We start from the raw sequence: 68768 nt of genomic DNA on the forward strand, positions 1-68768 counted from the left end.
AAAGTGGAATTTTTGGCGTGGGGCCATTAGCCACAGCCCTGGGTCGGCGTCATTCAGGGTGGTCCTTGGGGGTTGAGGATGGGGGCAAGGAACAGCCTCTCTCGAGGATCAGGGGAGCCTGGGTTGACACTCCCTCTGCTTGCATAAACCCAAACCCTAACTCAGTACCGAGCCCCTGCCTATTTATGGCTCCAATTCTTTTAAAATGACCCAAAGAATCAGCCCCCTCCCACTCCTCTGCGGATCTATGTGCAGGGCCACGGAGAGGCCCACGAAGTCCCAGAGGGAAGGGCTCATTGGCCAGTTCTGTTTGTCCCATGGTAGAGTCCTCGCCTCTGTGACTCCACGGAGCCACAGCCTGCCCAAGACACCAATGTCTTGGGAATATAATGGAAAAATCCGAACCTGGCCCTGGGTCCCACCCACAATGGTTCATCTGTCCAGAAGGTCCCTGGGGGAGGGGCACATCGTTTACCATTCCTGCTCCGCTAGGAAAACCGATCCTGGGTGGGATTCTGTTCCTGACCTCCCTCTACTTCCCCACAAAGTCCCAGACTCTAGAAAAGCTGCCGCTACTGAAAAGTCAGAAGAGCTAGACTGAATGAGGACCCTCTTACCCCCTCCCAGTCCCCCACAGAACCAAGGATGACAGCCCAGCCTTAGCAAAGTAACCAGAACACCCTCGTCCCAGCCTCGGGGGTCTGTAGGAGGAGCTAAGTTATGCCGATGTCCAAAGCTGGAGCTCCATTTGCCCCAAACCCGGGCAACAGAAACCTTCTCCAAGACCCAACACGCAGTCCCTGCTCCTGGTGGAGCTGGGGCTCACAATCCCTGGCTTAAAAGGCCTGCCAGACCCCATTAGGCCATGGGCCTTCCCCCCACAGCAAGGCTGTGTGGTTCCCCTCCTTCCACCCTCGGACCCTGCAGCAGCCCCTCTTCCAACGTGCACTCCAGTCAACCCCACCCACTCTGCCCTTCCCCCATCTCCCCCTCCTCACTCTGCCCCTGTGTCAGGACTTGAACCAGCCTTCCTGCCCCAGCCCGTGACCCCTCCCTTACAGGTGTGTGCCTCTCCGTGCCCAAAGATCACGGTCTCTCCGGGTGGGGCTGGTCCCCACAAATCTTGTCCGTGCAGAGTTCTCAGCGCGGGGCCTGGCTAAGGATCCGGCGCAGGGAGTTTGTGGGATGAATGCAGAATGGAGCCAGAATGCTCGGTGGAGAGGAGGATCACCGAGGTCGCAGGAGCAAGAGGGACACGCGAGGGTTGTATCTCAGGTGTGAGAAAGCCCATCGGAATCTAGGCATGAGCACTTCTGAACATTTTAGTGCTGGCGCTGGGATGCACAGGGAAGAGCGGGCTGGGGACCTTCTGCAGAGCTCTGGAGAGGACAGAGCCTCCGGGGCTGGGAGAGGTGGGGGCTGTGGACAAGGCCACCAGCTCAGGAACGGAGGCTCCTACGGGAGGGCCCCGGGAAAGGCCCCGGCCACACTAACTGGTCCTCTGGGGTGACCGGTGCTCCTGGTCCCTAAGTCTCACGAGACGCACATTTCTCTGAATCCCAATTCGCTTCCAATGGAGGAGAGCGACAGCTGCGTCGCGCGTGGGCTCGTCGGGACGGAGGAATCCAGGCACCGTGACTCTAGCTCTGTCCCGAGCCTTGGGCTGTAGAGAGAAGAAAGGACCCTCACGTTCCCCTGCCGTGGAGGCGTCAGTCTTCTGGGCGTGGAGACGCCAGCCGAGCCCAGGACTAGGAGAGGCACAAGGGAGTCCCGGATCCGCAGAGCGTCAGCCTCCGAGACCTGGTGCTCACAGGGGCGGCGACAGTGCGCTATCCTCTTCTCGAGGGCTGAGAGCTGAACTTATCCGAGCTCAATGCGGGGGCCGCTCGGAATGGAGAAAACGGGGACCTAAGGCTGCACAGGGAAATGGTGTGAAGATAACCTGGAATAAGAAGTCAGACAGTTAGATCTGCTGTGGCTCGTTGGTCTAGGGGTATGATTCTCGCTTAGGGTGCGAGAGGTTCCGGGTTCATAGTCCCAGACGAGCCCGTTCCACTTTGTTTTTATCCCCAGAACTCCCAGGGTACCCAGCCCAGGGACTCCTGTGGGAATGAAATATGGCTCTGAGGGCCCATCGACCTCCACCGCCCACATCCAGCCCGCCAGCCTGATCGGAAGGGCCAGAAGTCCTAAATCTGAGTCCTGAATTTGGGCTCCATATTAGTTTAGGGAGTGGGAGGTAAGGAGAGAGATCTCCACGCACAGCTGGAGGCCACAGCCTCAGCTTGGGATACCTCGCCCTCCGCCCATCCCTCTGAGGCTCAACACTCCCAGGTGGTTTTCCCCTCTGGCCGCCAGAGGGAGGGCCGAGCTGACGCTGCTGGGCTGGGAATTGGGGAACTTCCACCCGGGCCCCGGTCCGGGAAAGCCCCCAACTGTGTTGCGGGTGAGCTAGGCTCTGGCCGCCGGGCTGCGCTGCTTCTGTTGTTAATGACCAGTGGAGGATCGGGGAGCCTCCAGAGACACCCCTCCCACGGGGCGAAAGGGGAGAGTAGGGCGGCTGGGTAGGACTGCCCTGAGCGTGCACCTCACGAAGGGGACCCCTTAACTTCGGCCGCAGTTTCTTCTCACTTCCCCTTTCCTTTCCTGGGATCTGAACAGAAACCTCAGAGCCACCTCAGCCGGTGGCCCAGAACCTAGTAGCAGCACCCTCGCGCTGCATTAATCCAGCCTCTAATGATGGACATCCATGTTGCCCCAACCTTCTCTTTGTCCACATGGGGAGCAGTAAGAGGCGCCCCTCCTCCCCCCAGCCAGGGGGCATCATCCGAGGCCTAGTGGAGAGCACGAGCACCTACTCCAGCCCAGCAGTAAGGAGGTCCCACCCTGTGTGAATTGCCCCCACCAGACAGCAACAGGGCGGCTCCCTCTTTCCCTACCAGAGGTGCATCTAGTCAGAGAAGGCTGCAAACCAGAAGATTTAAATGAGATCTAGAGTCTCATAACGTAATACCAAAAATGTCCAAGATGCAATTGAAAATCACTGGTCAAACTAAGAACCAGGAAAATTTCAACTTGAAGGAGAAATGACAATCAAGAAACGCCGACTCACATGTTGGAACCATCTGCCAAGGAGGGTAAAGGTGGATGAAGCAGCCGTGGTAAAAATGCTTCAAGTAGCAATTACAAGCTACTTGAAACAAATTTAAAAAGTGAAAGTCTCAAATAAATGGAAGATATAAAGAATAGCCAAATGGAAAACTTAGAACTGAAAAATACAGTAACCAAAATAAAAAGCTTAATTGATGGGCAACAGCAGAATGAACAAGACAGAAGAATCAGTAAACTTGAAGACAGAACAATAGAAGTTACCCAATCTGAAGAACAGAGAAAATAAACTTAAAAAATAAAATAAACCAAATAACAGAGCCTCAAGGATCTGTGGGGCTTTAACAAAATAAATAATATTGGAGTCATTGAAGACCCAAGAGAGGAGAAAAATGGGGCTAAATAGTTTTAGAAGAAATAGTAGCTGAAAATTTCCAGTGGGTTTTTTTAAAAAATAAACTTTAGCATAAACAGATGAATGGATAAAGAAGATGTGGCACATATATACAATGGAATATTACTCAGCCATAAAAAGAAACAAAATTGAGTTATTTGTAGTGAGGTGGATGGACCTAGAGCCTGTCATACAGAGTGAAGTAAGTCAGAAAGAGAAAAACAAATACCGTATGCTAACACATATATATGGAATCTAAGGGAAAAAAAAAAAGGTCATGAAGAACCTAGGGACAAGATGGGAATAAAGACACAGGCCTACTAGAGAATGGGCTTGAAGATATGGGGAGGGGGAAGGGTAAGCTGTGACAAAGTGAGAGAGTGGCATGGACATATATACACTACCAAACGTAAAATAGATAGCTAGTGGGAAGCAGCTGCATAGCACAGGGAGATCAGCTCGGTGGTTTGTGACCACCTAGAGGGGTGGGATAGGGAGGGTGGGAGGGAGGGAGACTCAAGAGGGAAGAGATATGGGAACATATGTATATGTATAACTGATTCACTTTGTTATAAATCAGAAACTAACACACCATTGTAAAGCAATTATACTCCAATAAAGATGTTAAAAATAAAATAAACTTTAGGAGAGGGTGTATTCGCACCTCTCCATTCTTTGATCAAAGAATAAAGTTTTCAAAATAATCCTTAGTTTTAGAGTTCTCTAAAAACAACAACAACAAAATCGAGCAGAATTACATAACCCCCTGCCCCCAAACACCACAGCCTCCTCCATTCCCATGTTGTTGTTGTTGTTTTTCTCAGTATCACAACTGTTTATTTCTTGCTAGTGCTACCTAACAGCTGCAGTGGCTGTAGCTTGGCTGTGGCTGTGTGTTCATTCCAGGGTCCAGGGTGAAAAAGCAGCCCTAATTGTGCACATGCTGTTCTCACACTGTGGGCAGGAAGGGAAGAGGTGACCCGCACACAGCTTTTAAAGTTTCTTCCTGAAAGTCAGCTCTGGTTACTTTACAGATGCCTTTGAAGTCACATGGCCAAGTTCAACATCAAGGAAGAAAGCCAATAATTGGGAAAAATAGAATCTACCACCCTTCCAGAACCCACAACCAAATCAAGCAACGGTCCATCAGGAAAACGTAAAGCGACCATAGGTGTCTGGGGTCACGGGAAATCAGGGGCTTGCACCGAATGAGGTGGGGGAGGAAAGTCAGGGAAACTGTTGCCACGACCTCAGCCCAAGCACCGAGGTGGACGGTCTGGAGCTCGCGGGGTTCCACTGCCGTCCCCAGCCCTGGAGAGTCCTCGCCCATCTCTCGTCTGCAGCAGGGAAGCAGGTGCTTCACGAAGGCTCCCTGGAGAGCAGCCCTGAAGTTCAAGGCCACACTTGTGGCTGCCTCCGGATTTCTCCTCGGCAAACTCGAACTTCCAGAGGAATTTCTGGAAAATGCGGCTCCCATCTTGTTACGGGCCGAACGCTGGTGTCCGCCCCAAACCCCTAGGTTGAGGTCTGACCCCACCGTGACGGTACTTGGGGACAGGCCTGCGGGGCTACGAGGCCCAGAGGGCGGGACCCCCAGAAGGGAAGGCGGCGGACGCGGTCTCACCTGGAACCGCCCGTAAGACGACAGCGGCCAACCTGACTGAGCGCTTCCCGGCGCCTGGGGGCGCGGCCTCAAGGTCCCCGCCGTCGGGGAGTAGGCGGCGGGCGGGCCCCGAGGCCGCAGCCCCGCGCTTTAGGAGCAGGGACCGCCGGCCGCTCCGCGCTCCCGCCTCCCGCGCCCATGACTGCGGCCCGCGCGGGACACGGCCCATTCCCGTGTATTTTTGAAATCTATCTCCCTCTCCTTTTTTTCTGATGTATTGTAAAGCACATATAGCATTGCTTCACCCGTAAAAGCTTTTTGCCTTCTTTTCCCCCCCCAAATATCTCTACAAATAAAGTCCTTTGTTCTAAAATACTCGCAATGCCATGTGCACATCCAGCAACATTAACGGTGATGCTGCAGTGTTCTCTCGTGCTCAGTGCGCATGCAGGTTCCAGCTACCTCTTAACCTCCACTCCGCATTTGGTTGGCTGGATTCAGGATGCAGGCCAGGTCCACACATCGAGGTTGGTGGAGTCTGAAATCTCACTGAGTCCTCAGCAGATTCTCCGAGGCGCCCTGTCTCCAGAATTTGGGGTAGGGAAGGAGCAGACAACCCCTAGGCCCCACTCCCAGTCCGTTATGTATCTGAAGTTCCTTTCTGCTCTGGAGAGCCAAGCCGGGAGGGGGGCTGTGGCAGGGGTTGCCCCAGCCCCGACCTTCCCGGGTCTCACGCCTGGCATGCAAGGATCCGCTTGCTCCCTCCAGGGACGTCTCATTTCTGACCCTGAATCCCGGGAGATTGGATCCTAAAGCAGAGGGCGTGAGCAGGGTAGGTGTCGCAGCAGGCGCCACGGGGTCTCCAGTCCCCTCCAGCAATCCACCTCCAGGTCGCTGGTTCCAGCAACTCAAGATCGTGCAAAGGACAGACCAAGAAATGTTGGGGCAAAATAAGTTTTTAAATAAAAATAAATTTCTTTTAGATAATTCAAAGGAAGTATGGATGGAGTTATGCGCACAAGTGGAATCCGGTTAAGTCTAACAATTATTTTGGGTTCAAGGGCTTGTTTGCGCATATATGGTGGTGGGTCCCTTGACATTGTCCCATTTCGGGCCGCGTGTCCGCGCGTCGCGGGATCATCTCGGGCTGGCCCGCCCCGAGTTCTATCAGTGCCTCAGGGCTCCCGGGGGTGGCAGAGCCGCTGTCTGTCCTTCCGTCCGTCGGTCAGTGTGGAGCCTTACCCCTCCCCCCGCCCCAGCTGCTCTCCGGCTGGGGACACGGCGAATTCCGGGCATTCTCAACACGCAGGTCGCCCGAGGGTGCTCCACGTCCCCGCTGACCCCGGGGCCTACCCAGCCCAGTCATTTTGGGTTATCCACAGCCAGTCAACTTTCCAAACGTGGCCGCAGTCTACCAAGCATGGGTGCCCGGCTACCTCTGTTGGTAAAACGTGAGACCCTTAATCTCAGGGTCCTTGGTTCGAACACCAGGTTGGGCGTTTTTTTTGACAGAACCTCTAAGCAATTCCTGGCATTCGGTTTAGGTACAAAATGCACCAAAGGCTAGTCCGACGAACCGGCTCCAGACGCTGCCACATCCGCAGCCTGTCACTTCGCAATGAGTCACCCCGCCCAAGCTCTCATAGGCCTGGTGTCCCCTTCTTACAGTGGGTCCGCGAACCCACTTGATTCCTCAACTTCTTTAACCAAAGGAACCTTAGAGATGGGTCCATCAAAGATTTGAACCTGGCTACCAGAGAAAAGCCACCCACCAGTTTCTCCTTTGGTCTATTTCGTCGACGGAGCGAGCTGCTACTATTATCTCTGCATCTGCAAGACAGCGTGATGTAAAAAGCTCAACTTATACTAGGATGTTCCTTTGGGAGTGAGGGGTGTACTGGATTCCAAGTCACAATCATCTCTCAAACAGGAGTGACCCTACAGGGCAGAGGAGCCCAGACCACTGTGAGGAAGGACGAGGGTGAAAACCAGGGTGGGCATGTCCATATCTAGTGAATGTGACAGCGGTGTTTCCCTGGGACACATCCCAACTACTCTTTAAAAGAGGGGCTCGTCCGGGATTTGAACCCGGGACCTCTCGCACCCTAAGCAAGAATCATACCACTAGACCAACGAGCCACTTTCTGAGGGTTTTTGGCCCTCCTGTTAAGTTCAACGTGGCTCTGTCCTCGCTGGTCGGGACTGTCTCAGTTTTCTCGTCCATGGATCGTTTCCCTTTTCCCCACGAATGTCAGGGAAGAATTTGATTCCATGGACAGGAGGGGGATGGGAAGGCTCAGCATTGCCACACTCTGAGACTCCCAAGTTGGCAAGTCCCGATGCGGGTTTTGGAGGGTCCCGCTCCTCTGCTCTCCTCTCCGTCCGTGGAAAACTGAGATGATCAGCTCAGGAGAGCGTCCCCAGGTCCCTCTTCCGTCACTGGGCTAAGGGCTGGGCAGCAGAGTGAAGCTGAGAGCCGGGTTTGGCCCCCCGCCCCCGGCGTCGCGGGCTCCCCGGACGCCCCCGGGACCGCCGCCCCCACCCCCACGCCACTCACTGGAAAGACCCGCAGCGGGGTCCCGAGTCTCACACCCCATCCAGCCCAGAGAACCGCCTCCCGGAGCCCCAGACTCGCGTTCCAGTGCAGACAGCAGCTGGGAAGGGGCCCCGGCGAGGGGGTTTACGTAGGGAGCAAAAGGATGAAGGAGGAAGTTGAGGAAACTCAGGGAGCCCTCAGGGGACACTCCCCGCCCCGCGTTGCCGTTGCCACTGCTGTGACCTGGGTCACGGCCCCTCCCTGTCCGCTGAGCACACCCAGACACCAGACTTCAGTGTCCAGGCCCGATCTGGCCACTCGAGTCCAACTGGGATCTGGGTCCGCCACCCCCTGGGCCTGCCACATGATCCATCCTCACAGGCCCCGACCCCACACCAGCTCTGCCAGGGATTCCGTTTCTGCCATAAAATGACCAGAAAAAGCAAACTGGGCTCCTCGGGGATTTGAAGCCAAAGTGAGGGTAAGAATTCCTCCACAGGGACCTTCCTCTGCAGTTCGCACTTCCTGTTCACTGGACAAATGCCCAGCTGGAGCCAGGCCCTAGACTGAGGGCATGGGTAGAGGGGAGCAGACGCCACCGGGTGCCAAAGGGGGTTAAGGCAGGCCTGAGGGAGGGACACCACTGACACAGAAGAGGACTTTGCAGAGGAACTAACCTGCTGGTGGAGGCAGTAGTGCTTTCCCCTCAAGGAAAGGGGAGTCTTAAAAGGCTCTGGGTGTAGGAGAAGTGCTGGCCAGAGAGCTTAGTTACCCCGTTGACCCCCACCAGGCCTCAGGGGTGGGAGAGGCCTCCCTGGACATCCAAGTGGGGCCCGGGGTTCTGTGCAGGAAACCCACTCGCTCGGGGACTTGAGAGTCAGGAGGCATGAAAGGGGCACCCAGCTTGCACGACCCTGGGCTTAACTGGAGAAACCCAGGCGTTTAGGTCAGAGAAGAGGCCCACCAGCCCCCTGCCCCCTCTGCATGTTCTGGGAAGATCTGGCTCTGCGGCAGCTCGCCTGGCAGGGGCTCTGTGCCATAATCCCCTGGCCCTGGGATCAGGAAGCTCTTCCCAGATTGGGGGACCTGAAATTTCAACCAAAGCCTCAGTCCCTGCCCCTGTCACACATGTCTTTTCTTTTCTGTATTCTGATTCTTTGATGTCTGGAGCCTTGCTGACTCTGGAGGGAATGCCCCTCCCAAGGTTGGCCAATTCTAGGAGATAGTAAACAATTCCTCTGCCAGCAGGCATTTCAGATACAAACCAACCAATCCAGAGTCCACAACCACCTGTTTTATCTGACTCTTACACTCTGGGCCACAACCCATCTGCCTGAATCACCTCAAGGCTGGGAAACAGACAACTAGGGACAGCACCTATGCCCCAGAACTCGCTGAAATTATTCAGACTAACCCATTTAAACCTGTTTTCCCTGCCTCACCTGTTTCACCTTTCGTGAAACCACAATAGTCTCTTTTGCCCACATTTTCTTCTCATTCCTTCCGCCTCCTGACAGACTCTGTTGCTTCCCCTGTGCCCCCCTCCCCCCACCTGGAGGCGTGCCCCCTCCTCTTGGAAACTGTGAGTTAGAAGCCATCTTCTCAATGGCTGGATCTGTTGGCCTCAGATAATAATAATAAAACCTATGTAAACATTGCCGTTCTTCCAACTTGGAGAAGAGACCCCGTGTCTAGAGCACCGCCCTCTGGACACCTGTGGGGACCCCAGGTCCTTCGCGGTCCCCATGCTCAGTCTCCAATGCGGTTTCCTTCCTTCCCTTGGTCGTGGAAGGCCCTTTTGGCAGCCCCTCAAGTAGGAAAAAGGCGTTGAAACGTGGGCTTGTCCGGAATTTGAATTTATGACCCAAAGCAAAAATACACGCCCAGACCAAGTTACATCGTCACCCCAGGTCCAGCGACTGTCTGGCACACAGACCTGGTCTCCCGCGAGCGGAGACAGAAGTGTCTGCCCCTCCCTTCGGGCTCCTTCCCCCAGCGCCAGGTCTCCAGGCCAGTCCCGGAGCCCCGAGGACGAAGCCTCCGGCCTGGAAACACCCGCCCCAAGCGGAGCGATGGCCACTTGGCAGCACGGAACTGGGCGCAGCCCGATCGGATCGCGGCAGGCGGGGACCAAGATCCTCTCGCTCAGGACTCCGCAGAGCTCCGGAGTCTTCAGCCCGAAAACTGGGGATGTCTGAAAATAAAAGGGGGGGTCGTCCGGGATTTGAACCCGGGACCTCTCGCACCCAAAGCGAGAATCATACCCCTAGACCAACGAGCCAGCCCCTGAGCAATTCCTGACGTCTATCTTTGGAGGCCTGAGACCGCGGCTCCGCCCTCCGATCCTGGGCCGAGTTCCGGCCGCCAAGCCCGCAGGGACTTGCGCCGGAGGAGGTTTCGGTTTCGATTCCAGAAGGAGAAGAAGAGGTGCAGCGCTGCCAGAACCTCACGGAGAGGGGCCTCCCGCACACTAGGGCCCGAGAGCCGCAGAGCCAGACTCCCCCAGGCCGCAAGGGCCACCCAGTCCCCAACAGCTAGAGAAGGGGACAGGTGACCAGGAGGAGGAGGGAGTCCCTGCGGCCCGGGCGAGTGTGAAAGTCTCCCAGGCCAGAAATTTCACCCAACATGGGACACAAATCCAGGACCTTGAGAATGAGACTGCCACCTCCCAACCGGCCAGCCCGGGTGAGCCTCGAGCATCTCGGGGTCCCTCTTGGCCTGAGCTCGGCCCCAGAAAACCCTCACAGTTCTGGAACCCTGATGTAGGGGTCAGAACTGGGGTTGGTGCTCACTTCTTCCTGAACGGCGCTGCCCCGCTAGCAAGGGGGTCCAGCATCCACCTGGGAAGGAAGGCCTCCCTGGCTTGTCCCCGAGGCGAGGCCATGGAGCCTTCCTGATTTGCTTCAGGCTACTCGTCCAAAAGAGGGCTGAGAGTTTGATGATGAGAAATCGTCCCTGATTGGAACCCGACACCTCCCACACCCTAAGCGAGGATCACACCGCGATCCTTACTAGTCTCTAGTGATACCCAACCTCGTGCCCTTGCCCCCGACTTTCCAGCTCCCCGGAGCTGCTGGGACTACACAGACCCACGGCCGGACAGCAGACAGGAACTTGTTGGGGCTCTCGTCCTCTGCTGAAAGGACCCGAGAATTCAGCACTCCAGTGCCCGGGATGTAGTGTGCACAGGATCCAGGGTTTGTCCCCACCATTTTTAGGACAGTAAAGTTCTGAAGAAATCCAACTAGTTTGTGAGGAGTGCTTTTTTTCTACCCTTGCCTGGCTAGCTCAGTTAGTAGAGCATGAGACTCTTAATCTCAGGGTCGTGGGTTCGAGCCCCACGTTGGATGTAATTTTGCCCTCAGGGCTTGGCGGAGCAACTTGCTTTTGTCTCATTAATATTTTATTATATACGTTTTGGAATTTAAAAGTTGAAACTTACTCCACAGTTCCACATACAGCACACAGAGTGGGTCAGGAGCCCCTCTGAGAGGTTCCTTTTCTAAGAACTTTCTTGAAATTCCCGCAATCGGGGCAAGCGCTTATCAGGCCAAGAATTATCGCTCAAAGTAGGACTCAAACCCATTCAGTCTCAGTTCTACACGTGGAACGAGAGCGACAATAGGAGACTTGGAAATGGATTTTCAGCTAACTCTGGCCCTAAGCAGGGACCTACGTGATGCTCCATGTGTATCTGGGGGTGTTCCCCACCCAGGACCCTCGCCTCCCCCAGCCCTGTGTGTCCCCACCTGCATTTGCTGCAGCTTTCCTCCCTCCTGAGACAGAGATGCGGCAGGGAAGGGAGCCCCTCATCTGGCCGTTATTCCTGTCCCAGCCCCTCTCCCCTTTCTAAAGTAGAAAGAAAGTTGGAAATCGTGGGCTACTCCAAGTAGAGGTTGGGTGTCCCTCTCCTCGAGAGGCAGCAGTGAGGGAAATGTGAGTTCCTTTCTTGGGGTGGGGTACGGGAGCCAGAAGGGTTAGCAACACCGGCCCTGAGGCTCTCATGATGTCGGGTCATCTGGGTATCCAGGTTTCCATGGTGGGGGCCAGCGGGGGGCAGGAGAGGGCTTGGCAGTGGGGAGGTGCCTGCCAGGCTGTGTCCCTCTTGGTGCCTGGATTGGGGCACCCTACTCGTCGTAAAGCGAGAGAGACTATATTCATCAGAGTTCTGTTGTAGTCTGTTTTTCTGGAGAACTCAGAGAGAGAGAGAGAAAGAGAGCGAGAGGAAGGGGAAAGTGAGGGAGAGACTGTGATTGATTGTAAAAATTGGCTCACACGGTTGTGGGGATCCCAAAGTGAAATGTGCGGGGTGGGTATTCCATCAAGAGTCCATGTTGCAGTCTGGAGTCAGAAGGCAGTCCAAGGCAAAATTCTTTCCTCTTGGGGGTAATCTTAGTCTTCTCTCTTAAGACCTTCAACTGACTGGGAGAAGCCCACCCACATTATGGGAAGATAATTTGCTTTACTCAACTCTACTGATTTAAATGTTAGTCACATCTAAAAAATACCTTCACAGCAACATCTAGACTGGTGTTTGACCAAACATCTGGGCACCATAGCCTGGCCAAATTCACACACAAAATTACCCATCACAGGGTCCTGTCAAAGTGCTGGGCTTCCTTCCAGACTTGTGGTTGCCAAGGGGGAGGAGGGTAGGGAAGGGATCGATTGGGAGTTTGAGGTTAGCCAATGCAAACTATTATATATAGACTGGATAAACAACAAGGTCCTACTGTACAGCACAGGGAACTATATTCAATAGTCTGTGATAAACCATAATGGAAAAGAATTTTTAAAAGAATGTATATATATATGTATGTATAACTGAATCGCTTTGCTGTACAGCAGAAACTAACACAACATTGTAAATCAACTATACTTCAATTTTTAAAAAAGTGCTGGGCTTCCTTTAATAATAGGAGAGACAAGGTACAAAAGCTTACCTTCTACTTCGGATATGTCCCAGTAGGCACCAGACCAGAAAACAGTACCTCCGAAGCTTCTCAGAGATGCTGGTGCGTCCCCTCAACCATGCAAGTCTCATTGCCTCGGTGAATAGCATTTCCTGCGGGCACCGCCAAGATCCATAGTCAGCTGGTGGGTCTTGTTCCATTGCAGCATGCCGTAGAGCCATGTTGGTGCACCAGTATCTCTGTCCCTTCTGATTCCTTCCTTCACAGTTTGCCATGGCATTTCTGGCAATTCTACTTCATTTAATGTAGGCCATTGCTTTTTCCATCCTTCCAAGAGCCATGCCAGCTGAGTATCACAACCAGTTTGAGGGACCATGCCAGGCGTTAAGTTCTGTGTCATGGAAGAGTGTCCCATATGATAATCTCTCCTTTTTCCAGCTTTTTATTCTCCTCACCCAGATGCAGGACCGTCAGGATCCACTCCAGGCAGACTCTCCAGGTCACCGCTGACACGTCATCCAGATCCTACAGAAGCAGTCCCAGTACTTTCCCAGTTGAGTCATGCTGGGATGTGACCCTAGTATTTGGTATGGTGGCCTGGAGGGGAAGTTGGAGCAGGTCTGAAGTGACCAAATGTTTTGTAAAATACCTGCCTCATTTGAGGTTCCTCCTAGTCTCCAGGCAAGGGGGTGGAGGCCTGGGCCCCCACAGCAGGCCCCGAGAGTTCAAGGCTCTCAATGCAGCTACCCAGATATATCCATTCCAAGTTTGATGGCCCCGAGAGTTCAAGGTTCTCAACGCAGCTACCCAGATATCCCCATTGCAAGTTTGAGGGTCCCATTTCTTCCCTATCAGCACCCTGACATTGGCCCAGGAAATTTGCTGAGACTGAGAATTCAAGTCTGCCTCAAGGCCTGCTCCTGAGCCTGGCCTTCAGCTTTATCGGCCCTTCAGCTGTAGGAGATGTAGGTTGCTTTCAATGCTGCCAGAGCAGCCTCTGATGTTCACACTGCCTTGAATTGGTGATTAGTCCACCCGAGGCTGTCATTCTCCGGTTTCAATGCATTAAAGACATTGAAACATTTTTGTTTCAATGCATCAACACATAATTCCACAATGCTTACAATGATCACATTTCCACTGTATCTCCAAAATGCCAGAGACATGGGGTGAGCTCCCTCCCATACAGCCATCCCAGTTCAACAGGGACAAAAGGCTTAATAATTGCATGGCTCCAGCACACCCGGGTCTCTCAGAAGTCTGCCTACCACCAGTGATGTTCTCCTTGGTGCCAGGCAGCCAGAAGGTGATTCAACCTTGGAATCTTGTAACCGAGCAGGACCCTATGGGGCCTTCCAGGGACAGATCCCCCTATGTCCTCTGCCTGCCTCTCGTCTGTAGAAAAGTTTAGCCTCCTAGGCCTTCCCCAAGTTCCAAAGAATAAATTTAATCAGAGAAGTGAGAAAGAAAGGAAAACAGTCAAGCAAGACAGTAGTTTAGCCGTTAAACAAAATCAAGCACCTTCAGTTCCTCCTCAAGGGCTGTAGATAATATTCTGAGCTGTTTTGCAGAGCCTGAAACCCTCACCAGGTGGAAGAAGTTAACTGTAGATTGCCCAAAAGCACGTAGACCCCAGACCGGTTGGAGCCAGAAGGTTGATGATGTTGACTCCCGATTACCTCACCACCAACCAATCAGAAGAATGTCCATGAGCTGATCACACACCCCACAACCCACATCCCTCACCTTGTCTTTAAAAACCTTTCCCTGAAAGCCTTCTGGGGAGTTCGGGGTTTTTGAGCGCTAGCTTACTGGACTCCTTGCGCAGTGCCTGCAATAAACGCTGCACTTTCCTTCACCACCACCCGGTGTCAGTAGATTGGCTTTATTGCACAAAGCTGAGCAGACCCAAGTTTGGTTCGGTAAGTGTTTCATTCTCAGAGTCTGTTTCCAACTATTTTAGGACAAGTTTCCAGGGATTTTTGTGTAATCAGTTCATGAAGGGAACACTCTGAGGCGGCATCTGTAAGGAAGAGGGAGGGGGCAGCAGGATAGACACGTGGGCCAGTATTTAAACTTTTATCCCTCAGCTTCAAACTCACCGTCTAGACCCTGCTTAGTGACACAGTAAGTCCTCTACATACGAACGAGTTCCATTCCGAGAGCACGTTCATAAGTCCAATTTGTTCCTAAGTCCAACAAAGTTAGACTAGGTACCCAACTAATACAATCGGCTATATAGTACTGCACTGTAATAGGTTTATAATACTTTTTGCACAAATAATACATAAAAAACACTCACACAAAATAAAGAAAACATTTTTAATCTTACAGTACAGTACCTTGAAAAGTACAGTAGTACCAGCTACATCACCGCTGTTTTTACGCTTGCTTCCGAATATCCTGGGCTTGAAATAAAGACACTGTACTACTGTCCTCTATACAGTACTGTACAGTAAAGTACACAAAAGCATAACCACTTGTATAGGATGCACGCATGTGACAATATACGCCAGACACGTGAACTAACTTACGTGATTAGACATGTGAACTCACATTCGCATCTTTGAAAGTACGCAACTTGAAGGTTCGTATGTGGGGGACTGACTGTACTGCGCTTTGCCAGCGGATCTGTGTCATATTTTGCCAATAGGAGGCACTCGAGAGGCTGAAAGGCTGGAGGAGGAGGAAGGGACTCTACTTCCTGTTTGTTTCCCATTCCTACTGCCACCCACCCCACCCAGCCTCACTTTTTTATTCCTGCAATAGAAGTTCTTTCCAGAAATGGCAGCTGAATCCAGTTTGAAGTTTTCCCAGCACTCACAGAACCACCCTCATCATGGCTCATGAGGGACACCCGCGCAAGCTGACTGAGGTCCCCTCCTCAGGCATCTGGGGACGCCAGTCCCAGGGGACCCTCCTCTGAGCTCAGCTGAACTGCTCCTCTTTTCCAGAGATTGGATTTTAAGCTCCACAATTTCTCTCCAAGCTTCTAACTTTTAATAATCCCAACCTCTTCCCGTGGTCCTCCAGCCCCATGGGTGGTAGCTGCCTTCTCACGGTTCCCCTTCTGCCTTCTCAACTGCCTCCTTAACAATGCTTTTTACATAGTTACCAGTTTTCATTAGTCTTACAATAACAAATAGGTTTTCTTACCCTCCCCCAGCTTCATTGAGGTATAATTGACAAATAAAAATCATATATATTGAAGGTGTATAACGTGAGGATTTGATATATCTTACCTTGTGAAATGATTACCACAATCAAGCTAATTAACACATCCATCACTTCACAAAGTTACCTTCTGTGTGTGCGTGTGTGTTGAGAACACTTAAGATCTACTCTTAGCAATTTGAAGTTTACGGTATTATTAACTATAATCACCATGCTGTACATTAGATCCCCACAACTTATTCGTCTTATAATTAAAAGCTTGTATCCTTGTACCAACCTCTCCCCATTACCCCCACCCCGCAACGGATGGGTTTTTTGACTGCTGCGTGGACCCTGGTTTGGTAATGAATTTGGGCTTGAGCTCCTTGCCAATGGGACATGGGATACTGGTGACTCGTGGCATGCAAGGGCATCGTTATCAAGCCACCTATCACCTGGTTGATTATGATGAAGTGCCAACTGAAGCAAGTGCCATGGGGGACCACTTGGCTGCTGCACTTGACTCTTATGGCAGTAAAGGTGACTACAAGGACTGTGGCATGGAAAGGATTCTCCTGGGTGCATCCAGTTGCTTAAAGAAAGAAAATGACAAGATCAGGCCTTTAAATTTTCAGCCTAAGTCATGTTCAGAGATCCAAGGACGTTTTCTGGCAGCCATAAAATAATCGTATAGCTGCAGGGCTGACATTGCTGAAAATCAAACACATAATCGAATGAAGTATGTTGCGGAATGACAATGTAAGTTGAGTTCATAGCCTTGGGAGATCCTTCATGTGGAAGAAATGGCATTGATTATGAAGGAGTGGAGCCGAAGCCTGGGGACATCTAGGTGGGCTCAGACCTAGTTGAGAATCTTGAACCCCTGAGTCATTTGGAGCCTCCCTTGCCAGTGAAAGCAGCCTGTCCTCTGATATCTGAGAAGAGTAGCCTTCCTGTGTTTGAATATCCTATAATAATCTCACCTGGAGCATGACTGATGAGACAGGGGATGACAGTTCTCCTCAAAGCCCATACCAGCCAGCCTTGTTACCCCCTAACACTGGTTGCCCTATAACTACAATCAGATCAGCATGCTGTAGGAGAAGGACAAAGGCTGGCCTGGGAGGAAATCATTCATATGCCAAAAGAATTGCAAATTTTGCTCATTTATGCCAGCAGAGAACTAGGGAATGTGTGTGGGAATGGACCCAAGGATGTTAGAATAAGGAGGATGGGATATGATTTTTGCAACTGGTGACATTATTGCTCTGGGTGCACTTCCCAGCAAGCCTGTATCTAATGTGTTATCTTGCGCAGCTGAATGTGGCTCTGCCAGTTTCCTTAGTTGGTTGGCTAAGCATGGAACTCAATGGTGGCCTATGTTTACGGAGATTAAGATTCAAGAATGTTCCTGGCATCATGTAGAGAAAGGAATCCGAAGTCTCTGTGAGACAGAAATGCTGGACTGGGTCTATCATACACGAAAAGCACACCCACCACCCCACTGAGAGGGCCCCAGGGACATTCCCTTCAATAAGGCACTGAGAAACATTGGTGAGGGAAGCACCAGCAGCCTTGGATAGCTCTGTGGTCGCTGTTCTCTGAAGGCCACATATGATGGTGAGAGATGCTGCATTGAGATGAGGTTCCTGGTTTGAGTAGGGATGATGGGACCTCAGGTGCTTGGGAAAGCAGAAGTAAGGCCAGAGCTGGAGGAACAGAAGAGTCCCACCCATGGTTTTTAAAAGTAAAAGAGAACTATGTGTATATATGACAAAGCCTCAGCCTCACCTCCTCTTTGGGCATGTGGTAAAGGAGGCTTCTGATTTTACTCCACCATGTCCTGCAGTTTGGGAGATTTTTACCTTGAGGATGAAGGCATGGATTAAAAAAAGAGAAAACTTTATTATGGACGTATTCTGAAAACGCGCACATCTTTATCGGAAAAGTAAGCCTTGCCCAACTTCGCTTTAGGGTGGCGTCTGGCTAAAACCCAGGGCTCCTTAATTTCCCACTCGGTTAAGTAGACAGCTGGCTTTATTTCATTTTTCCTCCGGCAGAAAGTTTAAAATGCTACCCCTTGTACCCCGGGTGGGACTCGAACCCACAATCCCTGGCTTAGGAGGCCAATGCCTTATCCATTAGGCCACCGGGGCTGACAAGAAGTACCTTACAAGAGTCTTAAACCAGTCTTTCTTTCACCTCCCCGTGGTTCCTGCACATTACGCACAGCCTCCCGGCTCCAGCTCGGCGGGTCCTTGGTCCCCTTGACGTCCGTATTCGGCGGGTGCATCCTCTTAGATCCCGCCGGTTCCCGAGCATCCTGGAGCCCGGGAGAGATCGCGCACGCGCGGATGGAGCTAAGGTACGATCCTCGCTTAGGATGTAGGAAGTCGGCGGATCAAGTCCCGGATGAGCCCTTTCCCCCTCTTTTTAGGAGAATCCGAGTCCTGGGATAATTAACATCAAGAAGGCGTTCGCTATGCAAAATGTGGGAGCGGACGGGAGAGAGGGAACAGCCGGGCGCTTGGGAAAAGTGTCGGTCCCTATCTTCACCCTCCTCCCTACGTTGCCCTTTAGACCAAAAGTGTTTCCTGGTCCCAAGTCTGTGCAGTTTTTAGCAGAGCCCAATGGCCTTAGGTCTTTGTCCTAAGGATGCTCCGTTATGGCTCTGTATCTGCCCGGCCAGCTCAGTTGGTAGAGCGTGAAACTGTAGCATCAGAGGACCCAGCGTTTACTTTCCCACCAGAAGATGGGTATTCTTTGCCACCTCTAAAGTATTTGTCTTACTGTGGCTACCAGAGGCGGGGTGGAGGGAGGCGTGGAGGGAATTAGATGAAGGTAGTCAAAAGGTACCAACTTCCAGTTATAAGTAAGTACTAGAGGTGTAGTGTTCAACGTGATAAAGAGAATTAACATTGCTGTACGTTATAAGAAGAGTTAATCCTAAGAGTTAAGACAGTAAATCCTATGAGTTCTCATCACAGGATGATGGATGGTCACTAAACCTGTGATAACCATTTCATGATGTATGTAAGTCGAATCATTATGCTGTACACCTTAAACTTATACAGTGCTGTATGCCAATTATATCTCAATAAAAGTAGGGAAAATAATAAAAATGTTTACCTTAATGAAGTTTCTCTTTTTATTTATAAGCCCTTAGTAAACCACTGAGACATCACAAAAACGATAAAGGAGATGGTGACACTCCTCATGACCCCAAGGTCACCTGTGCCCACTGTAGGGGTACACGCTCAGCTGCCATTCCCCCAGCGTTTTCCTTGGTGGGAGGAGGTCCCTTCACTTTGGTCATTCCGCTTAGCCAGAATCCCTTAGTAAGAACTCGGTTCCGCAGGTAGAGTCGTTTTTTCCAGGTAAAATGATGACTCAATCCTGGGCATATTCTTTACATTTAAACTTTTAAAAATACATTCACACTAATCATTTAAGGGTATACTCTCACTGCAAGAAATCGAAATAATCTATTAATTTCTTTTTACATTTTTTATTGTAGAATATATGCGTAAGGTTAAATTTTAACCATTTTTAACTGTACAATTTACTGACATCAGTTACATTTACAATATTGTGCAAGCATCATTACCATCTGTTTCCAAAACTTCTTCATCACAATAATCTATTATACTTTTAAATGCCCCTGTCCACTGACCCCTTGGGGGTGACCTACCCGTGCAAAAGTTCAACCCCTCATCTGTCGCAGTTCTCGTCGTCTGAACTATATTCATGCGGCCAGTCCCGTGTGGGCTCCCGGCACTCATGGCCGGTGGACTTCAGAGTCAGCATTCCGCCTGGATCTGACCACTGTAGGTCCTCACAGCGCCCTCGGGGTCTCCCAGGCGACCCGAGCTACGCAGCTGCAGGTTCAGGGTTAAGTCCGAGGGGCTGACACAGCCCGAGGATCCTAGGCCCGCGTAGGGAGCAGTCTGGAGAGAGGGAAAATGTTTTTTTTTTTTTTCCTCCTTTACGTGGGGTAGAAAAAGCAACCTCTGCAACGACCACGAAGGGACTCGAACCCTCAATCTTCTGATCCGGAATCAGACGCCTTATCCATTAGGCCACGCGGCCTTGCGCGCGATTGCCTTCCAGCTTTTCTCATAAAGCTTTCTCAGACGCCTGCTCCGTATGCCCTAATGCGCATGCTCACACTGGCAAGGAGCCCCGCCCCTCGGGCTCGGTGTGAGCGGGGCTCCAAGCTGTGCGACTGAGCGCTACTGAGCACAGCCCAAGTGAGGGTTCGATCCTGGGTGAGGCTGCCCAAGCCCCTCCTGCCCCGAGAGGCTCCTGATCTCTTCTCCCACGTGCCCCCGGCCCGCGGTGGGTCAGGAGTTGCCCTCTGCTCCCCCAACCCCTTTGCTTTCCCTATCACAGCACCGCTAAACCTGCCATGCTCTGTTCCAGTCTTGTGGCCCCAGAATGGACTCGGACTGCTGTATAGGCAGAGGCCCTGTCCGTGGCCCCAGAGTGGTGTGCAGGTGGGGTGCGCGTGCTGGGAGGATGGTGTGGACCCCGCGCTGCCCTTTCCCAGGACATCCAGCTCAGCATAGCCCATGTTGGGTTTCTTAGAGCCGGAGGCTGCCCTGGCGCCTCCCCTGCTCCCCCTCCTCACCCAGTGGGCCCAGCCTCTGAAGTGCCAGGCACTCCGCATACATTATCTCACTTAGTGTCACAGCTTCCTGCGTGCAGGCGCTATTCACGTGTACAGCGATCATCATGTTTATTCCATGGCGGCTGAGCCTCCCGTGCTATCGCGCCGTTTTTAGATGAGGAAACCGAGGAGCGGATGGGGTCAGGGGTGGCGTTGGTGTGTGGCCACCCACGGTCAGCATCCCCTTGGTAGCCGCGGGCTCAGTCAGGCCTGCAGGCAGAGCCGGTGCCTCAACGAGCTGCAGATCTCCAGACAGGCCTTGCGGCGCTCATCACAGTCGGGACCCAGCACGTTTAGCTTGCACACCTGCCGATTGACCTGTGCCGACCACACTTAGCCTGTGCCCAGGACTACCGGGTCCCCCAGCGCCCAGCCTGGCACCCAGTGTATTGTAAGGCCTAAAGTTTCAAGTGTTGCCTTCACATCTTTGGGTCTCACAGCCCCGTTGGTTTCCCCTGCTCTTGTCAGCTGTACCCCTCCACCCAGCAGGGAAGGCCCCCCCATCCCGCTAGTTCCCCCACCAGCCAGACCAGCCACACTCCACCCCAGTTCTCATCCTGAGGGGCTTCAGCTCCCTGCCAGCCTGTGAAATTATTCAAACTAGTACCCCACCCCATTACTACAAAGCCTGCGTCTACAGCCCCTGCTGGTTCCCTATGCTCCCCACGCAAACACTGAGTGGCCCGAATGGCCTGAGGTGTCCTCCTCCTCCAGCTGTGAGTATATGTGGTTAATAACTGCTGTCCGTCTCACTGTCCAGGGCCGGGTGTTGTGTGTTTAACCATCTCATACTATTGAGTGTATCCCTCCCTCTGCAATGGGGTGAATAGGAGGTGATCAGAACACCAGGGCTGAGAAGAAGGATGAATCCAGCTCCTCTCCCCAGGCGACCCCCCCCACCCCCAACTCACCTCAGTCATCAGCTCCAGGAGGTCTCCCCTGGGGTCAGCTCTGAGGACCTCCACCAGTGTCTGGATAAAGTCTGAGCCCTTCTCATCCCGAAAGGCTACACAGCCCAGGCCAGGTGACCAGGGCCAGAGTGTCAGACTCAGGCCCCTGCCAGCTGCCTTCCAATCCCCAGGGGCCTATTGTTGGTGGAAGTGGGGGCAAGCACACAGGACCCCAGCAGTCAGGCAAGAGAATGCGGCAGGGAGCAGGAACTTCTCACTTCTGGATCAAGTTGTTGCTCAATGTTTGTGTAGTGATTATACAATGGATTCAATATCGAAGAAACATTTACTGTGAACCTACTACGTGCCAGGCACTGGCCAGGGCCCTGAGGCAGACAGAACTGTCCTGCCCTCATGGAACTTATAGCCTAGAGGAAAGGATGCAGGTACGGTGCTTAGCAGAGCCAGCCCTCAATATGTGCTCACCATTGTTACTATTATCATAAATAATATACATGGAAGGAAGATGGCTTAACTGCAACGAGGCTGGTGCCCCTGCACCCCAACAGCCAAGCCCCAGATGCCCCTAAAGCCACTTCAGATCTCTGGCCAGGGGGCTAGGCCCTGTGTAATGGGCTTTGTGAAGACCCATCCCCTTACCTTCAGTGGCTGCGTAGACCATCAAGATGTCTGCTTGGTTAGGGCTCCCTGGAGTGGGGCCCCTGGAGAAGCTGCCTGCAAGAGGGACCAATGCCTTTTACCCAGCGTCCTGGGACTCCACCAGCCCCAAGGGTCTCCTCCAGTCTTGCTCAAGGGCACAAAGGGTAGTAGAAAGAGTGCAGAGCAGGAAAGACAGATCAAGTTTCAAATCTCAGCCCTGCTGCTTCTTACCAGCTGTGTGACCTCGGAAAAGCTATTCCACCTTCCTGTCTCCAGAGTTGTTTCGGGCTCAAGTAGGGGAAGAAACTCTCGATTTTCAAAGGCCTTTGCCATGTAAGGTTTTCCTTCCCATCTTCTTGGCGAAGAGAGGAAGGAGGTGGCAGCAGGATCCCAGCTCAGAGCCCCGGAAGTGCTCTCCAGACAGCTCCCCCCACCAGCCCCGCTCAAGCCCAGGCTCCCTGAGGTAGGTAGACCCACCTAGCATATCAGCATAGATGTGGAGGACATCGGTCGGGGAGGGGGTGGCTGGTGGTGCCCGCAGCCAGAGCCACAACCAGGGGAGAGTGTGTGTCCCACGCCAGCATCCCTGTGCCCTGCGGAAGGAGGGAACAGTCAGGTCCTTTCACTCAGGAGACACCTGGGGGTGCTTCCAGGGCTCTAGCCCCCAGCCCCCAGAGCTCCTGGGCAGGCTGCCAGGCTGGAAACATTCAGAGCACCGAATGACAGGTGCTGAGGGTGAAGTGCTCAAGTTCATGGACATGACCCCTAGGAGACGCTGGGAGAGCGGGTGGGGAAAGGGCAGGGCTCACTCAGGCTTCTTGGAGGAGGTGGACAGCAAGTCCTGGGAGGCTGAGGGCTGGGTGAGGAGAGCCAGGGCTGCAGGAGGTGGGCTGGAGGGCAGGACCTGGCCAAGCCTCCAGGGCGGGCCCCAGGCCCTGCTCACCCCACGGCAAACCTGAAGCAGGAAGATCTTGGGGCGGCCCCACAGGGCCCTACAGCAGCTCAGCTCCTGCACCAGCGCCTCTGGCTGCACCTCTTACCTATCAGCCCCCAGTAGCTGCCCCTGAAGCCCCCCGTGGGCCATCAAGGCCACAAGGGCACAGCTCACAGGGCCCCTGCAGGCATCCAGCCACTCCCAGAAATGGGCCATCTCCTCCTGGAAAGCCTGGGGGTGAGGATGAGATCAGGCCTGGGCCACAGTCACGGCCTCCCTAGCATCTGGTGGCCCTCTCTCTGGGTGGTTTCTCTAACCCCCTGCCACACTACCTCCCACCTCCTTCCAGCCTCAGGCCTGGGGAGCAAATCCTTTTACTTTCTTTCTTTCTTTTTTTTTAAATTAAAAAAAATTTTTTTTGGCCGTGCCACGTGGCATGTGGGATCCTAGTTCCCTGACCAGGTTTCAAACCCGTGCTACCTGTATTAGCAGGCAGATTCTTAACCAGTGGGCCACCAGGGAAGTCCCACAAGTTCTTTTTCTAACCCCCCTGTTGCGTGGCCTCATTGGAGGTGACGTGGGTCCAGCCTCCTGCAGCTGGTTCTCTGGCCCCCGTGGAGAAGCTGCACCAAAAAGTTAAGAGCTGTGAGGGGAGGGCAGTGAGCTGACAGGTGTCTGGGAAGGAACCTGAGACCCTCCCAGGAAAAGCCTGAGGGTCCAGCCAGGGCCTTGAGCAGGGGAGAAGAGAAATGGCCAGTGTGGGGGGCTTCAGGGTCCCTGGAGACTGTGCTTCCAGAGGCAGGGAAGTGGGTTCTGGATGCGTGCAGCAGGGAGGATGGAGGCTAGACTTGGGGGTGCACTTCCTGCCCACGATTGGTAAGAGGCTAAGGAGAGAGTTCCCAGGGTCCTGGTGGGGGATGCGCTTCCTCAGAGCACCACCGGAAGTTCTGGGCTTCCCCTCACCTGGGCTGTAGGGTCTGTCTTCAGGGTGGTCTTGAAGCCCAGGGCCTGGCACAGGCCCCCAGCGCCTCCACATCGTGCTGGGCCCCAGGCCAGTCCTGGATCACGGCCATGAGGGGGGCGCCCCTGGCCCCAGACAGGTCATACTGAGCGCTGGGGCTGGGTTTTGGCTACAGACGGGATTAAGGTGGATTCAAAGTGGTCTGAGGACCTCCCAGCTCCTCGCCTCCCCGCCTCAGGTCTCCCGAGCCTCTCTCCCAGTCGAAACTGTTGCCCCAAAAAAGCAAACATGTATTAAAAAATAAAATAAACCATGATAAATGTCAAAAAAAAAAAAAAAGAAACTGCTGCCACATGGTTGGACCCCAGCCCTGTCCCCCTCATCTCGGGCCCCCAGAGCTCCACGTCCCCTAGGCACAGTGCCCCCTTCAAGGAGCTCCCAAAGACTGGGCAGTAGGTAGCCCCTGAGGACTCTTCAGCTGTCCAGCAGAAGACCTGGTGGGGGGTAGGGCCCGAGGACTCCTCAGGCAGCCGCTCCATGCGGGTGCTGTTATGGGGGAGCAGGACCCTGGCTCCAGGGAACAGCTTGGCCAGGCTCCTGGCTACCACAGTCTCTTTGGTAAGAGACTGGTTTGACGCAGGTGGGGGCGTGTTAGAGACCCTAAACAGACCCTAACTCTGCCAGACACTAACCCTGCCAGAATGGAGGGAGGAGGAGACAGACGAAAGAAAGGGAGGGCCCGAGGGGGGTCCTAGTTCAGGCTGAACGTCACAGGATTCCCAGGACGTGGATGGCCTCAGGTAGACAGTGGCTGCACCATTAGCCATGCTGCTCCCCGGGGCCCAGGGATCAGCGTGCACAGAGATGGGGCGCTCCCAGAGCGGGTCAGGGCCTGTCCGGGAAGGCTCGCAGGGTGGGCACCGCCTGGGGAGGCCGGGGAGAACTGTGGAGCAGAGCTGGGGCCCATTCTCACCTCCAGTGACCACCCAACTGCCCACTGAGACCTTTGGGCCTCGGGACCAGACCTGAATCATCCCCAGACCTGGACCCCAGGGACCCACAGTCTGACGAGACAGTCACTGCCAGGTAAGTGTGAACAGGGGTGGATGGGAATACAAGTGTCAACCCAGGGATGGTGAGGGGCACGGCTGACGCCTGGAAGGGTCTGTGTGAGGCTAGGTCGAGAGGGAAGGATGCCAAGCAGAGGGAGCAGCCTGGGCAAAGGCACGGAGCTGAGAAGATTCTGCAACGTGTGGGGGACCCTGAGTGGGTTGTGAGGACGGGCGTGGGTGGGGGTGGGAGGCGAGGCTTTGAAGCTGACACCCATTGCAGACAACATGGCCTTATGTTGTGGAATGAATGGGTGGGGGTAATGGGTTCAGGACAACACAGCAGAGCCACAGCCCCCCTCCTGGACGCCCCTTGTGGGCCTTCACCTCATCAGCAGCTGCAGCAGCGACCAGTGCCTTGGCCTCTCCCTGAGTCCCGTCCTATCACCTCTGTTTATGAGCTGAGCTGGACCCTGTCCCCTGCCCTGGAACCCTGCGTTCTGGACCCTACGACCCCAGGCCCTGCTCTGTTCCCTGGCTCCAGCGGACTGCTTCCTGGCTGGCACTAACACGCCCCCACCTGCACCAGGAGCCTGTGTCCAATCCTATTCTTAGCTCCTGGCCCACCTGCTATCTGATCTCGTTACACCCCAGCGTCTCCCTTCTGAGCCAGCCACCAGCACCAAAAGAATTTGTGCACGGCTCCCGCCACCCATCACCCCTACTCATTCAGGGCACCCACAAGCGTCTGTGCGCATGCGCACACACACACACAGAGCAACTGCCAGCCCGAAGGCATGGGGAGCAGTGAAGGGCGTCACCCCAGAGGTAGAAACCCCGGGCTGGACTCAGCTGTCCAGTGAGACCCCGGCGGCTTCATCTGGGAAATGGGGTCTGTCCAGTGACCTCAGGATGAAGCCCGGGTTAAATGGGGGGCAGAGAGGCTGGCACACACACACTGCGGGACAAAACATCTTGTCTCAGCCCGCCCCCACCGCCTCTCAGGTGGCCCCTGAGGCCACCACCTGGTGAATCAGAAAGAACTCGGTGGGGTAGAAGGTGCTCTCAGCACGTGCCCACCAGCTCCACGGGGCCCAGCCTGGGGACAGGGAGGGGAGGGTCAGATGTGAAGGGCTGGGTGGGGATGGGGCATGGCCCATTTTGATTCAGCAGCACTCTCTCCCTAAGGGATTTGAGCACAGGGTCCAGCTTAGCGCTCCAGATCCTCTATGGGCAGCACGAGCCACCACCCTGACCAGTCACGGACTCTGAGCCTGGTTCCTCATTTCATCAAAGGGAGAGAGGGAGTGGCCTCGTTAAGACCCCACTCCCAGTCAGCTCCCTCACTCTCCTGCTGAGTAGGGAGGGGTGCCACCAGCTGTCCCATCCTGAGCTGTCCTCAGACTAGGGCAGGCACTAGCTGACAGGACGAAGGACCCAAGGCTCATGGCAGCCCTTGGGGCCCAGGTGACCTGGAAGCCAAGAATGTGGCTCCACCTGATGACCATCCAGCATCACGTGCCACTAGGACCACCAGGCCAGGAGGCCCAGGAGTACGAATTCCAGGTCTCCCCCCAACCCCCAGCAGCCACCTAAAGAACAAGAACAGCCTGGAGGAAGTTTTCATGTTTATTCAACCTTTCTGCTGCCCTTTGAGGCCAGCTGGGCCAGCTCCTTGGGAGGGCCTGTGGTCTGTCCCTGTGAATGCCCTTCTGCAGGGAATACAGCGCCTCAGGAGTTAGTGACAAGGTGCTGATGGAGTGCTAGTGTTAAGTACCATAAACCCCGAGACTCCAGGAGACTGGGGAGCAGTGGGGGCAGCGGGCCTCCGCTGGCCCTGTTCTTGGTCTGCACAGTTAGCCTCTGTCCCCGGAGCCAGACTGGTGGAGAGTGACTCTTGGGAGCTCAGCTGGGGGCGAGCTGGCTGAGGGCAGAGGCAGGCAGCTCGCATGCTGCTGGGACAGGGCAGAGCGGTCAATGTCTGGAAATGGGAAGGGGTGGAGGCCAGAAAACCCCTGTGGCCGCACCCAGGTCCTCATGGGTGTGGGCTGACTGACCCTCCCAGAGCCCAGCAGCACCCTGAGGCTTAGCCTTCAACCCCGTGGGAAGGCACAGGATGGCACGACAGAAGGCCCAGCCCATGGACCCAGCCGAGAAGGCCGGGAACAGAGAGCGATGGGGCCAAGCAAGGCTGACGGGGTTCTGGGATGGAGACCCCAGGCCTGCCCGAGTCCTCATACATCCGTGCCCCAGTTTCTCCCCTGTGCTCATGCCACCAGCCTGGAATGTGCCGGGGCTCCAGGAAACCAGGGGGCAAGAAAAACCCCAGAGCAGTTAGGGATATGGCCACGAGGTCACAGGGGATTCCATGCCTGGGGGGCGTTGGCCAGGTCTCCAGGCGGGCAGGGCTGATGGGTTCTGCGTGTGGGGGACCCTGCAGTCCTGCCGGCAGCAGAGATGGTGGACTGGGCCGGGTGGGGACCCCGCCTGGGCCGCCCTTCCGGCCCTCACCCCACAGGCTGGGCCATCTTGGCGTGCAGGCTCTGGTGGGCGATGAGGTGGGCGCGCTGCTTGAAGCTCTTGTCGCACTCGCCGCAGCCGAAGGGCCGCTCGCCCGTGTGCACTCGCCGGTGGTCCAGCAGGTAGGAGCGCAGCGAGAAGCTCTTGCCGCAGTCACTGCAGCCGAAAGGCTTCTCGCCCGTGTGGATGCGCTGGTGGTCGGCCAGGTAGGCACTGCGGCTGAAGCTCTTGCCGCACTCGGAGCAGGAGAAGGGCTTCTGGCCCGTGTGCACGCCCTGGTGGCGCACCAGGTCCGAGGAGCTGCGGAAGCTCTTGTCGCACTCCTGGCACTTGTGCGGCTTCTCGCCCGTGTGCGTGCGCTGGTGGCGCGCCAGGTCGGAGCCCCAGCGGAAGCGCTTGCCGCACTGGCCGCAGCTGTGCGGCTTCTCGGCCGCCAGGTCCCGGAACTGCCGCCGACGCGAGGGCGGCCGCCCCCGCTGCGCCCCCACCGCCCACCCCCGGGGCGCCCCCGGCCGGGCCTCGGCCTCCTCCAGCCTCCAGGACACGGTCACGTCGCCAGCAGCCTGGCCCGGGAGCGCCGTCACCACCTCCTCCAGCCGGGATCTCTCGCTGTGGCTCGTGAGTCCCAAACCTGCAAGCGGGGAGGAGGCGGCCTCTTCAGTGCCACGCGGTTCCAGGGACAGAGCTGAGGGGAGGCAGAAACGAGGCTCCCAGCCAGCGCCTGGGGCTCAGGTTCAGACAGCCCTGGGCTCCAGCAAACTCCAGCCTCAGCTTCCTCCTCCATGGAATGGGGACACGAGAAAACGACGACAGAGAAACCGTTCAGAGTAAGCGGCAAGGGGCTTGCTGGGCGTCTCCAGCAGAAGTACTTACTAACTACAGGCCTAACCAATCTACGCCCCCTTCCCACACTGCGATCCAATGTCCCACCCCAAGCCCTGGCTATTCAAACTCCAAAACCGCATAGATTGAGGTCATCTGTAAATGATCCCAACCCTCACCATTTGTTATCAGCAACCAAGGAACCACAGGGCTCAGCTAACATGGTTCCTCTCGCTACACGAGCTCTTGTCCTCTCAGCTCAAGAACAAACAGAAGTGGATCGGGAGGGATCTTAGCTGGTCCCACTGGGTTGCGCGGATTAAATGAGATGATCCCCAAACAGTGCTTAGGAAGGCCCTGACCTGGAGAGAAACCCAGCAGCGCGGCCTCTAGTGAGCAGGTGTCTGTCTGCGCCTCTTCACCGGGCAGGCTGAGGGGGCCTCACAACCACGTTTGCACAAAGTCCCAGCTCCGTCCCTTCAGTGTCCTTCAACCTCTCTGAGTCTCAGGTCCCTCGTCTATAAATGTGCACACGCTTTCATGCAGTGGGTTGTGAGGATCCCATGAGAAAATGCCTGTACCCGTGCTCAGCACAGTCCTGGCATGTTGCCCATGCCATCACAGGCAGAGAAAAGTGAACACCAGCATAAAAGAAACCTCCGGGGGCTCTTAAAGAGATGCAGGGAAAGCCCTCTTTGGAGCCAGCTAAGCAAGGACTTGGGAGGAAGACTGAGGATTTCAGAAGGGTGTGCAGGGGTGGGGCCTGCCTGGGCCCACCCGCTGCTGCTGGGACTCCAAGGAGGCGAGAGCCTCCAGCTCAAAAGAGCCAAGGACCCCTCGGCCCCTCGCTGTGCCCACTGCTTACCCAGGGCAACGTTCTGGGAGTTCTCCCTTTTTATGTCCCAGAAGAGATCCCTCTGAGCAGGGTCCAGGGACCCCCATTCTTCCCGGGAGAAATAGAACGGAATGTCTCCAAATGTCACAGGTCCCTGGAATGAGGTGAGAAAACCCAGTTCAGGGCTGCCCTGCTCAGGACTCCCCAGGCAGTCATGGGCAGAGACAGGAAGGGGGATGGGAAACAGGACAGGTCCGGGCCAGAAAGGATGGATGGAAGAGGCCTTGGTGAGAAGGCAAGACCCATTACAGGGACTCATCAGCATCAGAGGGGACAAAGGGACTGGTAACTCACCCCAGAGGCAAAGCAGGTATCTGTCGTCTCTCTGGTGCTCCCCTCTTTAAGAAGAGCTGGAAGCTGGGCTGCAGGGAAAGAATGGAGCCTCAAAGAGGCCAGCCCAGGCCGGGAGTGAGATCTCACACACTCTCCTTCACACACACATGTACACCTTGCCTTCTCAGAACAGAAATACCCTACTTGCTCCCTTGAGGGCAACGCCCAGGAAAGACCCAGGCCCCTGTCCAGCCACTCTGCCACCTTCAAGCTTACTCACCACCATGGCTGTGCTGCTCCCAGGGTACAGGTGGTCGGCTTCGTGTCCCTGCCTTCCGGGGAGGCCCCTGGGCCTGAGATCCCTGGACTGCAGCCTCAGGTTCCGCCCCCTCTGAGGGCACGTCCTGTGCAGGAACCACAACATGCTCATCAGCACCAAGACCAGATGGGGGAGACAGAGATTAACCCCTGGGAAGGAGACACAGGACACATCCCTCAGGAGGCTGGGTGTGGGGAAGAAGGTCAACACAGGGCCCCAGGAAAGACCAGATGAGAATGTGACACCAGGCAGTGCTATGTGCCCAGGGACACTCCCCGACCAAGCATGAGGCAAGAACCAGCCCCCAAAGGCCAGAATCAAAGAGCCACTTAGCAAGGGGCCGTGGGGGGAGACCTTCCTGTCAAGGGCAGAACCCCACACCCCCGCCACACATTAGCATCTCCCCAGACGCTTCCAGTGTCAAGGACCCAACACCCCACAAGACAGCAGGGTTCACAGGGACAGCTCTACCTTCTCACACCCCCTTTGGTGCTCTCACTATGCACATCACTGTATCCCCAGGGCCTGGCCTAGAGCAGAACACAAATAAACGTTTGCAGAACCTGTGGAGCTAAAACCTGCCTTCCTGGAGCATGCCCACTTTGGTCCTGCTGCTGCCCTCCAAAGCCACCAAAAAGAAACCAGATTCACTTGGACAGTGTCTTTCAGAAAGGCCACACATTATGACAAGCTCCTGTGGACGCTCCCTCTGGCTCTCCATGTCCCCCCCCACCCCCCGTCCCGCCCCCTGGAGGACTCATCTCTATAGAGATGGCCACCTCTCCTCAGTCCAGGTGCCATCCAGGTGCCCCTGGATGCGGGAGGGGCCCCTCACCTGTGGCCAAGCTTTCACTGGCTGCTTTTGCAGGTCCTCCACCAAGGCAACAGCTTCCTCGCCACTCCCCGGGCATCGTTCGCATACCCAGCCCTGGACGCCCACGGGCAGCACGCTCAGGAACTGCTCCAGCACCAGCAGCTCCAGGATCTGCTCCTTGGTGCGCAGCTCGGGCCGCAGCCAGCGGCAGCAGAGCTCCCAGAGCTGGCTGAAGGCCTCGTGGGGTCCGCCTGCATCCCCGTAGCAGAACTGCCGAAAGCGCTGGCGGCACGCCTCTGAATCCCTGCTGTCCTCTTGCTGGGCAGCATCCTGCTCCCAGGAGGAATCTTCTACCTTCACGATCAGAAGCCCTTCTCCCTCCCCAGGGGCCTGGTCCTGAGGCTCTGGGGGGGCTGCCATTCCCCTGGCCTAAGGCTCAGGGCTGGTCAGCCTCAACCTGGGCCTTCAATCTCCCAGAGGGATCCCCAGTGGCAGCTTGGTTGGCATCTGGACAGGCACTCCTGGGGGAAGAGCAGAATAGCAGGAGGGGGGCGGTACATGAGCAATCACCAGCCTTGAGGGACATCCAGGGACTCCAGCTCCCGTTCTTCCTGGCCTTGAAGGCTGTTTTAGGCTCTCCTATAAAGCCTTGCTCACATGACTCTCTCCTACCAATACAGATCCGCGGCTCCTTATCCACAGCTCCAAAATCCAAAACTCCCAGGTTTTCACCACCTGGTCTACTGACATGAGATGAGCATATTTATAACCTCTATTTATCTCACTTAATGTAAATGTTCATATGTTCTATGGGAGAAATATTAATGTATTTGTTCAGTTTGTAAAAATCTATCAAGCTGTACTTCTGATGTATATTTCTGTATATTATTCTTCAATTAAAAAAAATTCTTTTTAACTGGGAATTCCTGGCGGTCCAGTGGTTAGGACTCCACGCTTTCACTGCTAGGGCCCGGGTTCGATCCCTGGGTGGGGAACTAAGATCTCGCAAGCCGTGCAGTGCGGCCAAAAAAAAAAAAGTTTTTTTTAAACTAATGTTTTGATTACTGAGTGTTGTACCAGATTGCGCTGGCAGCGTTATTTAATATACAATATATGTACTGTATTTTTCTCAAATTTTGGCTCCTAGTGTGTCAGCAAAGGGCCCACAGACACCATCCTGAGCCATTTATCCAGATACACATGAACGTGAGACATAGTTATACCTTACTGCTTCTCTTCACAACAGTCCTGAAAGGTGTGTATTTTGGAGTATTTTTAATTGCTTTTTGTTTCAACAAAAAAAGTGATACAAACCATTGTAATAAAACGGGAGGGTTAGACAATACAGAAATACATAAAAGAGACACTCTCCCTTCCACACTGCAGCTGCACCCCCATTAACAGTGTGACATATGACCTCCCAAATCTTTCCCTGTTCATTTACTGGAAATATATCCATAGAAAACGGGGGAAAAGTGCTTTGTGCGTGTTTTTACATAAATCAGGTCTTACCGCAATACTATTTTGTCATTTGCTTTTCTACCCAGCAATGCTGCTTCCTTCAGCCGCTCTAGGAGATTCCGCGGTATGGATGTACTCGTTTCTTAATGAATACCCACCCGAGTGAGGCATTCAGGTTGTTCCAATTCTTTTCTACTACACACTAAGCACTTTTATTTACTTTATTCTGAAAGGTACGTTCTCCATGCTCATCCTCCAGTGACCGAGGAGAAGGCTCCGCTCGGACAGAGCCAGGGACTCACCAGGGTCGCTCAGTAGGACTCGGCAGTCGGGAACGCGGACCCGGCCAGAGCCCCGCGCTCGATCCCAGCAGCCTTGCCTGAGCGGAGATGAGAGGCGGAGGGGCGGGCAGCGGGTGCGGCGCCCCAGGCTTCTCCCCTGCACCTCCCTGAGGTGCGCGCCTCTTTCGGCCTCTGCCTCCGGGCGCCGGCCCCGGCCGCCCGGAGCCCTACACTCGACCTCGGAGCCAGGCGGGCCGCGTCGCCTGTCCCGCCCCCTCAGGCTCACACCGCCCACAGCCGCCCAGGCGTTCCCAGTTTCCGCCTCCAGGTTTCGGTGCCGGAAATTCGCGCGGGGCTCGCCGGGAAATGACATGGCGCATGCGCCGAGACAAGCACGCCCGACTACTCTCCCCAGGAGGCCGTTTGCCTACTATACCGGCCTTCTCCCTGACGGATGACCAATGAACGGTGAGAATTTCCAGGGATGGCCAATCAGAAGGCAGTGACGTCATGCGCGTCAACACCCGTGCCCCCAGGCTGAGGTCTGCCCCTAGATTCGCGGTTTCTCCCTCTCGCCTTGTCTTTCAGTTTTCTGTGTTCCTCTGGCCCGTGAAGGGTGAAAAGGAAAAGCCAAGGCTGGCCTGCTGGGTAGAGACGTCGCTGGGCCCAGCTACGAGTGGATTGCCTGCTCCGCCGCAAGGGATGCTCGGGCGTGGACTCTTCCTTCCGTCCCCTGCTCTTTCCGCTACACAGTGGGTCGAGAGCTGAGGGGGCCGTGGTCCAGGAGCTGGAACTCAGCCTTGGGAGACTCGTTTATAGCTTTTGGGGTCCCGCACCCACCCAAGTAGTCTTTAGCCGCTTCTAGCAGGGCGCGGAGCTTGCTGGGAAATGCAGTCCAGTGAGGGGCGGGGAACCTCCTGCGGCGATCCTCTGTTCCCGAGGGTCGGCTAGGGTCTCTCAGCAGGACGCGACCGTCGGGGACGCTGACCCCGACCAGCAGATCTGACTGAAGGACAGCGGGGCTCTCCAGGCTGGGGAGAATCTAAAGCAGGCGGGCCGCGTCGGGGAAGCTCTATGCATTTGGACCTGCTCCCACCCTCTTCTTACTCCCCTTGGAGATATGAGGCTCCAGATCTTTTTCTGAAATAGAAAATCCTTTCTTGTGGTTGTTGTTTTTGTTTGATTATGCAAGTATTGCATCCTTAGTGTAGGAAAGAAAAAGTACGGAAAATTTTAAAGGCATCCATATCCACAAAGCTAGCTTCCTCACTCAGCTCACATGGCACTCCCTCAAAGTGGTTTTTCCCTAACCCTATGTAGACAGCACCCGGCCCCCGCTGCCATGCCTCTGCCCTGCCTTATTTTTCTTCCTAACTTTTATCACTACCTGACATATTTGTATATTTGCCCTCCACTACTCGACTATAATTTTCATGATATCAGACTGTTTTCACTGCCCTACCTCCAGACCTTAAATACTGTGCCTGGCACAATATTTGTTGAAAATCTGATGGTTAAACTAACTGAAAGTTAAAAATATCCCTAATAAGGCCATTCAGAAATAAGCACTATTAATATTTTGGTCTTAAGTTCTACATCTATGATTATTTCTAAGGTAAATCTGGAATCATTCTATTTAATGAATTTTTGTTGGCTCAGAAGTCTATCAAAGGGGACTTCCCTGGTGGCGCAGTGGTTAAGAATCCGCCTGCCAATGCAGGGGACACGGGTTCGAGCCCTGGTCCAGGAAGATCCCACATGCTGCAGAACAACTAAGCCGGTGCACCACAACTACTGAGCCTGTGCTCTAGAGCTCGCAAGCCACAACTACTGAAGCCCGTGCACCTCGAGCCCATGCTCCGCAACAAGAGAAGCCACCTCGGTGAGAAGCCCACGCACCACAACGAAGAGCAGCCTACACTCGACACAACTAGAGGAAGCCCGCGCCCAGCAACGAAGATCCAACGCAGCCAAAAATAAATAAATAAATAAAAATTCATCTCAGATAACCGTAATGCCTTGTGGAGACACAAAATATTAAAAAAAAAAAAGTCTATCAAAGATATGTTTCCAAATCAGCATCTACAAATAAAATCCATCTGTTGTGCAAGCTGCATAGTATTCCAAAGCATGGAAGTTCCATATTCCATTTAAAGTTCCTTACTCTTGGATATTTAGATTGTTTCCATTTTTCCATTTGCAGATGTTTACTACGTACACCTTCCTGCATTTGCTTGAACTACTTGCGGGAAGGGATGAGCCCAGGCTGTTCTAAGAAGACCGCTGAAGTGGATGCTACTGGGCTCCCTCTCCTCCCCTTACTGGCCCCAGTGGAAAACTACACAAGGAAGAAAGAACTTGAAAGTCCCTATTTCCAGTGTGCCCTTACATTGTTCTTCACCCTGTACTGACAAAGATTAACATCAAGTTGGCTTGCAAAGGAGAAACGTCCATGGGATCCGGCTCCATTACCACAAAGCAGGACAAAAAGGGTGTATTGGGGGTTTGAGGGACAATAAATTAATAACTAGCACACCTGCCATATGTTCTATTGGGCATTGCTGATGGATGATAATTTGTATATAATTATATTGAAATTGACCACCTTATTGTACTTTCCTTTCCTTCTGATAGTTTATTTTTCTATGATGTAAAAAGGGAAAATTTTCTTTCCAGAAAATTTATATTCATTTCCAGAATTTATACTCATTATTTTCTTAGTCTTATAGCATTGTCTAGAACTCCCTAAATATCTTGGGACTTCCCTGGTGGCACAGTGGATAGGACTCCATGCTCCCAATGCAGGGGCCCCAGGATCGATCCCTGGTCAGGGAACTAGATCCCACATGCATGCTGCAACTGGGAGTTCACATGCCACAACTAAGGAGCCAGTGAGCCACAACTGAGGAGCCCATGTGCTGCAACTAAGGAGCCAGCGAGCCACAACTAAGACCCGGTGCAACCAAGTAAATAAATAAACAAACAAATAAAAACCCTGGACCTGAGCCCCACCTTCCAGCTCTCTGGTTGAATGACTTTGGACAAGTTATTGGACTTCTTGGCCCGTTTCCTCCTCTATAAAACTGAGATGAAACCCACTGCTCAGACTTGTAGAGCGTTGAGGAAACATATATATGGTGCTTGGCCCCACGCCTGACAGGGCAGCTGCCACTGGCAGCTATTATTACTATTCTCAGTCCGCCGTCCTGTTCAAGACATTTTCATCCCTTATTGGCTGGGAGCTAACCGGGGCTGCGACTGCCCTGCTGGCCATGTGATCTGCAGAGACAGGTGGGGTCCCAACAGCCTCACTGATGCAGACGTCCTCAAGGTCATTTGGTGTCTGAATGTAATTGTGAGAGCTGAGCTGCACACCTAGGACAATAAGCAAGCTGAGCCCACCCCTCCCCGGGGGGGGGGGGGGCGGGAAACGTAGAGAATGAGAAGCTTCAGAGCTAAAAAACCAGAAGGCCAGGAGTAAAACAGCCAGGCAGAGGCGGATAGGGCAAATTATAAAGGACATGTGCAAAGAGACCAAGGAGGTGAGAAGTAGGAGAGGGAGCTGGCAGCAGCCTCAGGAAGGACCAGGAGGGGCAGGGTCCCTGGTAAGTGAGAAATCCTCACTGGATTACAGCTGGGTCCCCAGGGACGAAGGTGAAAAACGTCCAGTCACAAAATGCAGGCCCCAGTGCCTGAGACAGGAGACAGGGAAGGCAGGAGGCACTGAGCATGAATTCCCATGCTGGCTCGGCCCTCCTCCCGGGTCCCAAAGAGAAGAGCCCAGGGAGGGTCCAGAGCTCAGTGGGCAATGCCTGGGACAAGTGACCACAGCAGCAGACCACCCCACCGGGTCCACAATTTCAGAAGTGGCCAGCTGACTTCAGGTTTGGAAACCTCTGTGCTCAGAAGCCTTTGCTATAGGCTCTGGAACGGGTCCAAGACAGGTGAAGGCTGGGGAGGAAGGTGCCCAAGCCCCCAGAGAGATGACATAGGGATGGCTGAGTGAGGAGACACTGGGTTGACCCTGGAGCCCCCACTTCCCCCAGCCAAGTCCGGGGTCAGCCTCCAGGGCCCCACGAGACAGAGCTATAGGCTGTCACTCTAATTCCAAGGCCTTTAATTTGCAGTGAGCATGCCTGCTCCTCACCCGAGCTCCTCCCGTGTTGCCGCGCCCCACCCCCATGCCAGCACCTCCCCAACTCCCTTCCTGGGCCTCCCAGGTCACACCCCCGCAGCAGCTGCCCCCGCTCCAATCCCCCTCCTTCCCTGTCTCCGGGGCGGCCCCTATCTCTCAGCCTCCTAGGTGGGGGCCGGAGGGGGCGCCGCCAGAGCCCCGGCTGCCCCCAGCATCAGCATGGCCAGGGCCTTGGGCCCCGCCGTGTGGATCTTCTCGTGCCGGTGCAGGTTGGAGCGCCGGCTGAAGCTCTTGCCGCACAGGGGGCAGGAGTAGGGCCGGACGCCGCGGTGGGTGCGCTGGTGGGCGGTGAGGTGGGAGCTGTGGCTGAAGCTCTTGCCGCAGTCGAGGCAGTGGTAGGGCTTCTCGCCGGTGTGCGTGCGGTTGTGGGCGATGAGGTTGGAGCGCTGGCTGAAGCACTTGCCGCACTCGGGGCATGGGTAGGGCTTGACCCCGGTGTGGGTGCGCTGGTGGGTGACCAGGGCTGAGCTCTGCGTGAAGCACTTGCCGCAGATGGGGCATTTGTGCGGCTTGGCGCCCGTGTGGGTGCCCTGGTGGGTGACCAAGTCCGAGCGGCGGGTGAAGCGCTTGGCGCAGCGGTCGCACACGTAGGGCTTCTCACCCGTGTGGATGCGCTGGTGCTGGATCAGCGTCGAGTGGTGGCTAAAGCTCTTCCAGCACGACGGGCAGGTGTAGGGCTTCTCGCCAGTGTGGATGATCTGGTGCTGGATGAGGTGCGAGCTGCGGCCGAAGCGCTTGCCGCAGTCCGTGCAGGCGTAGGGCTTCTCGCCCGTGTGCGTGCGCCGGTGCGTCACCAAGTGCGAGTGCCAGCTGAAGGCCTTGCCACACTGCTCGCACTTGTAGGTCTTCTTGCCGGCGTCGCCGTCAGGGGCCAGGCCCTCCTCGCTGCTCTCAGGGGCGGTCGTCTCCCCCTCTCTGGGTTGCTCTGGGAAGCGGCCCTCCTGGGCTTTTGGGATGCTGATGTCAGGCGGGGCTGGTTCCGACTGTGCCTCCTCCGCGGGACCCGGCTGCACATCGTCCTTGGCTGGCCCTGAGCTCTGGCCGCCGACTGCTCGCTGCCCACACCATGGGGCGTCCCCCTGGGCTCTCCCCACCCTGCTTTTGAAGGACTTCATATCCCCAAGGGCTCCCAGGGACGGGGCTAGCTCCTCCTTGCCCACCTCCACGGCTCCTGGATAAAGAGGGATTCCAGCAAGGCAGAGGCTTTCATGAGGGCCCCGGGGGAATTGTGGAGCTAGAAATTAGGGCAAGGACCTGCTGGGAACCCTGGAAGCAAGAGCCACCCTCCACACAGGAGGGAGGGCTGGTGGCCCTGCTCCAGGAGGGGCTGTGTGTCTGCACCCCACAGGAAACAGCCCGCACTGACATGGGGCACCTGGGAGTGACAGCCACGACCCTACTGCCCCGCCCACCTGTCACCTCTGCACGCACCTCTCTTCTCCTCCTCCTCATCTCCCATCTGCTGGCAGGATCCCGAGGCCTCGCCCTTGCCCTGCACTTGAGAGGCCCAGAAAGGCCTGCTGAAGGGAAACCCTGCTTGGGAAGAGATGCTGTGCTCAGTCAGGGCCTTTCGGGCTGCACAGCAAGCAGAAACCACCCTCCACCTCCCTGGAGAGGTGATGGAGCAAAAGAAGAGGGGGTGCAGCTCTGCAAACACGGGGCAAAACCAAGTGAGCTCAACAGTCACTGGGGGCAGATGGCCATGCCCTCTCAGGATGCACACTCCGGGGCAACCTCCAGGCACATTCTTCTCAGGGCTGGGCCAGGTCAGCTGCTGGCCACCTCTATGTCACACTGTCCCCAGCAGTGAGTCCAGCAATGTCAGAAACCAGATGCAGTCTTCCTATCCTGCACCTGCACCTTCCCAGGATCACAGGCAAAAAGGGCTCCTGGGGGAGGGGCAGTGGGCAAAGAGAGGCCAAGTGGGAGGGCCTGCGATAAGAGGGCCAGGGACACTGACCACCCAGAAGTCAAAGACCAAAGGCCCATTTGCCAAGTACCCCAGGGTGAGGGCCTGGGAATTCTGGTCAAGTCAGGAAGAGAGCAGAGGGGCCCTGGCCTCCATGCCCTGATCCAAGCCCCATGGGAGGGAAGGACTGTTTGGACCAACTGGGTGGTTTAGGGCATTCGTGAGGCCTGCCATGGGGCTGTGGAGTGGATGCTGGTTCCCTCTGATCTCCCAGGACTTGCCTGGACCTGCTGGCCTGGGCCCCAGAGAGTGCTAACAATGGGTGGTGAGCAAACCAGAGATAATTAAAGGTGTGAGCACAGCAACTGCTGTGATCCTGGGGCCCACCAGGGACAGCAGGGGTCTTGGCCCACCATCAAAGTCAGAGGGTGGAATTACCAAGACCCTGGCTCCACCTGGACTAGCAGGTGTGCAAGAGACGTGCACTGACAGACAAACAGACAGAATGACCGAATGAACGACAATGAATGAATGAATGCTGATTTTTCCATAAGCCCTCATAAAAGTCTGCCATGAAAACTAGAGCCTGAAACTGAGGAATCAAAGCCCTGGGACTTTACTGCTTACCATGCGAAAAACCAAGGGAGCCAAGGCCCCTCTGAGAAGAGGACACGGCCCTGGGGTGGATGTGACAGCTCAGAGTCAAAGGCCTGGAGCGATTAGCTGGCACTGCTCCCCATCCTCTGGGCTAGCAGCCCGGCCCAGAGCCAGGCTTTCTGCTCAGATACCTCTGAAGCTGGGCTTGGAAGGGGGGGAACTACTGGAATAAGCTAGGGAAGAACTGGAGAGAAGCACAGTCTCTAGGTCGGCACCGTCCAGCACAGCAGCCACTAGCCACGTGTGGCTATTTCAATTCAAATCTGAGCTGATTAAAATGAGATAAAACAAAAAACTCAGTTGCCCTAGCTGCATTTCTAGGGGTCAATAGCCACATATGGCTCATGGCTACCATATCAGCACCGACTAGAACACATCCATCACTAGGAAGCTTCTATAGTACAGCGAGGTCTGGATGAACCACAAGAGAGGGTTCAAGCCCTGGAAAGGGAGGAGGAGGTGATGGCAGATGGGACCCACCGCTGACTTCTCAGGGCCTCAGGAAGCAGCACCCCAGCACGAGTGAGCCCTTACCCAAGGACAGCCCGTTCCTCTTCTGCAGGACATCCCTGTAGAAGCTCTGCTGTGTGTGGTCCAGCCGCCCCCACTCCTCCCGGGAGAGGTACACAGCCACGTCCTCAAAGGTCACTGGCATCTGAAACAACACGAAATGCCCACTCTCCAGGACATGCCAGGACGTGGTGGAGGGGCACGGTGGTGCCAGGACAAGGGCAAAACCCCGACTCCCATCCTGCTGACTCAAGTGAGGCTGGCCCTCGGGTGTGATGGTGAAGCAGGACAGTTGCCCAAGGAAGGCTTTTGGGGGCAAGAACAAAGCGCTTGTGTACAGCAGGAGACAAGAGACAAAAACAAGGATCCTTCTGTTCGGCACCACTGCCAAAGCTCAGGATCTCCAGTCCCCACCCCCAGGTCCAGCGCTCAGATCCGGAGGACAATTCAGAGACGCTGTCCCTCCACGTCCTTCGGCTCCAGCTCTGGATGGGGACACTCACCTGGGACCAGGCAGTGAGAAGCGCCGCGGCCATCCGCCGGTCTCTGGTCCTCCCCTCGTGAGAGAGCACAGGGATCTGGGGGGAGGGGAGGGCTGAGAGAGGAGAGAGGTCCTCAGGGCGGCCACCTCGTCCCGCTTGGCCCTCCCACTCCCCGCAGTGAGCTCATGCCAGGCCCACCAGGGACACCCACGGTGCCTCCAACTCCACCCCCAACCTGATCCAAGAAGAGGGTCAGTGGGCTCTGAGGGGCGGCCTCCAAGGGGCAGGTGGGGCAGACATCAGGGTCTCCCCACTTGGGCTGAGCATCTACCTGGGAAAGTGCCTCTCTCCACATCCCCATCCTCACCTCCACCAGGCAGGAAATGTGCTTTCTCCTTAGAGCCCTGGCTTAGGGGCACCCAGCCCCGTGCTCCTTGAGCTCTGGCCTCCTGTGATGCCCCCTCAGGGTGCGGCTCTTCTGGTTCCATCTTGATGTGGGGTGACTCCTGAGCGGCTCCCAACGGCACTGTCCCCTCCGACTCGGAAAGCATTTCTTGACAAGAATGCCCGTGACCTGGAGTCTAGAAATAACAGCCCCATCAGCACTGGGACAGAGAATGGGAGACACAGCAGAACTCCACGCTCGGGGACCTGCAGAGGTAGACACCAAGGGTGGCAGAACGCACACCCAGATGCAAGGCTGGCCCTGCTTCCGTCTCCATCCCTAAGACCTGCACATCCGTGGTTCACCCCTGTGAGGCCGGACAGTGAGGGAAGGAGGGGAGGCTCATCGAGGCCCTGCTGGGTGCCCACAGGGCAGATGCCTCTTCCCAATTCGAGCCTCACACCTCCCACAGGAGTGTGGATTGTTATTCTTTAATATATGAGGAAACCGAGTGTAGTTGTCTGGGTTGAATAGTGTACCCTCAAAATTCATGTCTACTCGGAACCTCAGAATGTGACCTTATTTGGAAAAAAGGTCTTTGCAGATGTAGTTACGGATCTTGAGATGAAATATCCTGGATTCAGGTTGGGCCCTGAATCCAATGACTGGTGTCCATATAAGAGGAGAGGACACAGGGGCTTCCCTGGCAGTCCAGTGGTTAGGACTCCCGCTTTCACTGCCGAGGGCCCAGGTTCTATCCCTGGTCGGGATACTAGGATCCCACAAGCCACGTGGCAGCCAAAAAAAAAGAGGAGAGGACACAGAAACAGAGGAGAAGCCATGTGAAGATGGAAGCAGAGGCTGGAGTGATGCTGTCACAAGCCAAGGGACACCTGGAGCCACCAGAAGCTGAGAGGCGGGAAGGATCCTCCCCTAGAGCCTTGGGAGGGGGCCCTGCCGACCCCTTGATTTTGGGGTTCTGGCCTCCAAAGTGTGAGAGAATAAATGCCGGTTGTTTTAAGCCATCCAGTTTGTGGTCCTTTGTTACAGCAGACACAGGAAACTCACACACCCAGGCTCTGAGATCAGACAATGGCCCAAGGTCATAGAGCTTGGAGTGACTCGGCCAGGACTTGAACTCAAGTGTATCAGACTCACAAGTCACCCCCAGGGCCATAACTTCTTGAAAGTGACAGGAAGACATGTGGCCTTGGGCCATTTCAGTCCTAACTCAATTGGTCAGAGCTGTTGGCAGTTTCTGATTTGGAAAAAATAAGTCCAAGCATATCTCTAACCGTGCTGAGGACTTGCACCCACCTAGGTCTGATGGAAGGGAAACTCCTCTCAGGCTCATCCCCTTTAGCACTGTCCCCCACAATGGGACTGCCAGGGTCCTCCCTCCCCTCTTCATAGCAGCCTCTGCCCCAGCCCTCTGGGAGGTGAGGAGCAAGCTTTTGAGTCAGGCTACCGGGGCTGGAATCCAGAACCACCGCTTACCAGCCTTTCAGTCCTGAGCAGAGCAGAGCACTGGGAAAGTCACTTCCCTTGCACTGGGAGGCCCTGGTGAGGCCTCATCATCACCACCCATAGCACTGGGCACCGGCCAGCCTTCTGCTGGGAACTCAAGCCTATCCCTCCACCTCCCCACCCACCTCAGTATATAAGACCCTCAGGCCAGGAGTCAACGTTCCTGGGAGGCACACAGGCCAGGCGGCCTCCGGGACTCAGCTGCTCTCCCTCCACACAGATAATACGTGAGAAAGAGCTCTCCACTCCAGAAAGTTCTGGATAAACAAAGAGCAGTGCTGGTAATTATTATTATTACTCTACTGTGTGAGCTGACAGAATCCAACATCAGCAGAGAATGTTGTGGACATGTGAGGCCCACTGGGTGTTACAAAGGCATTATGGAAGGGAAACTGAACTGCGGTAAAAATTCTTTGTGCTTCTATGGTATGAAAACAGAACTGACACTTGATTTGTACTTGAACTTACAGCCACTGGAAACCCTAGCTGAGGATTTCCAGGTTTCTCTGACCTAGGTTCTAGTTGCTATGGGTGGTGGTGTTTTATATGTTACAATAATGAGCACCTACGGGCTGATGAGCTGCTCACGGAGGCCTCTCGTGCCTATTATCTTCTCCGAGCCTCCCAACCACCTGGCAAGAAAGGTGGGAATGGCAGGCACATGATCCGCATTTTATAGATGACACACCTGGTTCCCAGAGGCCAAGGGACCTGCCCAAGGTCGCACATCCCGCTGCAGCTGACTCATGTTCCCCCAGTCCCAAGCTTGGTGACCCTGGTCTCCCCGCAAGTCGTAACTACACACACACAGGCAACAGGTACAGGAAGGGCTATGTGCTCAGACCCAAGGAGAGAGGAGATGCGTGCCCAGGCAGAGGGGAGTACAGGGTAGACCGAGGCTTGCCCATATACTCTGAGCACTGTTCAGAGAGCAAACCCCACCCACAGGACCCCTGTGCAGCCCCCTTACTATCTCGTGTAGCCTTTGGTCTGCTGACTACCGAATTCACCAGGCAAAGCAAAGCAGTCCCATAGAAGTCGATTCCCAGGTGGAAGGTATTTCCCATCATACCACCTCTTCAACATCCACCCACCGCCTCTACCAGCCCTGCTCCCACGGTGAGTCTAACTTCTCCACTGGTCCAAATGCCCTGCCTTGAAAATCCCCTTCCACTCCAGTTCCTTCCAGTGCATGCCTCCCTCACCCAGCACCCCATCCATACCTCTTGGGCTCTCTCCTTGTCCTGGGTAGCACGGATGCCTCCGCCATCCGCAGACATTTTCTGTCTCAGAGCTACAAAGCTCAGCTGAGTCGTTTCTTGGTCTTGTTGACCAAGTCCCCTCCAGCTTCTGGCCAGGAGCCTAGAGGAGCAGAAGGAAATCAGCCAGTGTCTCCTGGACATCCCTGAAGCCCTCCAAATTCCCACGCCGGACCAGATCCATCCCTGGTCCCAATCAGAAATAAAGCCTCCGAGACGCCCTCCAACGGTCTCACTCTCTATGCTGTTTTTTGGTCCCTCTCTTTGACAGAATGCTATTTTGTATTATCCCGTTTATCGTTGAAACAAGAATCTCAGAGCAACCGGGTTAAGGAAAACCGGGGTGACTTGAAATCTGAATCTCCTGTCATCAGGAGCCGAAAGGTCTGCAGAGATCCTACGAAACAGGTGCCGAGTAGGGCCCCGCCCACCACAGCCAGCTCCGCGGAGGAATACAGGCCCCGCCGTCTCCCGGGCCCAGGACACACACACACACCCTGCGCTCGACCTGACTCGGTCCCGCCTGGGATCCAGAAATTGAGCTGCCCGCTCTCAGCAGCCCTCCCTGCGGCTGCAACCACCCGCCCGGGCCGGGTGTCCATTCTGCTCACGGTCCCGCACAGATGATGTCCTTCCTCTTTCCGAACCCAGGTCCAGGCCTCCTCTCCCTGCCAGCCCGTAGCCTTCCACCTTTGACCCCGTCCCCTCCTGCCAGCTGGCCACCCGCGCGGGTCTCGGGATCCAGGCGCCCTCCCAGCCCCCCTCTCACCGAGGTGGAGGCGGAGGGGTCACCTCGGGCGGCGGAGCCCCCTCCCCCGGGGAAGGGAGTCTCCGCAGCCAGCACCTGGCGCGGGGAGCCGGGTGGAGACTGGGATTAGGGACAACAGGAAGTCCCTCCCAGATCCCGTTCCCCGCGCAGCTGCAGCCCTACAGCGTTCCCAGCTTGGAGGGTTCCGGGTCTGGGGTCCCGAGGCCGGCTGCACCTGCTCTCGGCCGGGAGGTGACTCCCAGATCCGCGTTGCCGGCTCACGATCGCTTTACCTGGTACGTACTCGTGACACCAGCCAAGCAGGGGCGCCAAAGTGGGAAAATATATTTTGTGTAAGGATTTTGATATTTGACGTTTCAAATTGCAGCTGTCGTTACAGGACGAAGGACACTTTGCCGAGTGGAGGGACATGGTGGTCCTTTTCAGTACACAGAGCTTCTGAAAGTCTTATGGGTGTCTCCGTGGAGACGTCCCTGGATTTCATTTAAGGCTCCCAGACCGGTCAGCAGCTCCTCTGGGTTCCCGCCAAGACTGGCATGGAGTTCTCTCTCCCTAAGAGCAAACTTAGGAAACAAAGAGACCTGGGAACTCCCCAGTACCCACCCCTACACCCATGTCTCACACTTTGGAAAGATGTGGCATCAATCTGATTTTTCCAGACGCTGCCCTCCGCACCCCGCCCCCGACTAGCTCCCTCTCAAGGCTAGGGATAGAGGTGACAAAGTGGTCTGACCCAGCCATGCATGGGGTCCCAAACCCTCAGACATCCCTGGTGGCTTCAAAGTCCACATCTCAGCTTCTGTCTTCCCTTCAGACCCTGAGAACTAAGGCTCCCCAAACGGGAGAACAGAGACTGTGCTTCACTCCCTGGGGCAAGGCACCCATCTCTCCTTAACAGGGCACAGGAGATGAGTGTCAGGAAAGGGGTGAGGGCCAGCCCTGTAGTCAGATTCCAGGAAGATTCCTGCTGGAAACGTTCCCAGGCCCCCTGCCTTCGGCCCATCAGAGTCCTCTGAGATGCATCCACTTCACCCAGGAAGACAGGCACCACTGGCCCTTGTACCACCCCATCGGTGTGCTGTGTGCACTCACAAGGGTTCAATTTTTTTTAAACTTAGTTCCCAACACTTAAAAAATTAGGAGGGTTCCGGGACTTCCCTGGTGGCGCAGTGGTTAAGAATCCGCCTGCCAATGCAGGGGACACGGGTTCGATCCCTGGTCCAGGAAGATCCCACATGCCGTGGAGCAACTAAACCTCTGCGCCACAACTACTGAGCCTGCGCTCTAGAGCCCGCGAGCCACAACTACTGAGCCAGCGTACCACAACTACTGAAGCCCGCCCGCCTACAGCCTGTGCTCCACAACAAAGAGAAGCCACTGCAGTGAGAAGCCAGAGCACCGCAACGAAGGGTAGCCCCCACTCACCGCAACTAGGGAAAGCCTGCGTGCAGCAATGAAGACCCAACGCAGCCATAAATAAATAAATTTATAAAAAAAGAAAAATGAGGAGAGTTCCCATAAAATTGATTTTCTTGAGAAACCAGAACAACCAGAGCAACCCTGGACCCATATTCCTCCATTCCGGGCCTAATCTCAGGTGCTACTTTTGGTTCTCCACTTGGCCCTTGCAGCATTTTGAGTTTGCAGCTCTGCTTTTGGAGTTCAACTTGTTTTAGGAGTCCTAGAATTCTTATTGATTCTACTATCACTTTGATGAAAGAAAAATTACCCCCAGGGTTTGGCTCTGGTCAGTATTTCCAGGTGTTTTAATCCTCAAGGTAAAGAGAGATGAACAAAGTTGTATCAAAAGTCAATACTGTTTTCAAGACAGAGAGAATTATAAACTGAGAAAAAGCCACAGAGGGCCCTGGAAGAGATGAAATGTGCAGTCTGGGAGCCAGACTGTGTCAAGCCAGTGTCCACAGTAAAGGAACTCAACCTGAGGTGGACCATCTCACACATGGCAGTCCCAGGAATGCACCAAGTCCAGAAAGAATGGGTGTGTCCTGATTCCTGGGCAAACGTTTCTCTACCAGACAAAAGGGGCTACAGTTCAGGGATACTGAGGAAGCCCAGAGGTTTGGATCCCACCATGGGATCACCTAAGTTAGACCAAAAGAAGTCTCAACATTTATTTAACTGTTCAGAAAATATTTATTGAGCATCCGCTATGTGATAGATATTAGCTCCTTCTTGGAAATGAGAGGAAACCCTTCTAGGGCTGGCTCTAGGCCTGAGCAGGTCTAGGAGGAAGGATTATTGATATTTGCTTTGTGGGAATTGCAGTCCTGGAAAGACTTCAGACCAGGGCAGGGTGAGTCAATAAGTAGAGATCAAAAACCTAAATGCCTTCAGCAACCAGGCAGTACCATAAACCACCAGTGCCTTGGGTGTAAGACCGGAGTGGGAGGGACTTCAGGGGCCTCAAGAAACCATATTTTGTTTAAAGGGGGCGGTTGGGGGCTCAGTATTGCCCAAGCATGAGGCTTTTTCAAGAGAAGCCAAAAAAGAATTCAATTTCTATGTGAAATATCCTGACTTTTGAATGTTGATGACTAAAAACAAAACAAAATTAAGAATTCCATACAATTCCAGCAGAAAACATCTGTTTTCCCGCTCACAGGCCACCAGGTTAGAGACGTACTTACCTCAGGAGCCTGTTTACAAGGCGCTTATCGGAGCTTCAGGCACGGGAAACACTCAACAAATGCCAACCAACTCCACTATCCTGCGGCTTCAGTGAGCTTGAGTAAGAAAGAATACGCCACCTTTAGTAAATAAATCGTGATCTACCCTCAGACTGGCCTGCGAGCTGATTCAGGTCTTAAAGAGGACCTTACAAAAAAGCAGCCAGAATGATAAAAACTAGAAAAAAGAATCATCTGATGTAAGAAAAACAAAAACAAACGTGTGCTAATGAACACCGTTAAGCCAGGCTGGAGACAGGGCAATGCAGAGATTTAGCCTTAGGAAGGAGAGACGATAGGGGCAAATAAAGGAATGTAAGAGAAGCCAAGAAAAATAGGAATAATCTAGTAAACAGCAGAGCAAATGTTAACCATTGAAAAAGAAGAAAAGGAAGCCAGTACAAGTGTTAGGTAGGTGGAACCCCGGAAATAAAACAAATTTTGAAGAAAAATAACAGAACTCCCAGGGCCGCTGGAGACCAGGTCGTGAGAGTTCAGGTGCCCGGCGGCCCGCTCACCGCTGGAGGCGTGGAGGCAACCCTGCGGCCCCGTCCCCTGATGCGAGGCGGACGCAGGGGGAGGCGTTCGGAGCCACAGGATGCCCAGGAGCCCCGCGCGCACAAGTCGTCGCTGCCCAGCTCTGCAGCCCGGAGGGCAACTATGCGGGGAGCGCGTCTCCCAAGCAACAACTGCCCCGCCCCACCCCACGGGAGACGCCGGTGATTGGCTGTCGCCTCCATGGCCCCGCCCTGCCACAGCACCGCCCTGCCGCCCTTACCTGCGCGCTGCCGTCCGCGCCCCCGAGGTGCAGTCCCGCCGAGGGCGAAGGGTCATCCTGGTGCTGCCGGACCCTGGCCGGTGTGCCCGCGTTTCCCGTCCGGCTGCCCCATTCCAACTTCCGGTTTTCCCGGGTCTCTCGTGGAGCCCGCCTGTGGGCCAGGGGCACAGGGGCAACGGGGGCGGTGAGGACCGCGGGGCGTACACCCGGGAGACCTCGAGTTTCCGGTGGGAAAACTGCGGCTGGCTGAGCGAGGGCCCTCAGCCTGAGAGCACCGGCGCCGGGGTACCCGGGAGCACGAATTCCGGCCCAGCGCCCCGTCCAGCCTCCCAGGTCAAGGGTCTCCGCCCCTCACACGTTTTGAGTTTTGTTTTGTTTTGTTTCAAAAATGGGAGTATATGCTGCTGACGTGCCCCCTCTGTGTGCGTGACACATATTTTAGAGATGTTCAGTATAAAAAACATATAGAGAAAAAACAAAACATGTAGCATGTCAAAGACATACATAGCCATACATTATGAAGTGGTGAAAACAGATTTTATTCGGTAACTACGGACAGCAGGGCAAAGAGCTGCGCTCCATCCGATGTGCTGCAGAGGTGACTGGGTGTTTCAAAGGGAGAATGGGGGCGGGGGGGGGTGGGTAGTGAAAAGTCACAAAGAGCCAGTCAGTGAAGCTGCAATTAGGCCAGGTGAGTCTGCTACCTGGCAGGTGTGGGAGGCAGGAGGAGTCTATCCTCCCACAGAGAAGGGAGACAGAGGCCCTGTCCCTCCTGATGAGTACATTTCAAGGGAATGGCTCTCAGGTCAGTGACAGATGCTTCTGGGTTGTAAGAGACACATATTCACAATTATAAGCCCTTTTTAGTAAGTGCTCTAAGAAAGGGAGGCTAGGGGCCCATCATCATACATTAGCTAGAACGAACAGTAAATTTTCCTGGCAGCTTTGAGCTTTCTCAGGCAGGCATTTTAATGGGGGGCTGGGGTCATCATGGCCTTATGCTGCTAGAAGCTATGCTAGAGTTTGGTCAAGTCTTAGGGCAGGTTTGGATGGATGGTTATGTGTCAAGAGTTCTACTGTTCTCAAGCGGTGCCTTGCTGTTTTTCAACTGCGGCATATTCTGTTGTATGGCTACATCACAGTCTCTAACCAGGAGCCTACTCATCACCCAATTCTTGATGCCCTTGCCTTGCAGCAACTGGAACTACCCAGCAGCTCTTATTGTGGAGGCTTTGCTCCTTTCCAGGGGGTGAACAAGACTAACATCTGATCTTGCAACAGGGCAGGCCAGAGAGGCTGCCAACCCCAAACCTGGCTCCCGGATCTCAGCTGTGATGCTGGCCCAGAAGCCTGCCCATCACAGTCAGCAGAAATGGCTTTCTCCTGCCCTGGGCAAGCTCCAGGAGGAAAGAAGTCTCCTTCCTAGGCAGCAACTCCAAGTGCTTCTTACCATGATTGTCAAGGCTGGCAGCTTCAGCCTCAGCCAGGCAAGCCGTGAACACCAAGGCCAGAAGAGCCCCCAAACTTAGTAGGGTTGACTGGATATATTCCCCAAACACCCACATCCCACCTTCCAGAACATTTTCTCTACCTGGGAGGTAAAGACAGCTTACAGTACAGGCAGGGAGGGGATTCTCTGTTGAGACCAAGCTCAATAGTCACTCCACTTGGCTCTTTGGAGGTAGATAGTAGAGTAAATTAAGTTACTTTCCCTATAGAGGTTGCTGCATTTTTAGGAAACCAGGACACTATCATCATCCTAAAATACCCTTCGCTGTTGCTGCAGTCACCTCCTGCTATCTGATACCTAAAGGGTGCCCCAGTCTTGGGTAGAGTTTAAGGTACATTCACTCACGAAAGCTAAAGACACTGAAGCAGGTGGGCATGGGAGCACTTAGGAGGCATTCCGACTGGCTCAGCTCAGAGGACACCTCCTGGAGGCCCCTCATGGGAGCAGATGACAATGGCACTCAGGCACCCACCCTTGATGTCCTTTTCAGCCCTTCCTCCTGCTGCACTCTCTGCTCCCTACCCTCAGCTCTCAGACTCCTTCCTCTACATGGCATGTGGTCTTTCACTAGTGTCTCTTCTATTTTTTTTTTTTTTTTACTCCATTGGGTGTGAAGAAAAATGTAGAACTTCTATTAGTTTTACTTTCTCTCCTCCTTTTAAAAATCCTATTTTTGTGAATGCTTTATAATGTGAAAAAAATCAGGGTTCCATGGAGAAACGGCTGATCCTAGGACTGGGGCAAGAAATGCACAAGATGAGTCTGCAGACAGTGGGAGGGAAAATGGTACAAGCTCTCTGGACAAGTGTGGCAGAATCTTCTGAACCTGACCATCCACATACCCTGTGACACAGCGATTCACTCCTGGGCACAAGCCCCGCAGTACGCACTTATATGGTTACCAGAGACCTACAAGAACTACTAAGCGTGGCCTCAAACTGAAAACCACCCCCGTGTAGACACAGTAGAATGAACAAATAACACAATGGGGGAATACTATTCAGGGAATAAGCAACACGTGGATGACTCCCTCACTGTGGAGTAAGGTCAGATGAGAGTTCCTATTGTGTGACTTCACTTACACGGAGTTCAAAGACAGACCAAACAAATCTGCTGTGGTTGGAAGTCAGGATAGAGATTATGGGGGAAGGGAAGTGACCAGAAGGGGGCACCAGTGTAGGCCCGAGAGTGCTAGTAGATTCTGATTTGATTGGGATGCTGGCTAAAGGGCTGTTTTTGCTTGGGGGAGATGCATCACGCTCTTCATTTTTGGTTTGCGCACAATTTCTGTACATTACACCTAAAAGTTTACTTAAAAAAAAAAAAGGAAATGAATGAAGAGAAACCATAAGACCATTGCTACGATCCAGGCAATAGATGATGGTGACCTGGACTTGGTAGCAGCAGTGGAGGTAGAGAAACACAGATATGAAAAATATTTGGGCTATCAGACCTACAGAACTTGGAGACTGATGAGATGTGGGAATGAGTTAAAGCAAGGGGGTCAAGGATAAATCCCAGTACCTGGCTTGAGCAACTGAATGGATTGTTCTACATTTACCGAAATAGAGAATACCAGGAAAGACAAGGTCTGATGTGGAATATTCCTTCAATCCACATTTAGTGAGTGTTTACTATGTGCCGGGCACTGGGGATACAGCAATGAACAGCAGCAAAGCCAGCCTTGTGGAGCTTGTGTTTAAGTGGCTGGGTGAGGGACTTCCCTGGTGGTCCAGCAGTTAAGACTCCATGCTCCCAATGCAGGGGATCCGGGTTTGATCCCTGGTCAGGGAACTAGAACCCGTATGCATGCTGTAACGAAGATCCCACGTGCTGCAACTAAGACCCAGCGCAGCCAAATAAATAAATAAATAAATAAATTTAGAAAAGTCATACAGTGGTTCACCCTCTCTTCAGTGCTTCTCAGTCATTTCTACCTTAGCTGTGAGATCAGAGTAAACCTAGCCCAGAATCCTGCCAAAGTGTGTTCTTAAGTCTTTGTTCTGTCCTGAATTCTGTACCACCTGGAATTAAACCAACTCATTAAAAAAAAAAAAAAAAAAAAAAAGAATGAAGAGGAACTGGCAAAGTGGGGGTGTGAATGAAAGCATCCATTCCAGGCCAGGGCAGGATCAGACTGGCATGTTTAGGAATTGAAAGGCAAAGGAAAAGAAGACAGAAGATGAGATCCATGGTAGGAAGGGGCTGTGGGATGAGCCCCAGGCTGAGCTGTCTGGATTTAGTTCTAAGTGCCATAGGAAGCCACAGAAGAGCTTTGAGCAGCAGAGTGAAGGGATGCAACTAAACCATCTGCCCAAGTTGCACAGCAGCAAATGGCAAAGCTGAGACTGCAGCTCGGGCTTGCAGAGCCAATGGCTGGCTCCTACCAAAGAGACAAGATGAAACACCTGGGAGATAGCTAGTCTACAGACACTGAAGAAAGACCAGGACAGGTGCAATGCTCACTCCTGTTCTCATCAAAATCCCCAGTGCTTCTGTACCAGGGCTGGTCCTTAGTGAGGGGTCTGGCTGTGCCATAAACACTGCAATTACTCCATCAAGACTACAACCACCCAGAGGAAAATGCTGGGGTTATGGCTGCAGGAAAAGATGTTACTAATGCAGTTAAGAGACAGGCATTTAAGCCACTGGATGAACCAAAGGCTAATCAAGGGATCATAGTGTTTTTAATAGTAATTCTTCCCAGAGCTGGAGAAGGATTTCTCCCTTTGCCCTGAATAATTCTAAATGGAGGAATCCTAAGGAAACTGAAAATACAAGGAAATTTGTTTTTCTTTTGCAATCTCTGAAGAGATAAGAGGAAAAAAGAAGACCCCATCACTCAGTATTTTCAGGTGCTTTTGCTGACCTGGATAATACTAAACTTAATTTTTTTCATATTTAATAAATAAATGGTAAGTTGGGGTTTGTTTTTTGTTTGTTTTTTAGACAACAATTACTTCCCCCCAAAATCTAAGGTAACAACTAGAATAGTTTAAGTGTGCATTTTCAAGATAATTTTAGAAGATATTGATATATATCCTAAACAGGTAGATTTATATGAAAAGCCTTTGAAGATGCGTTTGTCATTTTTACTAAATGGAGTAAAGTAACAATCCAGCAACTTCACAAGAATTTTCGTCTCTCAGTGGCTAACACTCTGGGAGAGGGGAGTGTATTGATATTTTCAAAGATAAGGACGAATTTGAAGGGACTTAAATGTTCAGCTCTTTTTTTTTTGCCTCGCCACGCGGCTTGCAGCATCTTAGTTCCCGGACCAGGGATTGAACCCGGGCCCGACATCGAAAGCGCCGAGTCCTAACCACCGGACCGCTAGGGAATTGCCTTAAGCCCTTTATTTCTGCAAGGTAATTTGAGTTAATAAACCTTGCCCCCGTGATCTGGTCCTGCCCGGTCTGTAAGCCTCAAGGGGGCAGCACTTGTCCCTTCTATTCAGCACTGGGTACCCGGGGTCAGGGACAATGCCCGGACACACTCGGGGAAGCAAATATTTCCCGAATGAATGGTGCGCGCGCGTGGTGGGCCAGGAGCGCGGGTATTAGCCAAAGCCCATACCTGGGCCGAGAGTTAGGATTGAAGGAGGCCAAAAGCTAGTGTTGATCTTGTCTCACTCCAGGTACTTGCCTTTCTGCCTGGATGCTATTTCTGGGGGTTAGGTCAACTTGGTCTCTGCTTTTCTGACAGATTTCCAGGAAAGGTGTGCACCTGAGCCGAAGGCCTGGAAGACAGCGTCAACAGCAAACACCGAGCCTTCCCTCTGTGCTCCCAGCCAGCTCCCCCAGGCTCTCACCTGGACGCTCCAGGCCCGAGGCACCGAGACCACCTTACCCGAGGAGGCCACGTTCCTTCCTGCAGTTCTCCCCCATCATGTCCAGACAGGGCCCGCAGCTCCCGGTCGAGTTGCCCCCACTCCCAGGGGTCAGACACGGCCTCGTTCTCGAAGGCCGCAGCCATAGGTGCGCGCGTCAGTCCTGGAGGCGGGGCCGGGGCGGCGGTGCCCGGGGGACGGGGCGGGATGGTCCAGCCTAGGTATAGGGGTACAGGAGACGCCTCCGCCCCACCTCCCAGGCCAGGCCCAGCGGCGGGGTTTCCTTTCCACATCCGGGGTGGGGTTTCATAGTCCCGCCCTGGGTGGGTTTCCTGGCCCACCCCAGGGAGGGGGGCTCAGTAGCCCCCGATTGCCCCCGAGGTGGAGGGAGTCCGCGCGGTGGAGTGCCAGGTGCAGGGTGCCAGCAAACCTCGGAGGGCGGTGGACTTTCTGCCCGGCGGTTTCTCATCCTTTTTGTCCGTCCTCACGTGTGCGAGACGCTAGGCTAGGCGCGGAGGATGCAGAGCTGACAAGGGAAACGGACCACTGTCCGCAGGGAACTTTGGTCCAATGAGATCCACGCTAGACAGTTAAAATAAAGGAACAGGAGAAGCCCAGGTGCTGTTAAGTGCAAGAGAAAAGACCCGGCCGAGGAGCCAGAGCAAGCGCAGGGTCTGGCCGTCCGTCGGGGCAGCCTCTGAGCAGGTTGGAGCCCTGAACGCTCAGCGAGGCACCGCGGGCTCCCCAGAGGGAAGTGCCCATCTGACTGGAGGCAAGGGCATGACGCAAAGAGGCCCTTTAGAGCAAAGGGAAAGGCTTGACTTTGGAGTTAGAGTTGGACTCAAGCCTGTTGGTGAGGTCACTTCCCCTACTGGGAGCCCCTGCTTGGTCATTGGTAAAGCTGGGACAAAAGCCACCTCTAAGGATTCTTGGGAGGATTTTATGTGGCAGTGTCGACCAGCGCCCTCTCTTCCCCATCCATGGTCCTGTTCCATTTTCTAATTAGCACCTGTGGTTTGCTCCTGTACCCTGGCGTGCAAGCCCCCTGAGGTCAGGGACTGTCCCTCACGTTTACCTCAGTATCCTCAGTGCCCGGCACACAGCAAGCTTTTTTTTTTTTTGGCCACACCTAGCGCCATGTGGAACTTCCCCGACCAGGGATGAACCCGCGCCCCCTGCAGTGGAAGCACAGAGTCTTAACCACTGCACCACCAGGGAAGTCCCAGCAAGCATTTGTAAATGGCAACTCTTGTCCCCCAAAAAGGTACAGGCTGACAGACCGCCAAGGGGCACAGGGCCAGTCCTGATTAGGAGGGGGGCAGCTGTTACTTGGAGGGATATTTAGACTCTCAAATACAGGCCTGGGTTGGAATCTGGATCTACTGCTTTGTCTTTATTTCTCTGGCCCCGCCCTCTCCCCACCCCACTCCCAAACTGGGAGGTTAAGGGTTAACTCTAGGAAGCCCCCCTCACCACCTGCATGGGATTGGGGAAGGGAACTTCCTGTTCCATTTTCCCGGAGTCCTTTCGCAGGTTGGCCGAGGCTGACTCTGGCCCTGGGGGCCCTCAGAGAACCCCTCAGCACCTCCACCTCTGTAGTGGGAACCCCGAGTGGTGAGTTGCAGGGAGGCCTGGGGTGCAGGCTGCCAGGACAGACTTAAGGGGTTCGTTGTAGATTGGAGAGAGAAAGGGGGCTCCAGGCCTCTGTGGTGGGATGGGGGATTAGGGTGCTGGAAGAAAGCCTTGGGTGGATGTGGTTGGTCCGTGCCCGGGAGACCAGGGCTGGGGAGTACCGGCGGACCTGTGGCAATGGGGACATTCGGGAGCGTCGCTGGACTTCCTGTGACGTGGGCTTGCTGTACCCACTGGGGAGTGGAAGGCAGGCTCCACGGTCCCCCAGGTGGACCGGACTCATCGACTCAGCCCAGCAATGGAGGGGAGCCCGGCCAACAAAGACGAGCGATCCAGGGAGAAAGGGAGAGGTCCTGGCCGAGGACCCCGGCTCTGGGTGCTCCCATTGTCTGGGTGGGTCTGGTGGCAGCACCTCCACCCCAGGCTGGTCTAGCCTAAACCTCTCCGCCTCTCGAGGTTCCAAATTAGCTGGTCAAATATCGGAGGATGGCTGAAGAGCTCCCCCTGCAACCCAGCCCACCCCCCACAGATGCGCATATTAACAGAGCTTTTGTCCTGGAGACTTGGGGGGAGGGAGACACTCTCCAAGGCCTTCGTCCCTTGAATTCCACCTCTTTCAAACCTTTTGGAGAGACCTCCCCTGAAGGTTCCGGCGCCCCACATGCCTAGGCCTGAGTGCTGGAAATTGGAATGCCCTTGTTTTTTCTGATTCATGCTGTAATATTCTGGTTAAGACTAGGCAAATAGCACAGGGTGGGAGGGGAATTGGGTCCTTTTCTGTTTCTGAGCTTTCGCACCATAAAATCAGCATTCTCCCCTTAAAGCAAATCTTGGCTCTCCCTGGTGTGACCTTGAGCAAGTCACCCATCCTCTCAGAGCTTGGTCTTTGCACCTGTCAAATGGTGAAATTATAACTTACTGCGTGGGCTGAAGTGGGATGTAAGCAGAGCCCATACAGATAAGCACTCAGTACATGCCAGCTGTTAATACAGGGTTCCTGATCACACGTGATTGGTTATCTAATTATTTTGCTCATGCTACCAAAACACAATAAAACAAAAACCCATTTTCCTGAACATTTCGTAAAGACCTTTTCTGCACCAGACATTTTTGCATGCATTCCTCAATAATTACAACTGCAAGGTAGCCAGGTGGGTGGTGTGTGTGGAGTCCCAGAAGAGAGGTGCCAGTGGGTGGAAGGAGCCCCATGTGCCAAAGTGCAGGAAGGAACAGACGTTGGACAAGGCTGTGGGGGAGAGAATGGAGGTAGGGGAAAGCTGGGGAGATTCTGGAGTGGTGGGGGGAGACTGCAGACAGGCCAGAGGGAGTGGGTAGGTGGGGGAGAGGGAGGGAAGCTGGGAAGATGCTGGAGGGAGGTGGAGGGAGGCTAGGGGTGGGGGGCTGGTCAGGTGGCCAGCACGTAGGCCTGGTTCTGTGTTTTAGCATCACAACCCTCTACCCTGTGCGGGAAGTGCTAGGCCCAGACTTAAAACACACGGGTTTCCTTTGTTGTTTTACCACATCATACCCCACTCACCCCACCTGAAAAGGAGGTTCAGAGATCCCTCAGCCCTGAATGAAGGGGACTTAAACTATCCAAAGCTCTTGACCAGGCTGACTTCTCCCTGGCTCCATTGTCAAGGCTGGACTGTCTTCTTGGGGAAATGTCTGTACCTCTGAGTCTGGGTGTCCTGGGCTGTGAAATGGGTCAGTGATAGGATGAGCTGTTAGCTGTGGTTGTTTGTATTTTTACTCAGTAATGAGAACAGTAAGGTGTTCTCATTAGGCACACCCGACGTGTACTCTCTAGCAGGTGTCGGGCACCGCTCCACTCCCTTTACATGGTGGGAAGTGATGCAGGAGGGTTTCTTCCCATTCCTCTGCCTGCGATGTTCCTGGTGGGGGTGGGGGACAGGTTTGGGAAAAGCTCATTTGCAGTCCTGAAGCTGGAGAGCAGGGAGGGCAGGGACACGTTGGAAATTGGGTTTCCATATCCTCTATATCCGAAGAATAAACCTTCTGGGTTGTCCTGAATAACTGAACTGAGTCCCCTGTGGGTGCTGAACTTGGGTCAGCTCACCCTAGGTAGGTCTCGCCTACCCCAAAAGGAAGGAATAGTCCTATGGAACCAGTGCCCTCTGTTGGTGAGTTAGAAGCACTTTTCTTTTAATGCTAGCCAGACTCACAGGGTTGGGATGAATACGTCCCAGAGGGGTAGACCAAGGAAGAATCCAGAACTAAAAAAAAAAAAAAAAATTAGGAAAGAAAGGGAAATGACTGCCTCTCCTGCCATCACCCAGCTCCCAAGGGTGCACCCACTAGAGGCCTCTGAAGTGAGTGAGACTGCTTTGGCCTGCCTTGGGAACACATCTGTCACAGACTTCTGCAAGCAGTAAGCTTCAGTCCCATGTGGAGACCCACCCACCCATCCCAGCTCCCCGGCTCATCCCAGCCTGTCTCTAGGGATGGAACCCAGGGAGGGAAGGAGATTGGAACACCAAGTGGGAGACCAAGTGGGAGCTCAGCCCTGCACTGGTCAGTTGGGTGGCCTTGGCCTTGACTGCTGAGAACCACCTCCAGAGCCAGAAAGTGAGGGTCAGGAAGTCTGGTCAAGGAGCGATCACATGTGTGAACTACCCCCCCCTCCTGCCAACCTTTTATCTTTAAAATTCTCAAACTTCCAGAGAAGTTGAAAGAGCCACGCAATGAATGGATGAATCCATACACCCATCTCCCAGATTCAGCAATTGCTATAATTTTGCCACATTTGCCTTGTTGATCCATAAATGTGGCTGAATCCTCATGCCCCTTCACTTCCAAACCCTTCAACATTTTCTAAGAATAAAGAAATTTCCTACATACCACAACACTGGAATCTCATCTCAGAAGTTGGTAGTCATCTCCATTATCACCCATTGCTCCACCCATATTCAGATTTCCCCAACTGACCCCAGAATAGCTTTTAGAGCCTTTTGTTTTTTGTTTTAAATCAGGATCCAATCAAGTTTCGTGCATTTGGTTATATCAGCTGTTAGTCTCCTCCAGAGCAATGTGTCCCCTATATGCACTTATTTTTCATAACAGACTCAGAAGAACCTGGGCCACTTGTTTCCCATAATGTCCTGTCTTTGGGATTTGTTTGGTAGTTTCCCCAAGGGACATTTGACTTGTTTGTTTGTTGTTGTTGTTTTTTTAATAAATTTGACATATAACCTTAAGCAAGTTTAAGATATACAGCATTTATATATTATGATTGTAATGTAATGATATGTATCATATTACGTAATTATATTGTAGTACAATATTATTGTCTGTATTTGTTATACTGTGCATTAGATCTCTATGGCTTATTTACTACTTGTTACAAGTTTGTACCTTTAAACACCATCACTCTTAGCCTCTCTGCCAACTTGTTTTTATTCCCTGCAATGCCTTTTAACCTGGAAGTTGGGTCTAAAGGCTGGATTGGATCGCGATGGAACATTTTTGGCAAGGACCCATCTTCGGTGGTGCCAGGTACTCCCCGTGGCACCACATCAAGAGGCAGGGAAAGCCAGACTGTCCTCTCTCACAAATGCCAACTTTGATCACTGGGGTAAAGTGAGGTGAACTTCTAAATGCTGCAGGAGGGAATGAGAATACTGAACAATCCGTTTTCTCTGCCTTTTGGTGTGTTGGTCAGGCTGAGCCACTACTCGTGACCAGTGCGAGAAACGATTCCTCTGGTGCCACATCTGTAGGCATCCCTTAACGCCCCAGGTGTGGGAGCCAAGCGGGAGAGAGACCCGAGAGTTGGAGCAGCCACTGTGAGGTGTCCCCAAGGTGAAGGATGCTTGCAGAACCAGGCCCGGCTGCATGGGAGCCAGAGCAGCTCGGAGCAGTCAAACTGGAGGAGGAGGAGGCTGCCGGCCAGGAGGACCCCAGGCAGCCAGAGGCCAGGCCCCGGCCCGAGGTGGCTCACCAGCTCTTCAGGTGCTTCCAGTATCAGGAGGACATGGGGCCGAGGGCATCCCTGAGCCGCCTCCGGGAGCTCTGTAGCCACTGGCTGCGGCCGGCTCTTCACACCAAGAAGCAGATCCTGGAGCTGCTGGTGCTGGAGCAGTTCCTGAGTGTGCTGCCCCCACACCTCCTGGCCCGGCTCCAGGGCCAGCAGCTCAGGGATGGCGAAGAGGTGGTGTTGCTGTTGGAGGGTGTCCAGAGGGAGTCCAGCAATGTGGGGCCGCTGGTAAGAGGGGGGCAGCCAGGTGGGCTGGACAGCAGGTGGAAAGACAGGGACTTTATCACCCCATTAAGAAATCACTGAGCTGGGACTTCCCTGGTGGCCCAGTGATTAAGACTCCGCGCTTCTACTGCAGGGGGTGTGGGTTCGATCCCTGGTCGGGGAACTACGGTCCTGCACGCCGCGCAGTGAGGCCAAAAAAAAGGAAGTCACTAAACCCCACTTTCCTTCCTCTGCCGGCTCCTTCTTGACCTCCTAACTCCCTCCCTGTCTGACCCTCACCTTTCCTCAGTCCCATGGCCCTAGGGAGTTAGTAGGACTTGGTTTACCGTCCTGTCCGTCACCTAACATGGATGTGTTCTGAACAGGATTTTAGTTTTACTGCTGGCAAGAATTGTCCCCGTGCAGAGGTCACCTTGGAGGAACAGGGGGGCTCTTCCCAAGTCTCCAGCCACAGCCCCAAGAAGGAAGTGCCCTCAGAAGGGCCTCCAGCCCTGGAGCCATCGCAGGAACTCTCGCTGTCCCAGCCAGTGCCCTCCAAGCCTGCTGAGATGGGGGCCTGGAGATGTCCCCCAAGTTCAAAGCAGCCATTGAGCCCAGGTCCCAGGAGAACATTGCAGGCCACGCAAGAGAGCGGTGAGGATCTGGGGCCTAAGGAAGGTGGAGGCCTGGTGTGCGGTGGGAGCTGAGGGGCCAGGTGGGTGAGGGTGGGGAAGGAAGCGGGCAGCCTCCCTAGTTGACAGGAATGGGGGCGAGCCAAGATGCCTGTCACAGGGCCCTGACGATGGGTGCACGTCCTCGGAGCCACATGGTGGTAGGACTGGCTTCTAACAGCTCTTTCTTTCTCCCCCAGTGCTGTCAGCCCCCCAGGGCCCTGAGCTGTGGCCAGAGGAGAACTCTGGAGATCAGGAGCTGGCAGCTGTGCTGGTGAGCCAGACTGGTCCCCTCACTCCAGGTCGATCTCACACCCTGGAATGTTCTCTGCCTCTGAAGTTTTAGCAAATCCATGTTTTTCTTAATTTAAACCTTGAAAGTTCTTCATCCCCCTCAGGTCCTAGAGCCCCATTCCTCACTCACTGACAATCTCTGCCCCTCCTTTGGTCACAGGAGTCCCTAACCTTTGAAGATGTCCCAGCAAAGAAGGCTTGGCCTGTGCATCCTCTGGGTAAGAGGCCTTTTTCCCGGGTTTATGACCACTGAAGGGTTTTTCTTTGCCTGTCAGGGGTGGTCCCGACCTGACTTTTTGACCTCTTTGGCAAAAAATGGACTATTTTGATGAGGTAATATATACTGATATATATATCTATATAGATATATATTGATATGTCTGTATCTATACAGGGCTATTTTAAGGCTCATTGGGTCTAATCATCAACCTCCAAAACTTTGAGCTTTTAAAATAGGTAGTCGGGAACTCCCTGGCCATCCAGCGGTTAGGACTCTGGGCTTTCATTGCCGTGGGCCCGGGTTCAATTCCTGGTCAGGGAACTAAGATCCCGCAAGCTGTGCAGCATGGCCAATCAATCAATCAATCAATCAATAAGGTGGTCATGGCAAATACCATATGATATCATTTATATGTGGAATCTAAAATATGACACAAATCAACTGATCTATGAAACAGACACACAGACATAGAGAACAGACTTGTGGTTGTCAAGGGGAAGGGAGTGGGAGAGAGGGATGGATTGGGAGTTCGGGATTAGCACATGCAAACTATTATATATAGACTGGATAAACAGCAAGGTCCTACTGTATAGCACAGGGAACTATATTCAATATCCTCTAATAAAACGTAATGGAAAAGAATATATCTATAACTGAATCCATTTGCTGTACAGCAGAAATTAACACAATATTATAAATAACTATACTTCAGTAAAATTAATTACAACAGCTAAAATAAAATAAAATAAAATAGGTGGTCATGGGAGGGCTTGCTAATGGGTATGGGTCTCCATTTGGAAGAATGACATAGATAGTGGTGATGGTTGCACAACATTTTGAATGGACCTAATGGACCAGAATTATACACTTTAAAACAGTAAACTGTATGTTATTTGGTTTTTACCCACCCTCTGCCCACCTACCAGCTTTGCAGGATTCTGGGATTCTTTCTGCTTCCAGGCACTGAGGTTCTGGCGATTCCCAGAAGCGCCTCCGAAAAGGTCTGACCTGTCCTGTTTTCTGCTTCTTTCCCAGGATTTGGAGGCAGAACCCCAGACGAGGCGTTTAAAGAAGAGGAACCGAAAGGGGTGTCCTGGCCCGCTGCCATCTCAGCAAAGTCTCAGGGAGAGAGTCCCAGGGTAGCGGAAGAGCCCCACACTCAGTCGCTCTGCCCGGGCCCTGAGGTGGGCGGCCCCGGTGGAGAAATGTCCCCTCCCGACAGGAGTGAAGTTCTCGAGGTCAAAGTGGCTGGGGGCGCCCCCAAGTCGGAGCCGGAGATAAAGTTCATCTGCACAGACTGCGGGGTGAGCTTCCCACAGCTGGCCCGCCTGGAGACGCACCAGCTGCGGTCTCACCCGGGCGCGCGGTCCTTCCTGTGCTTGTGCTGCGGGAAGAGCTTCGGCCGCAGCTCCATCCTCAAGCTGCACATGCGCACGCACACGGATGAGCGGCCGCACACCTGCCACCTCTGCGGCCACCGCTTTCGCCAGAGCTCGCACCTGAGCAAACACCTGCAGACGCACTCCTCCGAGCCCGCCTTCCTGTGTGCCGAGTGCGGCCAGGGCTTCCAGCGCCGGGCCCGCCTCATGCAGCACCTGCTGGCGCACGCCCAGGACCAAAAGCCCCCAGGCGCCCCGGAGACCAAGACCCCAGCGCCCCCCGATCTGGCCATCGTCCTGTGCTCTCACTGCGGCCAAACTTTCCAGCGCCGCTCCAGCCTCAAGCGCCATCTGCGGATCCACGCCAAGGACCAGGGCCACCAATGCTCCGAGTGCTCGGGCAGCCTGCGTCCCGGGCCCGAGCTCAGGCCTTACGTGTGCGGCGACTGCGGCAAGGCTTTCCGGCGCAGCGAGCACCTCGGGGCACACCGGCGTGTGCACACAGGCGAGCGGCCCTTCTCCTGCCAGGTCTGCGGCCGCAGCTTCAGTCAGAGCTCCCAGCTGGTCTGCCACCAGCGGGTGCACACGGGCGAGAAGCCCTACAGCTGCCCGCACTGCGGGAAGCGTTTCATGCGAAGGGCCGGCCTCGCCCGCCACCTCCTGACCCACGGCGGCCCGAGGCCCCACCACTGCGCCCAGTGCGGCAAGAGCTTCAGCCAGACGCAGGACCTCGCCCGCCACCGGCGCAGCCACACGGGGGAGAAGCCCTGCCGCTGCAGCGAGTGCGGCGAGGGCTTTAGCCAGAGCGCCCACCTGGCGCGCCACCAGCGCATCCACACCGGGGAGAAGCCTCACGTCTGTGACACGTGCGGCCACCGCTTCCGCAACAGCTCCAACCTGGCCCGCCACCGCCGCAGCCACACGGGCGAGCGGCCCTACAGCTGCCAGAAGTGCGGCCGGAGCTTCCGGCGCAACGCCCACCTGCAGCGCCACCTGGCCACCCACGCCGGGGCGGGGGACGAGGGCGCGTCTGGGCAGGCCGAGCCCCCCCAGGAGTGCCTGGAGTGCGGCAAGATCTTCAGCCGCAGCTGCAACCTACTGCGGCACATGCTGGTGCACACGGGGGCCAGGCCCTACTCCTGCACGCAGTGTGGCCGCAGCTTCAGCCGCAACTCCCACCTGCTGCGCCACCTGAGAACCCACGCCCGGGAGACCCTGTACTAGCTGCGCCTGGTTCCGCCAGGTCTGTCCCGCGTGCATCTTCCCGGTGTGCCTGGCCTCCAAGGCTGCAGTGGATGGCGCTGCCCCCACACCCCAGCCGCCTCTCTCTGGCTCCACCGACCCTGTACAGTAGTTCTTCCCGTCCCCACAGGGAACTCTTCCAGGCCTCAGGAATGTATTTTAAAATACCCAAAGTAAAACAGCCTTCTTGAAAGTGGTCCCTCTTTATGTTTTTTTTAAGTGCACCAAAATGCCACCTTTTACCCTCCCCACTGTATCACGGTGATGCATTTCTCCTTCCCCCACCCCTTCAAAAGCAGGCTGGATGGGAGAAGGTCCAGGGGGAGTTCCTCCCACCTGAAAAGGCTCAGACTGTGTGTGTGTGTGTGTGTGTGTGTGTGTGTGTGTGTGTGTGTGTTGAGTTGGGGGGAGGGTTTCTGTCACAGGCAGCTCTTGGTAAGGCCAACCAATCTCACCCTGGAATTTTTTCTCCTCTAGAGTCTACCACTAACCCTCCGTGTCCAATACAGTATCTTCCAGCCATATGTGGCTGTTTAAATTAATTAAAATGAATAAAACTTAAAATCCCAGATTCTGGATTAATACGGGAAACCTCTTCTTCTGTAACATTGGTAACTAATTCTAACTGAAAATGCTAACAGGAAAAACTAACCTGCCCACAGCCAAGTCAGGTTGACAGTTGGGGACCCCTAACCATCATACTCCTCTAAACCTAAAGCTGCCTTGTAGGTTTGCCCCACCTTCTTCCTGCCCATCAGGCTGACTTGGTTTGCCTCTCCCTCTGGTGGACAGATTTTAAATCATGTGACTTCTGGTAAAAATACAGGAGAGAAAAGCTGCCCACCCCAGCTCCAGAGCACACATACACCTCCTGCTTTTGTCTGTCACTTTTCACTCAAAACATATTGTATTTTAATTACTGCCCCTCCACCAACCTGACACATGACTGCTCCTTAGCAAATGCTTGTGGAAAGGAAGTGAACTCATCAACCAAAGCTCAAGGGACTGAAGGAGAACCAGCCCCAAATCTGGGGAAAGTAGAGGTGGTTCTCAGGCACAGTTGGGAGGTAAAGCTCTGAGCCTAGGGAAGGTCCAGACTTCAGGGGTTGGGAGGAAGAGTGGGTTACAGAGAATCCCCAAAGGCAAAGCTACTCTGTGAGCACGCCTGAGGCAGGAAGTCAGGGCTGGGTGGGGTGAGGTTGGAGAGATTGGGGGGAGGGGAATTTGGCCTCAGAGATGGTGAGCATGGCTGGCCCTCAGGTCTTGCTCCTGGATCTCCCAGTCTTCATTTGCAGGCCCAGGTGAGGGAGGCCACAGGCCCAGAGACCCCACTCCCCCCCCTCCTACTCTGCCTTCCCTCCTGGCCCAGGATTGGGTGCACCCTCCCTCCCCACCCTCCCTGGCTCCTGGGGCTCTGATCTTTGGAGAAAGACCAAGGAGTTGCGAGGCCCCAGCTGGAGTGGTGAAGGCCCAAAGAGGGAGATCAGGAGAAGAAAAGAGGGGTCAAAGCCCCTCCCCGGAGCTCCCTGTGCCCCAGGAGTGTGCATTTATTGAGCACCTACTATGCCTCAGGCACCGCGATAAGCAATGCACTGGCCTGAGATGGTCCAGTCCTCACCACGAGTCAGTCCTTGACCAGTGTCCCTAGTTACAGATTAGAGAGGCGGGTGGCTTGTCCTTGTTCACCCAGAACCAGGACCCCCACCTGGGTCCATCTGACCCACGAACTCTGCCTGTCACCACTGGGCCCCCAGCCTCCATCCCCACAGGCACTCCATTTGGTTCAATCAACTTCTATTAGGATTTCAGCACTACAGCGACAGGCAGGTCAGACCTGGAGAAGGAAACCCGGGTGGGGAGAGCTTGATGGGCAGGGTGGTGTCCTCCCTGAAGGACAAGAGGTGAGGGAGGTTGCAAGGATGGGTCAAGGGTGAGCAGGAGGGCAAAGGTCGCTTCAGAAGATTCTTACTGAGAAGGGGGAAATCAAATTGGCTTCTACATGAGGCCAATCTCCTCCCGGACCCTGTGGGGCTCCCTAGACCTGGCTGAGGCTCTTGAAGACCTGCCCCACAGAGAAGAAGAAACACTTCAACTCTCCCCAGATGGCCTCAACCGCACTGCGCAAGGCCTGTAGGCCGGCAGCCACCTTCTGCCGCAGGCAGGCAAGCGCAACAAAAAACTTCCGCTTCAGTTCCTGCAGCCGTTCTCAGAACTGCCTCAGCGCTCTGTCCCAAAAGCTCTTCCCCGGCTTCTGGTCCCCTGGATTATCAGTACCAGAGGGCCTCCGGATTCTACAACGGAATTCCTGCTGCACTTCACCAAGCAAGGGGGTGAATTCCTGCAGGGATGGGAGGCTGTTCAGGGACTCCCCTAGGGGGGATGCAGCCCCAGGTCCTGACCCTGGCTGAGGCCTCCAAGCCTTTGTGAGAGTCTGGGACACAGAAGCCCGCAAATGGAAACTGCCTGCTTCCTGCCAACAGCTCCATAGACACCAGGACTTTTCCCAGAGGCTGGGCCTGGCCCCTCAATTCCCCTCGAGGCGTAAACCACCATGGTGAGGTGTACCTGCCTGTTGGCGTACTGGCCTCTGAGCCCAGCACCAGGCCCACGGGGCTCATCATCGTGAATTCAGGGCAGGGCTCTGGCCACTGTGTGCTGGGCGGGGAGGCCGGTGCCAGCAAGGCTGCACCTCCTGAGCTCTCAGGGGCCATGCCTCCAACCCCCACTCAGGGGAGCTATGTGCACACATGGCAGTGCCAACAGCGAGAGAGAGCAAGGTGGAGGGGAAGCAAGGGGCTGTGACAGTGGCTCATACTCACCCGTACATTGTTGTGAACTTCAGCATCCACAGCTTCAAGCAGGTTCTCACTGAGTTGGTCCTGGGGAGAGGAAGTGTGGACGCTGCACACCTGCCCCTGCTGCTGAGCTCTGTGGTCCCCACTGTGGCCCCCCATGCGTCCAGGTGAGTCCAAAGGGAGACAGTAGCCCAGATAACCTGGCTGATCCAACCCTGGGGGCTACTCTTTGGGGGAGGGGCAAGGCCCAAACTCACCTCCAGCTTTGCTAGGACTGACTCGACCTGCTGGGAAAACAACGCTCCGTTTAAAATCCCCCCACCCTCTCTCAAGTTCAGTCTCAAACCCCAAGCCCCAGCCTGTTCTCATCTGTGCCCCCCTCACCGCAAGGTGAGGGTTCAGCGCATGTGCCTGGGGACCAGGAATCTGGCATCCCTGCCCTGCCATCAATTGCCCTCTGACTTGGACACCTCCCTCAGCATCCCTGGGCCTCTGTATCCCCACCTGTGCACTCACCTGCCACACAGGTAGGAATTTTGTCCAGTGTAAGGACTGGGTGCTGAGCTTTCACCATCATCACCATCATCAGAAACCACCCACCACACTTAAACTGGGGAGGCAAGGGGAATAGGGGCGCACTGACCCACCTGTGTGTCTGCTTGGGGTTGACTTTGGAAGTCATCACAGAAGTCGTCCACACACTCATGCTGTGAAGAGAGACAGAGTTGGGACAAAGAGGCCTGGTCCTTCTCCCTCCTGTGTCTCAGGTGGGCCAGGACATTCTCAGCTTCACCCAGCAGAAGCCAGGCCTCCTGCATCCCCCAACCACACATGCGGAAGAAGTTCTTACCATTTTGGCCCTCAGAACAGCAATGTTATCTGGGACTCCCTGTGGAGGTAACAGTGACACTCAGGCTTATGTGACCTTGACAACTCCCCCAGACCTGTTACACACACACACACACACACACACACACACAAGTAGGACCATTGCCGCTGAGTGTGCAGGGTCAACCTGGTTCCCAGATCCCTAGCCCTCCGTGGTCCCGGTGAGAGCTGAACGGGGAGGAATTGGCACTGTCCTCTCCTGTCTGAGGCTCTACCTGACCGCTGACCCTGCAGGCCCCCGGGCCCCAGCCCCTCCCCGCCAGACACTTGGCTCCACCATGGAGGTGGGAGGCGCCCCACAGACCCTTCACAAGACTCCACATTATGGTCCCAAACTGGCGCTGTCCACACTGCCTTCCGGCCCCTGGGTGGTCAGTGCCATTCACAGCGTGTGCAAGGCACCTGTCTGCACACTTTGTGTCACCAGGGGCACCACCCTGTCAGCCCAGTGTCACACACAACGGGGCAAAAGAACACCTTGGGGGCCAGTGGGAACAATCTCCTGACCCTCTAACTGAGCCTGACCACTCAGCCCTGGGTCATCCCACAGAGACTCTCCCCGATCCCCGTGTTGCGTGGCTCAGAGCTCCCTGGAGCATCTGGTCACCCTCAGAATTAAGGTGGGGGTAGTGGTGTGGTGGGGGGAGGGGGGAAGGCACCCCAAAGGGAAAGAATAGACAGTGAGGCCAGTGCAGGCTTCAGCTGCTAATCCAGGCACCTGAGAAGAATATTTTTAAGTTTCTCAGAAAGCACTGCCCAGCCTCTACCCTCGGGTTTCCAGGGTGTAGACAGGGTCCAAGGGGATGGCTGATTCCTCTTACACTGCAGACCCTCCATTTCCAGCTCCCCCACGAGCATGTCCAGTCTAATTCCTAAAGTGACACCCTTGCCCCATAACTCCTTGGTGCTCCTGCACACACAGACACGCACACAGAGCTGCCCCCCATAACTGACCTCCCAGACAGGAATACTGGCCCACAACAGGACCTGCTCCATAAAGGAAAGGGCTCAGAGCAAAAGAAAACTGTAGGGTCCTTTGTCCACAATTATGCAGGATTTCAAGACGGTGACAGCAGAGCATTCAAACAGGGTCATTGTGAGACTGGGCCCTGTTGATGGCACAGGTCACATGCCTTTGACCCTCTGTTTCCCCAGTGGCTCCCCCAGGGCCCAGGGAGGGTGGGACAGAGGCAGGTGCATGTGGACCATTCAGCAGGGGTGGGGGCTGGGCTGGTGGGGGTGGGGGACATGGGGGAAATGAGACTCCAGGGCCCAATCTCCCCCCCATCACTCCCTCTCACTCACTTTGGAGAAGCACATGGTGGCTCCGGGTTCTGCTGCTGTGACCTGGTGGGAAGAACAGGTGTGAGGAAAAGGGTTCCAGAGAAGCAGCCTGTCCCACCACCCTGGAAAGTCCTCTGGCTGCAGATCAGCCCCCTCCCCCAACTTTTGCTTCCCCTGAGCCAGTGACCTTGAGCTCCTCCAGCCAGAGCCCCAGCTGAGCTGTCTGCTGCCCCCTGAGATCCACTGATTTAAGAGCAGAAGAGAGAGGGGCGGGGGAGGGTGAAGCCACCCTGGGGCAGGATGCAGGGTCAGCTGTGTGTGTTTGCGTGTGTGTGACAGAAACAGAGACAGAGAGGGGAAGAGATAGAAGGAAAGAAAGACAAAGCGACAGAGGTCTGAGGGGTGTGGATTGAGGAGGGCATGTCCCTTACACTCAGGGTCCCTGGCTCTCGCCTCTCCACCCTGAGCTGGGATGGGAATCTCTGAGCCCAGCACGGGCCTCACCCCTGACCCATCAGCTCAAGAGAGGGGAGGGGCAGAGGGAAAGTCCAGACTTGAGACAGCAGCCTGAGGAATCTTCTGGAGCTCTGGAGAAGGACGTCACCCAGCTGCGGGTTAAGATATGGGGGATGCCCCTGAGCCCTCTGGGAGCCCCCCAATCCAGAGCCACCACGGCAGGGCTCTCCCTGGCCCTATCTCTCACAGCCTGGCCTGCCTCCCAGCTGCGACCACAGCCCCTCACAGCCCAGCACGGCCATGGCCTTGCTGACTGTATTAGTGACCCAGAGCTGCCATAACAAACTGCCACAGACCAGTGTCTAAACAGCACAAATTTATTCTCTCTCGGTGGAGCCTAGAAGTTGAAATCAAGGTGTCTGCAGGCTTGGCTCCTCTGAGAGCCCTGAGGGAAGGATGTGTTCCAGACTTCTCTCCTAGGCGTGTAGACGGCCATCTCCATGTTTACATGGCATCCTCCCTAGACATGTATCTGTCTCCTAAGTCCCCATTTTTATAAGGTCACCAGTCATACTGGATTAGGGCATACACTAAGGACCTCATTTTAACTTGATTTCCTCTGTAATGACCCATCTCCAGATAAAGTTGCATTCTGAGTTAGTGGCGGTTAGAACTTCACCATATGAATTCGGGGAAACACACTTCAACCTGTAATATCCTTGAAGAAGAACAGGGTTCCTTAGGGGCCATTCGTGTGAGCCCAAGAGGGACAGACCTACAAGTCCCACTCCTTGGTGAAAGCCTCACTTGGGTTCACTGGACCCCAGCTAACATCCCCTGCCCCTTAGGAGCCCATTCAATTGTCTGAAAACCCCTTTCCCCACCCAGGAAGTCCAGATCTTCCCTGAGCCATCTTTGAATTCCAGGGCGGGAGGGAGAGAAGGGAGCAGTTCC

General features: G+C 54.4%; 3 protein-coding genes and 5 non-coding genes across 13 annotated transcripts; 2 read left to right on the plus strand and 6 right to left on the minus strand.

The window, feature by feature from the left end:
* Window positions 1-7172: 7172 nt before the first annotated feature.
* Window positions 7173-7244, minus strand: TRNAP-AGG (transfer RNA proline (anticodon AGG)). The gene has a single exon. It is a non-coding gene; the product is annotated as a tRNA-Pro (tRNA).
* Window positions 7245-9850: 2606 nt separating this feature from the next.
* Window positions 9851-9922, minus strand: TRNAP-UGG (transfer RNA proline (anticodon UGG)). The gene has a single exon. It is a non-coding gene; the product is annotated as a tRNA-Pro (tRNA).
* Window positions 9923-10918: 996 nt separating this feature from the next.
* Window positions 10919-10991, plus strand: TRNAK-CUU (transfer RNA lysine (anticodon CUU)). Its single transcript has one exon. It is a non-coding gene; the product is annotated as a tRNA-Lys (tRNA).
* A 6799-nt stretch (window positions 10992-17790) lies between these two features.
* TRNAR-CCU (transfer RNA arginine (anticodon CCU)) lies at window positions 17791-17863 on the minus strand. The gene has a single exon. It is a non-coding gene; the product is annotated as a tRNA-Arg (tRNA).
* A 1860-nt stretch (window positions 17864-19723) lies between these two features.
* Window positions 19724-19796, minus strand: TRNAR-CCG (transfer RNA arginine (anticodon CCG)). The gene has a single exon. It is a non-coding gene; the product is annotated as a tRNA-Arg (tRNA).
* Window positions 19797-20580: 784 nt separating this feature from the next.
* On the minus strand, window positions 20581-23010 carry LOC103002386 (putative caspase-16). The gene is given in 5 exon segments (XM_007181584.1): window positions 20581-20694; window positions 21288-21382; window positions 21915-22001; window positions 22404-22512; window positions 22861-23010. Coding segments are annotated over 5 exon segments (555 nt in total).
* A 3476-nt stretch (window positions 23011-26486) lies between these two features.
* LOC103002656 (zinc finger protein 205) lies at window positions 26487-46692 on the minus strand. Of its 6 annotated transcripts, XM_007181585.3 has the most exons (8): window positions 43676-44066; window positions 43144-43282; window positions 40376-40589; window positions 40030-40121; window positions 39551-39671; window positions 37882-37983; window positions 36621-37621; window positions 26487-27812 (listed from the first exon to the last, which is right to left on the minus strand). In XM_007181585.3, the coding sequence occupies exons 2-8, from the start codon at window positions 43198-43200 to the stop codon at window positions 27378-27380; spliced, it is 2022 nt and encodes a 673-aa protein (XP_007181647.2). In that variant the 5' UTR covers window positions 43201-43282; window positions 43676-44066; the 3' UTR covers window positions 26487-27377. The 6 variants fall into 6 exon arrangements, with proteins under 6 accessions (XP_007181647.2, XP_028022182.2, XP_057385863.1 ...); XM_057529880.1 differs by lacking the exons at window positions 26487-27812; window positions 43676-44066 and adding an exon at window positions 46597-46692 and having other exon boundaries at window positions 36356-37621; XM_007181588.3 differs by lacking the exon at window positions 26487-27812 and having other exon boundaries at window positions 36356-37621; window positions 43949-44078.
* An 11686-nt stretch (window positions 46693-58378) lies between these two features.
* Window positions 58379-62373, plus strand: ZSCAN10 (zinc finger and SCAN domain containing 10). Its single transcript, XM_007181589.3, has 5 exons — window positions 58379-58609; window positions 58972-59239; window positions 59466-59530; window positions 59711-59768; window positions 60806-62373. Exons 1-5 carry the CDS (start codon window positions 58379-58381, stop codon window positions 62371-62373), a joined length of 2190 nt encoding a protein of 729 aa, XP_007181651.3.
* Window positions 62374-68768: the final 6395 nt, after the last annotated feature.

The sequence above is a fragment of the Balaenoptera acutorostrata genome, chromosome 15, assembly GCF_949987535.1.
Source record: "Balaenoptera acutorostrata chromosome 15, mBalAcu1.1, whole genome shotgun sequence".
NCBI lineage: Eukaryota > Metazoa > Chordata > Mammalia > Artiodactyla > Balaenopteridae > Balaenoptera > Balaenoptera acutorostrata.

Bases quoted from the DNA above. Each gene is read 5' to 3' on its own strand.
- LOC103002656 (XM_007181585.3), bottom strand. From the start codon at position 43,200: ATGTCTGCGGATGGCGGAGGCATCCGTGCTACCCAGGACAAGGAGAGA. The intron at 40,590-43,143 runs GTATGGATGGGG...TGTTATTTCTAG, and splicing joins ACAAGGAGAGAGCCCAAGAG to ACTCCAGGTCACGGGCATTC. The intron at 37,984-39,550 runs GTAAGGGCTCAC...CTTCCCAAGCAG, and splicing joins GAGGAACGGGCTGTCCTTGG to GGTTTCCCTTCAGCAGGCCT.
- ZSCAN10 (XM_007181589.3), top strand. From the start codon at position 58,379: ATGGGGCCGAGGGCATCCCTGAGCCGCCTCCGGGAGCTCTGTAGCCAC. The intron at 59,531-59,710 runs GTGAGCCAGACT...CTTTGGTCACAG, and splicing joins AGGAGCTGGCAGCTGTGCTG to GAGTCCCTAACCTTTGAAGA. The intron at 59,769-60,805 runs GTAAGAGGCCTT...CTTCTTTCCCAG, and splicing joins TTGGCCTGTGCATCCTCTGG to GATTTGGAGGCAGAACCCCA.